Source organism: Erythrolamprus reginae, chromosome 11 (genome assembly GCF_031021105.1).
Source record: "Erythrolamprus reginae isolate rEryReg1 chromosome 11, rEryReg1.hap1, whole genome shotgun sequence".
NCBI lineage: Eukaryota > Metazoa > Chordata > Lepidosauria > Squamata > Dipsadidae > Erythrolamprus > Erythrolamprus reginae.
Window position 1 is genome coordinate 22,764,836 of NC_091960.1, and position 72,089 is coordinate 22,836,924.

Sequence of the window (72,089 nt, forward strand, 5' to 3'; positions counted from 1 at the left end):
GCTTTAATTTGTGTGGTTTACTATTTCATATTCATTTTATGGGCTATATAAGGTTGATTATACTGAAAGGAATAGAGAGTATGTGTGAATGTGTGGGTGTGTATGCATACACACACACACACACACACACACACACACACACACACACACAAAATAAACCAAGTGAGCATTAACCAACATTTGCATTTTGTGTAAATGTAGCTGCTAGGCCATTAGCTAATTAGGTTTAACATTTGGTGCGGAATGCAGCCCAAATTAATTATTTTGTTATATATCTTAGTTGCTTAATAAAATATCAGAGAGAGAGAGAAAGAGAGAGGGGGCGGGAGAGAGAGAGAGGCCAGAAGCTCCAGGATAAAAATAATGCCATTATTGTACTAATAAAAGCCAATTAATTACATCAACTCCCTAAAAGTGAAAAATAACCAGTGATTATTATCAACAGAAACTAATAATGAAATGATATTCACCCTGTGTTAAAAAGACCTCAAATGATAAAAACCTATTATTAGCCTAATGCTAGAAGGAAATTAAGGATGTGTTTAGAAAAGAACGTAGCTATCACAACAGAGATGATGTGACAGTGAATCAGGCTGAGCCAGAGTTTGCACAAAGGTTTTCTAGAAGGTTTTCTAGAAGATATTTCCTTAATTTGATGTCTCTCAGATTTGGTGAATCTGCATCCTTGGCCAACCTGGTTGAACATGGCAGGAATCAAATTCTAATACATCTGGAAAGCTTCAGGTCTTGCAGTTCTGGAAAGACAGGGTTCCAGATTCTTCTACTTCTTCTACTCCGGAGTGGGTTCCAGATTCTTCTACTTCTTCTACTCCGGAGTAGGTTCCGGATTCTTCTACTGCTGGTTCACTCATGCATGTGCACATGTGTGTTATGCTTTGCAGGTGCATGTTCATGTGCAGTACTGAAAAAGGCTTCTGTGCATGCTTGGGGCATGGCAGGCCTGGGTCACTGCCGGTTCCAGTGAGCACCACAGGCTGCCAAGTTACTATTGATTCTGTAAAATCAGTCTGAACCAGTAGGAACCCATCTCTGGGCTGGATAGACTAGAGCAGGGGTGTCAAACTCAATTATATTGAGGGCTGTTACAGGGTTGTGTTTCTCTCTCACACTCACTCTCTCTCTGTCTCTCTCTGTCTCTCTCTCTCTGTGGCCAGAATGGGCATGACTTGCTCGATGTCACTTATGTTGGGGGGGGCCTGTGGAAGTCCAAGTGCTCTGCTAGCGAAAACTGGCCCCTGATCTCCTTTTCAGGCTGTGAAGGCCTCCTGCAGTGCTCTGCCAGTGAAAATAGAGCCCTCCCGAACTCCATTTCCTCTGTTTTATTTATTTCAATATAAACATATATAGATAAACATTTAAAAATATTGGGCAATGTGTGACAGTCCTGCTTCTTATTTCCTATTGTAATATTTCTATATTACTATTATTACTATTAGTTTTTCCATTAAATATTCCATTTTCTCTGGCAAAGCGTTGCAGGAGGCCTTCACAGCCAGAAATGGAGCCTAGAAGCCTGTTTTCAATGGCAGAGACACTGCAGGCCGGTCCCTCACTCTTTTTTGGGGGGCGCGGGGTGGTTCAGTAGCAGTTTGCTACCAGTATGGTAAAGAACAGTGCACTGGTAGCAATCGCTGCACTGTGCTCACAGCTTTAGTTATCTTGTGTGCATGTGTGTGCATCCCAGCATGTTTTTGTTTCTGCACATGTGCAGGAAGCATAACGTCATGAGGGGACGCATGCGCATGAGATTTTTTGTTTCTGTGGAATGAAAAAAAAATCACCAAAACCATGTGCATGCATGCCCCTTGCAAAACTTTGCTTTCTGCACATGCGCAGAAGCAAAAACACAATGGGACCTGTGTGTGCACACACAAGATAACTATAGCAGTGTGCGCAGTGTACCAGTAACAGCGGTAATAGGAATCCAACAGAGTCTGCCTTCTTCGGGTCCCGTCGACTAAGCAATGTCGTCTGGCGGGACCCAGGGGAAGAGCCTTCTCTGTGGTGGCTCCGACCCTCTGGAACCAGCTCCCCCGAGATTAGGATTGCCCCCACCCTCCCTGCCTTTCGTAAACTCCTTAAAACCCACCTCTGCCATCAGGCATGGGGGAACTAAAACATCTCCCCCTTGCCCATGTTGTTTTGCCATTTGATTGATTGACTGTGTGCCTGTTTTTTATATATATTAGGATTGTTTTATGAATTTCTTAACTTAAAATTGTAATTAGATTGGTGGGCATTGGATTTGTTATTATGTACTGTTTTTATTATTGTTGTGAGCCGCTCAGAGTTTGTGGAGAGGGGCGGCATATAAATCCAATAAATCTAATCTAATCTAATCTAATCTAATCTAATCTAATCTAATCTAATAGGTAGCGGGCCAGACTAAGCACCCCATGGGCCAGATTTGTGTTTGACATACCTGGAGTAGAGTAAGAGTATTGTGCACCGTTCCAATCATGGCCAATCCTTTCTGTGAATGGGGGCTCAAAAGCAATATGATATAGGACAGAAAATAAATCTGCCATAATTCTGTTTCCTGTTTGAATTCAGCTGGCACCAAGCCAATCTCTGGGGGTGGTATAAATAAATCTAACCTCGACCGCTAACCCTTGTAATCAGCTGAGTGGATTTTATTCCAGAATTTTCTTTAAATATGCCCACATGCAAGGAACCCCAGGGTATTTGAAACCTCTTTTATGATGTTTTAATAAGTGTCAGTCCCTCCAAACCTAAGGAGAATGAATCACCTTTTCCTAAAGATTTCTACTTAGACAGTTAATTATTAATTAATGCCTACCTATCTCGCTCAGTTAGCAATTATCTCATCCTAATCACTTTCTCTGCTATCACTCAAGTCAGGCAGCAATGAGCTACTTTGCCGAATAAAGCCCCACACGAGTTGCAGACATTAATACAAAGGTAATTATGGTTTTATTGCTTATGTAATTCTGAATCATGTACATGGTCATTAGATTTATTTCTTGTAAAATTAAATGTAAATACATTCTCAAAATTCTGATTCCTTCCCTTTTAGCTCTTGTGTCTTTCTATAAAGCTAAATAAGAAATATCCTCCCTCCCTCCCTCCTGACTTATATACGAGGGTTATCCAGAAAGTAAGGTTACAAGGCACGTAGCTCTCATGGGGAAAGTTTGCGGGGGAAGTTGGTATTACTATTGTATAGCAGGAAGCCAGCAAAGGTGAACGGGCAGTGCCAGTGGTCAGTAGATCATCAACTAGCATTGTGGTGAAGGTTAGAGATGAGCGTCCTCATTCCGTTTCCCTCCAAGTGCGAAGTGCGCGCTGCAATATGCTACCTGAATGCTGAGGGCATGAATGCTGCTGCGATGGATGCTCAAGATCTTTACTGAGGTGCACAAAATCAACAGAGTGCCACATGAGAATTTCTTGACCGTTTCAAGATTGAAAGTGAGGCTTTTCTCAACTGTATAGTGGCAGGAGATGAAACTGGGGCTTATCACCATACCGCAGAGAGCAAACGTCAATCAATGCAGTGGCGCCATACCTATTCTCCTTTAGCCAAAAAAAATTCAAAACTCAGCAGTCGGTGAAAAAAATCTTGGGCACCCATTGCAGCAGCATAAAAGTAAGCCATTCCTGTATTGACATGACGAGAATGATTGCTTAACAAATAATAAACATTTTATCACAAGACTGAGTGGTTAGTAATCATTGTTTACTATGGAAGAAAGAATGCTAGGATAACTCTCATTTAACTGAGCACACAAAGGCATTCATTCTGAGCAAGAAAATATGGGAATATACCAATAAAGGAAAATATTTGTGGCTTGGGGTTGAAATGAGGGGTCCTTGGTGCTCTATGAGATTAGTTGTTTTCTTGCAGATGTTTCATTATCCAAACTAGATAACATCATCAGTGTTAGTAAGGAGTGAGGTTTTTGGAAGGAGACATCTAACAAAAGTAATTTAATATTCTTCTCCCCATCCCCTTAAATCAATCCCTATCCTCAGGAGTGGGCTGCTCTGGGTTTGCCCAGGTTTGGGCAATAGTGAAAACTCTTCATGGTTTAGTGAACCCCCAAATCCCACTCCTGACTGGTCCCTCACACCTCACCCTTCCCCTCCCATGAATCTCTGTTGTGGTTGGCTCTGGCCCAGCTCCTGCCCCAAGGAATGTGGAGGTGGATGCAGGGGAAACATCAACATGTCATAGGCCTGTTTTATTGCCGACAGAGTCAGGGAGTGCAGTTTCCTCGGATGAAGAAGAAGGTGGGGGTGACTTGGGAGAGGGGGCTTGGCACACAGCCCAGGAAGCCAATCTCCATTATCTTCAGTTGATTTGGATGAGGAAGTGTTAGACCCACGCAGGCGCAGACTTATGCATAGAAGAGACCAATTGAGGAAATATTACAGGAGATAAGAGAGGCCACCTGTGTTTAGGTGGGGCTCCAGTAATTAGAGCTGCTGATATAAATAGCAGCGTACTGGCTTGGGCCATTGTGGAAGATTATCTGATCGTTGTTCTTCAGGACTGTGCCTTGCTGTTTGTTGATTTTTCACGACTTTGAAACCAAAGTAGAGCAAAGTGTGTGTGTTTCACTTTGTGGAAGAAGGAGGGCTGTGACGTTTCTTCACAGCTGCTAGCTAGGTACTTAAGGACTGATTAAGGGGATTGTACGGGTTGTTTTGGGATGAGTGCTCTTTGCAATACAAAAAGGGTGCTTTGTTTCTTTTGGATTTTTGTGATAAAGAATATTGTTTTTGAACTTTCAAGTGTGTGTGTGTCTAAAATTTGCACCCTTGAATTTTCAGGAGACTCATACCATAGAGCCCGGCAGAACAAGTCTCCATGCAGCCCATTTTGGATGCCAGGTAAATGCGGAGGCTTGGGGAGGTTGAAAAATGGGCCTCACAGAGGCTCCAGAAGTCCAGAAATGGGCCTATGTCCAGCTTCTGGAGGGCCTCTGGAGCCCAAGGGAGACAGCTTTCCCCCTCATGGAGTCTTGATGAAAGTCTCCAGAGCCCAGGTCCAGATCAGGGGCAGATTGCTCCTACCGTCACTACCGGTGTCCTACGTGCACAGCTTCGGGTGTTTTGTATGTGCATGCACACATCCAGTAAGCTTTTGTTTCTGCGCATGCACATGAAGCAAAATCTCATCAGGGGATGTGCACAATGGTGTGAGATTTCAGCTATTTTTTTTGTTTCCGCACATGTACAGAAGCAAAAAATACTGAAATCTCTCTCGTGTGTGCGTCCCCTCACAAGATTTTGCTTCTTGTGCATACACAGAAGCAAAAATATGCTGGGATGCATGCACACAACAAGATACACAAAGCTGCACATGCAGCTCACCTTTTGCTACTAGTGTGGTGTCTTTTACCCTTCTGGTAGGAACATGCTAAAGAACCGAGTAGAGAACCTGTTGCTAATTTTTTTAAAAATCCACCCATGCCTATCCCCTTTTTGCAGGAATTAACCACTTCCATAGAAATAAATGCTTTTCATTTTGACCCAGATTTACCTGAAAGTCAATTCAGGAAAGAGGCCTTACAGTTTAGCCAATGAATTGAATTCTGTCTGTCTAGTTAATCTGGCAACTTGTTTTAGCTGGGTGCTGCTGGAGGATAGGAGCATTGTGATAAACCACCTTTGAATGAAATGCCAGTTCTGGGTCAGTGGAGCCTGGAATGAACTTGGTTGCTGAAAAATTTATATTGAATTTAGAACATTATTTTAGCTACTGACAAATGGAATCTGTATTGCATATATTCCATGAATATATGGATGGCTGTAACTAGTTTAAATGGAACTGTTTTTGCTGTTCATTGTTTTAACTATTTTTATATTGATCTATGTTTATTTCTATAGTGAGTGGCCCTGAGTCCCTGGGGACTTGAGTGGTATAGAACTAGAATTAATTAATTAATTAATTAATTGATCAATTAGTTAAATAAATAAATAAATAAATAAAGGCATAATGATAATGATAATAATAATAACAACAACAGCAACAGCAACAACAACAGAAATCCGAAAAGGAAGAACCTGTATTTTACTATTTTAGTATAAGCAATTTCTATATGCACGTCTAGTATGGTGAATGAGCTAATATTGGAATGCATCTGCTATTAATCTACTTTTCAGAAGTGTTTCTTTTCAGATTGCATGCAGTGATTCAGGCCTTTTGGGAAGCAAACTGATCTGGATGGTAGGTTGGAGCTAAGCCGCTTTCTGCTGCATCCTTGGCCTGCTACCAAGAGCTTCTACCTCCTTGTGCCACAAAGCAGGTGATCTCCCCAAATAGTTGGGTATCACAATTGGCCTCTGATAGTCTAGGACAGTGGTCAGTAATCTTAAACACTCAGAGAGCCATTTGGATCCATTTCCCACAAAAAAAGAAAACCCCAGAAGCCACAAAACTCTTCCCATGCCTGACTATTTCCTGAGCAGCCACAAAACTAGCATATATAGTTGAATTAAAGATTCTGTTTTCTTCTAAATTTTTTCTTTTCTTGGATTTATCCATATTTGGCCAAGGGTCAAAACGCTCAATAAATTGCGTGTTGCAGGGTATCACACATTTGCAGTAGTGACACAGTTTGAGTGACAGGGAGTCGCAGTAGAGGGATAAAAGAGCCACATGCAGTTCCATAGCCATGAGTTCCTGACCCCTGGTTTAGGAGGATCCCCTCAAATGGAATTAAAGCAAGAAATAAGTCGACTCATTGTTGAATATAAATGTGAGTAAAAGAACTTGGAGATCTGGGGCTATTTCTGGAGCAGTGCAATGAGATGTGGAGATTTGAGCATCACTCCCAGCCTGGTAGAGTTCATATGGTGATAATAAAAGGTTTGTGGTTGCCTTTCATGGGATTTTTGATTTATGTATGGGACTTTCCATCTGCAAATAATGCATGATTTGATATCCTGTCACGAGAAGGGACAGTCAAATCACTTTAAATCAATTTTTAGTTCTTTGGCCTCCAGAACATGACTGATCCTCCTTGTACATAACTCTACATCTAGGGCAGAGCATCTCCATTATGGAGAATGGCAAGATTCCAAGCCTTGTCCATCACTTGAATAACATTCACTTCTCCATGAAATCCTTTTTCAACTTACCTAGCACTTTCAAATCAAGGGTAGGAAACCTTGAGGTAACTTCTAGGTGGCAGCAAAGAAGTACCAAGCCTTTGAACTCTTTGCTGATCATACCCAACAAGTAGCCCCCAATGGGTCCACACGGAGAGAAGTACGCAGTGGGGTATCACAAGGTTTTGTCCTAGGCCCAGTACTCTTTAATATCTTCATAAATGACCTAGATGAGGGAATAGAAAGGGAACTAACCAAATTTACAGATGATACCAAGCTGGCAGAAATAGCTAATACCCCAGAGGACAGGCTCAGGTTCCAGATGGATCTTGACAGTTAGTTATAGCTGTAGTTTATAGTTTATTAGATTTGTATGCCGCCCATCTCCGAAGACTCGGGGAGGCTCACAGTATAACAGTAATACAATACATTACAAATCTAATAATAAAAAATTAAATCCATTTAAGAAGGCATTAATAACATAATAAAAATCCTAACTATTATTATTATTATTATTATTATTATTATTATTATTATTATTTATTAGATTTGTATGCTGCCCCTCTCCGTAAACTATGCAGTCATACACATTCAACCCAATCTATCATACAGTAAGGCCAAAAAAGATAATAAAAAAGAGGGAAAGATGGTAATTATCCCCACACCTGGGGACAAAAGTGGGTCTTCAGCATTTTACGGAAGGTGAGGAGGGGTGGGGGCTATTTGAATCTCTGGAGGGAGTTGATTCCAGAGGGCCGGGGCCGCCACAGAGAAGGCTCTTCCCCTGGGCCCCGCCAGCCGACATTGCTTGGTCGACGGGACCCGGAGAAGGCCAACTCTGTGGGATCTAATCGGCCACTGGGATTCATGCGGCAGGAGGCGGTCTCGGAGATATTCTGGTCCAATGCCATGTAGGGCTCTAACATTGGATCCAATCAAATAAAATGAAATTCAGTGCAGAGGAAAGTAAAATCCTACACCTAGGTAAGAAAAAACTAAGATATACATATAAACTGTTGCGAGTGTTCCCTGTCAGCCTTTGGAAATGTCAGATTCAGAGGAGGATGAAAACTTAGAAGCCAATTACCCTGATTTAAGAGAAGTGGAGGAGGATAGTGGTGACGAGAACTTAATAGAAAATCTATTGGACAATAGTATGCATAGTAGCATAGTAGCACTTCTTCAGATAATGCGGATGTAGAGGATAGTCCTTGGTTAAATGCCAAATTTAGGAGGTCACAGAAAAGAAGGGACAAACTTGGGGGGAAGAGGTTTGGAATATGCTATTCAGAGTGTGTAAATTAATTAATTACCTCGCATCCAGAATTCACCGGAAATGATGGATGCATTTTGCATGCCGGAGATGTATACTGACGAATTCCAATGTGGAAGAAAGTAAATAAAGAAGTGTTCTTTTGAAAATACAAGCCTGTAAAGATCGTATTTTTGGAGTAGCCAGCCAGACCAGAACATAAACTGGGTGAAACCACACTCAATAACAGTGACTGCAACAGGGATCTTGGAGTCTTGGTGGACAACCAACTAAATATGAGCCAGCAATATGCAGTGGCAGCCAAAAAAGCCAAGACAACCATAAATTGCACCGGAGGCGGAATAAAAACACGGACACCAAGAGCTGGATTTAAATGGATCACTTTATTAAAGTGAAATGAACTTTAACTGATTATCGACCAATAACCAGGACCTGCAGAGGCAACTAAAATTTTTTGGAGTGGAAATAATTCACGAATAACCTTCCTGGGCAACTATGGGCATAGCTCCTTGCTGAACAAGGTGAAGGTACCACGCCTTCACCTGGTTCCTGGCCATGCCCTGGCATGTGGGAGGACTTATTGTCCCATCCTCTTCCGGTTATTGGGATAGGTGAGTCCCAAGGGCAGCCCCTCTCCAATTGCCCAGGCTGGTACAGACACCATGAGCTCCTGGCGAGAGGCTGCCCATCATCTTTAAAGATGCTCAAAGGAGAACAAGCAGTTGCTACCACCGCCCAATTTCCGCCCCTAACCTGCCAACCTCAGTGACCAAAGGGAAGCCAATTATCAAATTGTGACTAAATGCGCCACACCCTCTAACCAAGCCATCCTCACTCCCCAGTGTGGAATAGGTGAAAAAACGGTCGCCACTAAAACGCTGAGGACGCAAAAAATTCCTATTCGGCCCCCGTGGGTGACCCCTTCAAGGCACACTTTAAGATAGGGCGGGTGGGTGGGTGTCTACTTCTTCAGGAGCCGGGGGTGAAGGAAGAACGGCTGTGGCACAGCCCTACTTATAGGGCTCGTCCAGGCATGCCTCCGGTTCCAACAGGCAGCACTGGAAACGCGAATCCCTGCAACAGTGATCTTGTGATCCCCTGCAAGATCACAGATGCCTAATTAGGCAAATTGCCAAAGCTGCATTTGTCCCAGAGCAATTTTCGGCTGGCCGTTAAAGCGGCCAACCATGCATTTGTATTAACAGAGGAATACAATCAGGATCATTTGAAATTCTAATATCACTCTATAAAGCCTTAATTAGATCACACCTAGAGTACTGCTTTCAGTTTTGGTCACCAAACTACAAAAAACACATCGAAACTCTGGAGAAAGTGCAGAATAGAGCAACCAGGATGATCAGGGGACTGGAAACTAAAACATACAAAGAACAGTTGTACATGGCCAGTCTGGCAAAGAGAAGGACCAGGGGAGACATGATCACAGTTTTCTAATACTTGAGGGGCTGCCACAGAGAGGAGGGGATCAGGCTGTTTACCAAAGCACCAGATGGCTGGACAAGGAATAATCGATGGAAGCTGACCAAGGAGAGATTCTACCTGGAAATAAGGAGAAACTCCAACACTTGAGACACTTGAGACTTCCAAAGGGAGACTGGACGGCCATATGTCTGAAATGATGTAGGGACTCCTGCTAGAGTGAGGGGTTGGACTAGATGACCTACAAAGTCCCTTCCAACTGTAATAATCTAATCTAATCTAATCTAATCTGATGGACATCTGAATTTTTGCTACTCAGAACTAGCAGTCCTAAACATGATCGATTGGATGACAAGGATTTTTACTACCGTAGCAAAAATTCTCCTCTCCCACCAACCCATATTTTAGGGCAGATTGTAACATGACTTGTGCCCCTCAGCAGCTTTTTCCAGATTGGCAGCTGGATCTCTTTTTTCCAGACATCAGATGAAAACAAAAAAACCCCCTAAGGCTGGCAACTCATTCATACTTGGCCCAAGCATCTTTTGCTCTGACCTTTCTGATAGCAACACTCCTGTCTCTTGGAGATTTGTCAATCAGGGAGAGGGACAAATGCCCTAACAGCTGGTGGCTGTATAGAGAGTGAACACATGATGAGTGAATGTAAAAATGAAGTTAGAAGAATATGCAGCTACAAATTGTCTGCCACAGTTGATGATTGAGTCCCCAGCATGGTGCAAGTGCCATCATGGGTATTATTTGTATGCCACCCAAGAACACACTTCCCTGGGTGACTTATGCAATAATTAGAATAAGATCTTTTAAAACATTTTTGTGAGATATTCTCAAAATTATATGGTGGGTTGAGACCTAGAGTGGGGATGACCCAGCTCCAAATTCTCAAGGTTTAATACTTTATTAAAGTACCATATTTTTCAGAGTATAAGATGCACCTTAGTTTTGGGAAAGGAAAATACTGGGGAGGGGGGGGACCAAGTATTCCTCTAGTGTCCTTAGTCTGGTCAGTTTCAGCACATGGTTTTATCCCCTGGTTAGAGCTGGAAAAAAAACCTTTTTCAGAGGGAGTAGCAATGAAAACAAGCCTGAAAAAACTTTGGTCTGGAAAAAAATCTTATTCAGAGGGAGTAGGAATGAAAAAAAATCCTGCAACCCAGGAAGATTATTAGCACCTCGTTAGGGCTGGGGGGGGCGCTTAGAAAAAGCTGCATTTGGAATACAAGACAAACCCAAATTTTCAGCCTCTTTTAGGAGGAAAAACATGTGTCTTAAACTCCAAAAATACAGTAATTTATACAGCTGCCCAATTCATTCAGTGACTCTAGGGTACAGGTAAAAATCCACAGTTTCAACACACATTTGGATACAATTCCAGATGTCATTTTGTGAGCCGCCCCGAGTTTTCAGAGAAGAGCGGCATACAAATGTAAATACTACTACTACTACTACTACTACTACTACTACTACTACTACTACTAATATTATTATTATTATTATTATTATTATTATTATTATTATTATTATGCAGTCATGCTGGTTTCTTAAAAGGACAGTCAATAATGGATAGGGGTGCCTGCCCTGTTCAATTATTATTAATAATAATAATAATAATAATAATAATAATAATAATAATAATAATAATAATATTTGTATGCCACCCCTCTCATTCATATGTGAGCGAATTTACAAATTAGATTTGATTTTGCCAACTCCTGTTCTAGGCAAAACCCCAAAATAGGAATGGTTGGCTGGAGAATTCTGGGAGTTGGAATTCACAAGTCTTAAAGTTTATTTATTTATTTATTGGATCTGTATGCCGCCCCTTTCCGGAGACTCGGTTACCATGTCTGGTGTCCCCTGCTCTAGAAAATAAAATGAATAATGCTTCAAACCTAATGTTTTGATTGCAGGAAGGAGGATTAAGAATGTTAAGTGGAATGGAGCATTTTGGGATATTCACTTAGGCTGTGAAAGTAGCAAGGGACATTTTAAATTGTTGCCTTTGAGTAAATGATTATTTTGTGATGGCCATTTTAATCACGAAGGCACCTTTATGACAATGTTCAAAATGTGCTTACAAAATTCTAAGTGAAATGTTTTTGTCATCACACTGTTGCTCACTTCTAGGATGAGGGTAAATTCGATGACTTGCTTGTTTTGAGTCCATTGATATAGGTATTATTTTGAGGTTCTTGGAAAATCCTTAGTCAAGCCACATGATTGTCAAGCCACTCCTACCTGGACACATGGCCAGCAAGTCACACCCACAAAATAAGTCACATCCACAGTATGGTAGTAAAAATTTTGGTAGCCCTTCACTACAATCAATCCTCACACTTTCAATTATCATATCTACACAGATATGTTGATCCAAATTTGGGCTCTTGGCAACCAGGATGTATTTAGAATGGTTGCAACATCCAGGGATCACAGCATCATCATTTGCAACTAACCCAGCTAACTCAAACAAGCAAAGTCAATGAGCAAGCCAGATTCATTTGATGACTGCACAAGCCACTTAGCAAGTTCAGTGATTCACTTAACAGCCATGGCAAAAAATAAATACTGTAACGCTCTCTACATGGGGCTGCCTTTGAAGAATGTTCGGAAACTCCAGATCATGCAGAATGCAGCTGCGAGAGCAATCATGGGCGTCTCTAAGTATGCCCATATTACTCCAACACTCTGCAGTCTGCATTGGTTGCCGATCAGTTTCCGGTCACAATTCAAAGTGTTGGTTATGACCTATAAAGCCCTTCATGGCACCGGACCAGATTATCTCCGGGACCGCCTTCTGCCACACGAATCCCAGCGACCGGTTAGGTCCTACAGAGTTGGCCTTCTCTGGGTCCCGTCGACTAAACAATGTCGTCTGGCGGGACCCAGGGAAAGAGCCTTCTCTGTGGTGGCTCCGACCCTCTGGAACCAGCTCCCCCCTGAGATTAGGATTGCCCCCACCCTCCTTGCCTTTCGTAAACTCCTTAAAACCCACCTCTGCCGTCAGGCATGGGGGAATTGAAACATCTCCCCCTTGCCCATATTGTTTTGGTGTATGATTGATTGTGTGCTTGTTTTTATATATATTGGGGTTGTTTTTATGAATTTTTTAACCTAAAACTGTAATTAGATTGGTAAATATTAGATCTGTCACTTTGTACTGTTTTTGCCATTGTTGTGAGCCGCCCCGAGTCTGCGGAGAGGGGCGGCATATAAATCCAATAAATCTAATTTAATCTAATCTAAATGAGCATGACTCAATTAACCAACCACCTTGCTCAGACACTAAAGTCTGGTTTCAGTTGTCATGATAAGTCAAGGACTACCCATAAACAGGATTGACAATCAATAAGCATCCATTTGGATGGCTTTCTGTCTATTAAATCTCATGAAACACATTCTAACAGCTTTGCTAGGCATTTTTGCTTTCTCAACCCTGCATCCTCTTGGAAATGTTGAATCACAGCACCCCCGAATTCTCAACCAATGCAGTTTTTCTCCATATTCCCAAGCCTGGGAATTGAAGTTCAATTTACCAAAAAAGAAGAAAGCTGCAATCTGCCATTCAGACTCCTGTTAACCTTGAAACCGACAGGTGAGCAAAGCAGAAGCAGCTGCTTCACAGCAAGCAAGAGAGCGGGAGTCTTGGGTTGTGGCTGGAAACAATACGTTTCCTCTGAACACACAGAGGAGAACTGGTTGGGAGCACGACTTTGTGTTTTATCTGCAACTTGGCAACCCCCCAAGGCTAGCAGCTGGCTTTTGACAAAATCTTCAAATTATAGTCATCAGCCTACTGTTCTCACTACCATCAGAAGAAGCCCAAGTAGTGATGGGAACAAGCAACAGCGTGCTTGCTCTCTGTGCAATTGTAACCAACTTTCTCCATTTCTCTGTATTTTCTGACTCTCAGTCTAAAGGGAGCCCGAGGAAGCTCCCATCTTTATTTTTTTTTATTCTTCCTAATCTTGGGTCACCTTCTTACTTTCCAACAACTTGAAATGGCTGCATATTTTCTTGTATATGGGTGTTTTCTGGGAGTGGGAAAGGGTTCTATATTTTCCTTCAATTTATTTGAACTTTCTTTAGAAACTTCTTCAAAGAAGGGAACTTTGGAACAATTCTCACAGGTGGCATGGAATCTTCTTGCCCTTATTTTGTGGGTAAGATGATCAAGAGAATTGTGTATGCTTGTGTGAATTACCTTGTTCCTGATAGCACAATAATCTGTGCTGTGGTTTTGTTGCTTCCCTTGGCTTTTCAAACTTTCAAGTCCTGATGCATATTTTGATACAATATGTAAATATGAAGCTGGATCTCCAGAGTTTCCTTAATTAACAGGACTCATATCCACTTGCAAAGCTTCCCAAACAAGATGCTTTTCTCAGAGTTAAAAAACATTTTGGTTAGCATTATCAAAGCTTGATGCACTGATAATAAAAAGGCAAGACTTATAAATCCTGAGTTCTTCGCCATTTTAATCACTTTCTGCTGCTATTAGAGATTTAGTTGATGTTGCTTTGGGGGCTAGATAAGATTGGTGGCAAAGAGGGCAGAAAACCACCTTCTGAGTGTTGGAGGTAGCAATTGTGAGTCTCTATTTTCCATTTCTGTGTTATTTTTTTTATTCTCAGCCCATAGTGAGCCTGGGGAAGCTTCCCTTCTCTGATTTTTAATTCTTCACAGCCTTAAGTCACCTTTGTACTTTCCAACAACTTGAAATGGTTACATATTTTCTTGTTTAATGAGACTTGATCAATAGGGTTCTTAAATGAAAACAGACTTGCACATTATTAAAATACTGATACAGGTGCCCTTTGATATTAAGGGAAATGTAATTTATACTCTATTTAACAATAGCTACTACTCATTGTGAAGAGAGAAGTGCCATTTTAATTGGATTCTTTCTTTTTTCCGACCCAAATTACATATTATAGTAGCAATCCAAATCTCAATTTATCTTCAGGAACTAAAGAAATGAAGACTGAAGTCTCAGCAGCATAGATTAAAATTTGCCTGTGTCAATTAAAATTACCTCACAAGAATTAGACTAAAGCTAACAGCTAAAACTGGGAATTGCATTTTCTCATCTCTCTCTCTCTCTCTCTTAACAGGAGTGGAATAAGAACAATCTCTTGCATCTTAATGCATAAATGCATCTAGGAAGTTGATCCTACAAAAGGAAGTCTGATACTTTGCAACAGTGTTCTTTGATCTGGGTCTGATAGCAATTCCAGAAGTTTGAATTTCATACATCTGGAGGAGGATCTAACAGTACTTTCCATTAACTGGAAGGACATAGATGAGATCAAAACCTAGCTAGTGTTTCTTCTAAGATGGGTAAGCAACCAATTTCATGCTATTTTGGGGGGCTGCTGGGAAAGAAAAGTGTTATTTAATCTCTTTTGTTATTTAACTTTTTTCTACTAGGACTGTTTGACTTATGAAAATTGGACATTCTGCTTCAAGTGCCAAAATAACATTATGCCCCTTGAGTTGGGGGTAGGTATGTGGGGATATTCTCCCACCCCCTCTAGATATGGTAACTAAAATGCTTTGGTTAATATGAAATATCAAATTGAAATTGAATGAACCCAACCTCATTCACAGTTCTTTTTGGATCATTGTAGATCCATTTATGTATGTTTACATGCCTTGACTAATGGCTTCATATTTTGAATTACATATTGCTTTAGGAATGAAAGTACAACTTCTGGTGAAACATCTTGCCACTGAAGAAATAAAATCCCTTCATTTGATCAGATTCATTGCCTGTTATTAACAAAATACAAACCAGGAATGGTGAATTTCTACAACTTTATCTATAACTGGTCATTTTTGTCCATCTTTGGAAACCTTTCATGGGAGATAAAAGAAAAAAGAAAATACAGGCTAGACCAGGGGTAAAATGTTCCCTGTTTGAGTGTGCCTGTAGGTCATCTAATGTAGGAAAATTGGTCGCAAAAGAAATAATAGCAAACAGTTGGAATATCAATTGTACCATATGTGTTGGGTAGAATGAGGTCCCATGATCCCCTAGCCAGATGTAGAACAATAACATGTAAATGAGGTAGAGAGATGTGTTTTTAAAAAGACCACCCCTATATTTTGTTATATAATCTGTTTCTGTATTATAGTCTAGTCCAGGGGTGACAAAGAGGACATGCTTCCAGTTTGGGCGTGCCTGTCAGTCATCGGAGAGCCGGTTGCGAGGTTCGGCCCGGATGCCACCATTTGGGTTCTTTTATCCCCTGCACATATTTTATTTATTTATTGGATTTGTATGCCACCCCTCTCCGCAGACTCGGCGGCTAACAACATTAATAAAAACAGCATGTAACAATCCAATACTAAAACAACTAAAAAACCCTTATTATAAAAACCAAACATACACACAAACATACCATGCGTAAATTGTAAAGCCTAGGGGGAAAGAATATCTCAGTTCCCCCATTCCTGGCGGCAGAGGTGGGTTTTAAGAAGCTTACGAAAGGCAAGGAGGGTGGGGGCAATTCTAATCTCTGGGGGGGAGTTGGTTCCCGAGGGCCATATACAGAACCCTTTGTGCATGCACAGAGGGTAAAAGAACCTAAATGGCAGTGTCCAGGCAGGTCGATGGAGCCTCACTCTGCCTTCACAATGGGCTCTCCAACGACCCGCAGGCACACCTGAACTGGGAGCATTTCACCCCTGGGTTAGACTATAATATGAAACAGATTAAATAACAAAATATACAGGTCATCTTCCTTAAAACACATCTCTCAACCTCCTTTACAGGTTATTGTTCTACATCTGGCCAGGGAATCATGGGACTTCATCTACCCAACCCATATGGGGTCCAACTGATATTCCAACTGTTTGCTATTACTGTACCACGGTTTTTCCCACCCGATGATGTCATACGTCATCACCAAGAGTCACTTCTCTGTCTCTTTCTCTTTCTTTCCTGTCATTTTCTGCTTCAATCATTTTCTCATTTCTCTTTTTTTCTCCCCTTTTTTCTATCATTTCTCTCTCTCTTCCTTCCACTCTTCTCTCTCTCTCTTTCTTCCTCTCTCTCTCTCTTCCTTCCTTTCTCATCTTTCTTTCTTTCTCTTTCTCTATCTTGCTTCTTCCTCTCTCACACTCTCTTCCTCCCTCTCTCATCTCTTTCTTTCCTTCTCTCTCTTTCTCTATCTCTCCCCCTCTTGCTCTCGAGCGGCGAGCGAGCGGGCGGGCGGGCGAGCGGGCGGGCGGGCGGGTGAACGGGCGAGCGGCGAGCGGCCGGGCGGGCGGGTGAACGGGCGAGCAGCGAGAGCGGCAGGGCGGGCGAACGAGCAGCCGGGCGAGCGGCGAGAGAGCGGCCAGGCGGGCGGGTGAACAGGTGAGCGGCGAGCGAGCGGCCGGGCGGGTGAACGGCAGGCGGGCAGGTGCTGGGGGGGCAGGGGCAGCCAACATTCAAAGCAATCTTTGTCGGCTTCCGCACTTTCGTCGCCCCCCGCCTCCACCTGCAAGCCCTTGTGTGGCCATGGAAAAAGGGCACGCATGCGCAGATGGTATTTTTACTTCCGCGCCGCTATACCGCGGAAAATCGATTATCGCGGGAGGTCTTGGAACGTAACCCCCGCGATAATCGAGGGATCACTGTATTTCTTTTAATAATTTAAACAATTTTCCTACATTAGATGGTACATGAATTTTATTTATTTATGTATTTTATTTATTAGATTTGTATGCCGCCCCTTTCCGTAGACTCGGAATTCCCTCAAGATGTGTCATAACTATATCTCTTGGCATATTCTGGGAGTCCAAAGCTACATGTCAGAATGTGTGTCGTCCCCCCACCCCCACCCTCTTTGCTCTAACATTTGAAAGGAAATGGTTATGGTTACCTTTGTAGCAAGACTCGCCTAGCATCAGATCCAATTAAATTTTGATATCGGATGAATCATAAGAAGCTGATAACTTAATGCATCTCTTGACAGCCAGAGGACACAGTCAAATGTGACCTATCTACAATTTCATCTTGATATATTTCTTGGCCAACCCTCTTGTGCATACACTCACTTCTTCCTCACACCTTGCCATCATCCCACTGTGAGGAGTGAACCAATATCATAGCTTCATCTGCAATGTGAAATTATTTCTGATCTAAGTTAAGCATTGTAATGGGCCCTTCAAGGGTATGCATCGTCCACTGTTGGCAGGTTTTAATATAAACTTTGGCTTTTCAATAAGGTTTCTCTTAATAGCATTTCTTACTGGTTTTCCTGGTCTTCAAAAATGTATATAGTACATGTCACAATCGTTGAATTCTTCTAAAAGAAAGCTTCCCTTTGAGGACCAGAGCCCTTTAACCTGCTAACAAACTATTTGGGAACTTTAGCAAGTGAGCCATGAATTAACTTCAGCTGGTTCATTTTATTTGTATTTGTATTTGTATTTATTAGATTTGTATGCTGCCCCTCTCCGAAGACTCGGGGCGGCTAACAACAATAAAAAAGACAATGTGAATAAATCTAATATTAAAAATAATATAAAAAACCCCAATTTAAAGAACCAATCATACATACAAGCATACCATGTATAAATTCTATAAGCCTAGGGGGAAGGGAAAATTTCAATTCCCCCATGCCTGACGACAGAGGTGGGTTTTAAGGAGCTTGCGAAAGGCAAGGAGAGTGGGGGCAACTCTGATATCTGGGGGGAGCTGGTTCCAGAGGGTTGGGGATGCAACAGAGAAGGCTCTTCTCCTGGGTCCCGCCAAATGACATTGTTTAGTCGGCGGGACCCGGAGAAGGCCAACTCTGTGGGACCTAACCGGTCGCTGGGATTCATGCGGCGGAAGGCGGTCCCGGAGATATTCTGGTCCGATGCCATGAAGGGCTTTATAGGTCATAACCAACACTTTGAATTGTGACCAGAAATTGATCGGCAACCAATGCAGACTGCGGAGTGTTGGTGTAACATGGGCATACCTTGGGAAGCCCATGATTGCTCTCGCAGCTGCATTTTAATCAATTTGACCATGCTTTTGCTGGATAGAGTCACTGTTAGGATTAGCAGTGAGCTAATACCTATTTTCATATTTACCAGAAGCAGCCAAACAGGCTGACTACAAATGCTTCAGTTATGGGAAGTGTTAGTCTAGCTAGTTGATCAATTATAGATTTGTAACTGAAGATTTTTGCCAATGGGCCCATTACTGGAAAAAGGAAAGGTAACAGCATTTTGCTTAAGCTCTGGTCAAGGATGTCCAAGAAAAAATCTGAAGGTAAACAGTACATCATTATCATATTTCAAATACACAGCCAGAGGTGGAGAACTTAGGTAATTGAGTGCTTATTATGGGATGTTAGTCTAAACTGTGCATCTCCTCAATGAATCAGGAACAAGTGATGAAATGGCAGGAAATTCCATTCTTGATGGGCCACTTTCACAAACCGCAGAATGTCTTATTCTCAATTGATTTGTTGGGGTTACAATGCCAATAAACCCTGAGTAAATGGAACAAGAGGCAAACGTTATATAGAGTAACCTTTGCACAATAACCATGGTCTGCATGAAAGTTCCTTCCAGATGCCTCCATGATTTGCAACAGTGTAGATAAAGAGATAAATCAATCCACGAGATTGATTTTCGTGGAAGACAGTTTTCTCCATTCTTTGAATAGAGGGAGCGAACAGGCAGTGAAGTCAGTTGACCTGAAGTTTAGCAAATTATCACCCAAGTGAGCATCAAAAGTTTGGTAAATGAGTACAAATTTCAGCATCCAAATTCCAAGGGAAGGGGAGGTGTATGGGGCAGTTAGAAGAAGGAGGAAAGTCTTTAAAGATCTTCTGGGTCTCTTCAAGCCTGTTTTACCATTCATTGCAGAGTCAAATTTCAAATTCAGAATAGATCTGAAAGGGACCTTAGAGATCTTCTGGCTCAATATCTTGCTCAAGCAAGGGGCCCTATATCATTCCAGCCAAATGGATGTCCAGTCTCTTCTTAAAAACCTCCAGCAATGAAGCACCCATCACTTCTGGTGACAAACCATTCCACAAGTTAATTCTGGCTTAGGGCCAGATTATCTTCAGGACCTCCTCCTGCTGCACAGCTCCCAACAATCAATAAGGTCCCACAGGGCTGGCCCTCTCCGGGTCCCGTTCATCAGACAATGTTGATTGGTGGATCGCAGGGGAGGGCCTTCTCTGTGGTGGCTCCAGCTCTCTGAAACCAACTACCTCCTGAGATCTGTACTAATCCCAACCTATTGGCTTTCCAGAAAGCCATGAAGACCTGTATGAACAATTTGGTACCATATAAATCCGGCCACAAAATGTTATGAATTGTTTCTAATTGGGTTTTAAAGTGTCTTTTATATTGTTTTTTAGATGTTGTGAGCCATCCAGAGTCCTGAAGGAGTTGGGCAACCCATAAATTAAAGTAATAAATAATAAATAAATAATTGTTCTCTCTGTTAGGAAATGTCTCTTTAATTCCATCCATTGTTTCTTTTCCTGCCTGCATGTGCTTTGGAAAATAAGTCGAACCCTTCTTCTTTGTAACGGCCTCTCAAATATTGAAATATTGCTATCATGTCACCCCTAGTCCTTTTTTTCTCTAGACTGGCCATGCCCAAATCCTGCAAACTTTCTTCCTATGTTTTAGTCTCCAAGGCCTTCAATCATTTTCTTCTCTGCAGTTTTTCCAACATATTTTTTTTTTGTAATGTTGTGACCAAAGCTTTGAAAGGCAGTTTAAAAAGGACCCAAAGGTGAATTTTCAGAAGGCAACTGGACTTTCTTGTTTTATTTTATTTTTTTGCAGAAGATTCACTTCCCATCCAAGAAGCTTCTTCTACGTCTTCAAAGAAAAAAAAAGAACAAGAAAGTCCAGTTGCCTCCTGAAAAAGGACCTTTGGGACAACCATGACTTGGATGACTGAGAATCTCCACAGACTTTTAGTTTAAAAAGGAGTGAAAAGTTGAAACCAACATTTTTCCCTCAGGAGGTGAAATCCAGGATAATATTCTTCCCCTTTCTGGGAAATCTCCCCCATTTTAGTGGAGGTGCATTGTTATTTTGGCCTATTCCTCTCACAGATTCTTTACCCCCTTATCCATCAAGAGGGTGAGCTTGTCTTATTTTTCCAATTTTGTCATTTTCATCAGCATCTTTAATCAAATTCTTGTTTACGGTGAGCTCCTAGCGGTCATCTTTGGCGTCTTTTTGTCAGCAGCAATATCTGACAGCTTTAAGGGCTCCTGTTCCAGTTTAAATTAAAACAAAACTGGTCTGTTACAAAACAAAACTGGTCAGAATGCAAACTTCACAAGAATGCCCTTAAGTGATTGAAGGGAGAGATCCAGTTCAGTGCTAGCAAAAAATAAATTGCATATTTTTTTAAACAAAAAATCACGGTGCTGAGAAGAGTTTGACAGTAGAATCAGTTACTCAAAAGATGGTGGGCTTTTCTTTATTGGATGTCATCCATTGAAGGCTTAGGCAGCCATCTGGCTGGGCTGCTTTAATTTGGATTCCTGCTCTAATTAGAGAGTTGGTCTTGCTGGGGTGCCTTTCCAGTCTAGGATTCTTACTCATCCCAATTCAGCTCTGTGTATAATTTCAAACTGGACATATGGCAATAACATGTCTTAAACTCAACTGCAGTAAAACTAAAAGAAACTTCCAATATATATTTAGTTTGTCAAGCATATATGAGCGAACAATTATAAGTATGAACATAATATATAAACTTGTTCTGCCGGTGTGTTTCAACTGCCTGTAATTACAGGGTAATTAGTCCAGGAAGACACATACCACGCAATAAAAGGAAAACCCAAAAGTTTTTATAAACAGATAAACAGAAACAGCCCCCTTTTTAAATGTCAAAGGGATTTTCTGATACACACAAGGCACAGGTTAAATGCAATCCAATTGCTCACCCAATAACTGGGAAATTGAGTCCAATTCTAAAGTCCAGAGAGTCCACACACAATCTTGAACAGCACAAAAACCACAATCTTGATGAAACAATGAATCAGATAAACTGCCACAAGGCTAAACCAGCATGCTGTTCTTTTTCTCTGTAGCACTAATTACAGCAGCCCCACCCAACCACAGGTGGCCTCATTTTCTCTTGTAATAATCCTTCAGTTGTTGTCTCCTATGCATCACTCTGCGCATGCGTGGATGTGTCATTAATTCTTGTTCAGAATCGAAGGATGATACAGATGATTGATCTCCTCCTGGGCAGTCTGCCAAACTCCCCTCTTCCCTGTCACTCACGCTTCCTTGGTCAGAGGAGGCTTCATCGGCAGATTCTATCAGGAGCAAAACAGGCCTGAGGTATGTGGATGTCTCCCCCACATCCACCTCCACATTCCTTGGGGCAGGAGCTGGGCCAGAGCTTTTTCTCCAGTAACATTGTATTACAAACCAGGGCATACAAAAACTTTGCCAGACCAATTCTCAAATACAGCTCATCTGCCTGGAATCCACACTGTATAATGGATATTAATACAATTAATGACTATTTTAGCTTCAACCACAATAATAAATGGGCAAACAGTAGATACAGACTCAAATTAAACGGCTCCAAATTCGATTGCAGAAAATACAACTTCAACAACAGAGTGGTCAATGCCTGGAATACACTACCTGATTCTATTGATACATCCTCAAACCCCAAAAACTTTAATCTAAAACTGTCTACCCCATTCCTAAGAGATCTGTAAGAGGGTGTGCAAAAGCATACTTGCATGCCTACTGCCCCTGTCTTGCTGTTCCCATTATTCACACTCATTTCATAAATTTATGTTGTGGTTAGCTCTGGCCCAGCTCCTGCCCCACCTTAGTTTTGAGGGAGGAAAATAGGGAAAAAATAATCTGCCTACCAGATTAGTCTGGTTAGCATCAGCACATTAGTTTGCTGGTTTTGAACACTAACGTGCTTGCTTTCTATCCTCTGGTTGGGGATAAAAAACAGTTTCTAAAATACTTCACTTCTCTCTTCAGAGAGAGAAACAGTGAGAAAAAGCAGGCAAAGGGATGATAGCTTAAAGCATTGAAAGTCCCTTTACTAATTAGCACCTCATTAGGGTGGAAGAAAAGCTGGATGATTGCTTCCTAGTAAAGTACAGAAGAGTGGTTCACTGGTGTTAGGGCTGAAAAAAGGCTTCCAAACCCAAAAGTCCATCTGATTGTCATTGGGAGTGTTGTGGTTAGCTCTGGCTCAGCTCCTGCCCTAAGGAATGTGGAGGTGGATGTGGGGGAAACATCCACATGCCACAGGCCTGTTTTGCTCCCAATAGAATCTGCTAACAAAGTCTTCTCTGACCAAGGAAGCGTGAGTGACAGGGAAGAGAGGAATTTGGCAGACAGCCCAGGAGGAGATCAATCATCCTTCTCATCCCTGGATTCTGAACAAGAGCTTATGACAGACCCACGCATGCGGAGAGTGATGCATAGGAGAGAACAACTGAAGAATTATTACAGGAGATAAGTGAGGCCACCTGTGGTTGGGTGGGGCTGCTGTAATTAGTGCTACAGATAAAAAGAGCAGCGTGCTGATTTAGCCTTGTGGAAGTTTATCTGATTCATAGTTCGTTAAGATCGTGGTTTTGCTGTTTCCCTGTTCAAGACTGTGTGTGGACTTTCTGGACCTTGGAATTTGGACTCAATTTCCCTGTTACTAGGTGAGAAATTGGATTGCATTTAACCTGTGCCTTGTGTGTACCAGAAAATCCCTTTGACATTTAAAAAGGGAGTTTTTTCTGCTTTTCTGTTGATAAAGACTTTTGGTTTTCCTTCTATCGTGTGGTGTGGACTAATTACCCTGTAAATACAGGCAGTTGGGACATGCCGGCAACAGAGAGCAGCAGTGGAAAAAGCAGGCAAAGGGAAGATCGCCTAGCTAGCAAAGTATGGAAGATCGCTTCAGTAGTTAGCACCTCATTAGAACTGGAAAAAAAGCTTAGTAAAAGCTACATCCAGAGTATAAGACATGCCAAAATCTTCAGCCTCTTTTATGGGGGGAAAAGGTATATCTTATACTCCAAAAAACACAGTACCTCTTATAACAAAAAAACCAGGGTGTAAATTGAGTATGTCAATAAATATGGAAATACCATGTTTGACCCCCTGCATTGATGCGATTAAATTTCCATGTTCCATGTCACTGACAGTGCAAGAGAGCCCTCACTAGCTTGATTTGTTCTTGTAAGTTCGGAATAAAGCAACATCAATTATCACAGACTCAGATTATTCCATTATTGTACATTCAGTACAAGTAGCAGCCGCCTCAATTTTTATTTTTTTTTCGGACTTGGGCTGAGTTTGATGGTAATTGCATTTAAGGAATTCAAAGCAAACTTGTCAGTGATGGAAAAACCATCTGCACAAATTGTAGACATGGAGAAGGTTATCATGGGCAGCCCACAGGCAATGTTGCTTGGGGGGGGGGAAAGGAGAAAAAGACAGCTAGGGACATACAATTATTCTATTTTGTTTTTGGCAGATTTCTTATTTTACCATCTGTATGTTCTATCTGGCTCTGTTTCCACACCAATTTGTACACTTAGCTGGGTGGGGGGGAACCCTACAAACCAGCTCCTAAACACTTTTACAAGCAATGATACATCATAAAATGTGTTCCTAACAACTTGGTTGTTAAATCGCCTCACACACAATACTCAGAATGGTGTCTTTTAATGAGCACATGAAATTTCTCTGCTTGTTTGGGGAGATCCAAAACAAGTTGCAGTCAGCATAAACTGTGGGAGGGGAAAGCTTGGTTTGCATAGCTGCTGTTGGTAATGAGAGAGAGGTAGTAACTCATTGCCAGAAAGATGTAAGGGGACTTGAGCAGAGCCACTAAATTAGATGCAATGAGAAAAAGAGAAATAGTCCATGTAGTCTATATACTGTATACAAAAATATCCCCGCAGTCCATATAAAGTGATCCCTCGATTTTCACAGGGGTTGCGTTCCCAGACTGCCCGCGAAAGTCAAATTTCTGCGAAGTAGAGATGCGGAAGTAAAAACACAATTTTCTGGCTATGGACAGCCAAAAACTACCCCCGTGCAGCTTTTTCCAAGGCTGCACAAGGAGCCGGGCTTGAAGTTGGGTGCAGGGAGCGACGAAAGTGAGGAGGCCGGCAAAGATTGTTTTGAATGTCGCCCCCCCGCCCCCCCAGTGCCTCCAGCCCCCTCGCCGCTACCCCCCCACCCGATCCGCCCCTGTCACTGGCTTTCTTGGGGCACGGGTCCTCCTGCAGCAGCGCTGGCAGTTACGGCTTCTCGTCCTCCTCATTCGGCCGCTAGCCGCTCTGAGCGCTTTGAGAATGCCCGCCCTGCCCCTCTCGCAGTCCCTTAGCTGAGAGTGCTTTCGTCCCAGCTGTCAGCAAGGGGGCTGCAGGAGAGGCTGGGCAGGCATTATCACAGAGAGAGAGCAACAGACCGAAAAAGATAGAAAAGAGAGAGGGAGAGAGAGAGGGAGAAAGAGAGAGAGAGCAAGAGGGGGGAGAGTGGAAGGTAGAGAGAGAGAGAAAAATGATAGAAAAAGGGGAGAAAAAAGAGAAATGAGAAAATGATTGAAGCTGAGAATGACAGGAAAGAGAGAGAAAGAGAGAGAGAAGTGACTCTTGGTGATGACGTATGACATCATCGGGTGGGAAAAACCGTGGTATAGAAAAGAACCGTGGAGTATTTTTTAATTAATATATTTTTTAAAACCGTGGTATAGCCATTTCGCAAAGTTTGAACCCGCGAAAATCGAGGGATCACTGTATACAGAAATAGTAACAATCTATTATGAAACAATTGTGACAAGTTGAATGGTAGAAGATGAACATTTTTTTTAAAAAAAGAGAATAGAATAGAGAGGGAAGGGACCTTGGAGGTCTTTTAGTCCAACCCCTGCTCAAGCAGGAAAACCTATACCACTTGAGACAAGTAGTTATCCAATCTCTTATTAAAAACATTTTTAAAAAGCCAACACTGCAATAACAGAGGAATAGAATCAAGATCACATGAAGTGTTAATACCACTTTATTATGCCTTGGTAAGGCCACACTTGTAATTCTGCATTCAGTTTTGGTTGCCATGATGCAAAAAGGATGTGGAGACTCTAGAAAAAATACAGAGAAGAGCAACAAAATTGATTAGGGGACTGGAGGCTAAAACATATGAAGAATGGTTGCAGGAACTGGGTATGTTTATTAGTTTAATGAAAAGAAGAGCTAGGGGAAACATGATAGCAGTGCTTCAATATCTCAGGGGTTGCCACAAAAAAGAGGGAGTGAAGCTATTCTCCAAAACACCTCAGGGTAGGAGAAGAAGCAATAGGTGGAAACTAAACAAGGAGAGAAGTAACTTAGAACTAAGGAGAGATTTCCTGACAGTTAGAACAATTAATCAGTGGAATAGCTTGCCTCCAGAAGTTGTGAATGCTCCAACACTGGAAGTTTTTAAGAAGATGTTAGATAACCATTTTTCTGAAGTAGTGTAGGGTTTCCTGCATCAGCAGGGGGTTGGACTATAAGAACTCCAAGGTCCTTTCCAAAACTGTTGTTGTTGTTGCTGTTGTTGCTGTTGTTGTTGTTGTTGTTGTTGTTGTTGTTGTTGTTGTTATTATTATTATTATTATTATTATTATTATTATTACATCCAGTAATGTTATCCTGGTTAATTGTCCTATTAGGAAGTTTCTCTTTATTTCAAGGTTGCTTTTCTCTTTGATTAGTGTCCAACCATTATTTCTTGTCCTGCTTTGGAGAATAATAAGAATAAACAAATTCTTTGTGGCAGCCCCTCAAATACTGGAAATACTGGAATATTGCTATCATGTCACTCCTAATTCTTATTTTCTTTAGATCAGCCCAACCCAAAACCTACAGTCACTCTTCATACGTTTTAGTCTCCAGGCCTTTGACCATCTTAGTTGTTCGTCTCAACACATATTTTTGTAGTATGGTGACCAAAATTGGTTGCAGTATTCCAGGTATGGTTTTACTAGGGTTTCATAAAGTGGCACTTATACTTCTTTTATTGAAGAGCTGGAGTGGTGCAGTGTGCAGCAGTGCAGGCTACTTCAGCTAACTGGTACATGTAGATCAGCAGTTCAAATCTCACCACCGGCTCGAGGTTGACTCAGCCTTCCATCCTTCCAAGGTGGGTAAAATGAGGGCCCAGATTGTTGGGGGCAAGAGGCTGACTCTGTAAATTGCTTAGAGAAGGCTGTAAAAGCACTATGAAGTGGTATACAGTGTTCCCTCGATTTTCGCGGGTTCGAACTTCGTGAAAAGTCTATACCACGGTTTTTCAAAAATATTAATTAAAAAATAATTTGCGGGTTTTTCCCCCTATACCACGGTTTTTCCTGCCCGATGACATCATATGTCATCACCAAACTTTCGTCCACCTTTAATAAATATTTTTTTTAATAAACTTTAATAAAGAAACATGGGGAGTAATAATCTAAATGGTTGCTAAGGGAATGGGAAATTGCAATTTAGGGGTTTAAAGTGTTAAGGGAAGGCTTGTGATACTGTTCATAGCCAAAAATAGTGTATTTACTTCCGCATCTCTACTTCGCGGAAATTCAACTTTCGCGGGCGGTCTAGGAATGCATCCCCCGCGAAAATCGAGGGAACACTGTATAAGTTTAAATGCTATTGCTGTTTCACATTATATTGATTCTGTGCCTCTGTTTATACAGCCTAGGATTGTATTAGCTTGAGATATCACATTAGATGCCACAGGGAGAATAAATACAATTTGCCAGAGGTCCCCAGTCCCTGGTCCCTGGTCCATTTGGAACCAGGCAAAATACCACCGGTGCCCACCATTTTCACAAATACAGCTGCATGTGCTTGCATGCACCTAATCATTCCCTCTCTCACTTCTACTCAGTGATGGGCTACCAAAATTTTTACTACCACACTGTGGCGTGGCTTATGCATTTTGTTTCAACATCTTTCAGTGCAAATTAGGTGTTCTCAGGTGGAGCTCCATTTTTGCTACCCCATTGCGTCCCCCCCTATCCGGGCAGTAGCCCATCCCTGATTATTTACTATATAAAGTGTACGTACACACACACACACACACATGCACAGCTCTTCTAAAATTATACACATTCAACCTCATTTACTGTGATAGGAAAAATATACTCAGAGCCCAGAAGGGAAAAAAAGAAAAAAACCCCAAACTTTTGCTACCGGAAATGTGTACCTGACCAAACTTTTGCTACCAATATTGTGTACCTGACCATATCCGTAGGAGCCAACCGCTGCTTTTACTGCTGCTACCATTGGTCCACAAGGCTGGAAAGGTTGGGAACACTGCAATATACTACTATTAAATCATGGTAAGTGAAAATGATGACATGGCATTCATTCATTCATTCATTCATTTATTCATTCATTCATTCATTTATTAGATTTGTATGCCGCCCCTCTCCGCAGACTCGGGGCGGCTAACAACAACAGTGAAACAACATATAACAAATCTAATATTTAAAATAATTTTAAAAACCCTAATTTTAAAAACCAAACATACACACAAACATACCATGCCTACATTGTATAGGCCTAGGGGGAAGGGCATATCTCAGTTCCCCCATGCCTGACGACCTAGGTAGGTTTTAAGGAGCTTGCGAAAGGCGAGGAGGGTGGGGGCAATTCTGATCTCTGGGGGGAGTTGGTTCTAGAGGGTCGGGGCCACCACAGAGAAGGCTCTTCCCCTGGGTCCCGCCAAATGACATTGTTTAGTCGACGGGACCTGGAGAAGGCAAAGGGAGGTGATGAGGGCATGAGTGACTCCCGGTCCAATTTCTGAATTTCTCCTGGGGAATTAAAAAAAAAATGGTATAATCACTTGTTGTGGAGCAACACCCTCTAACTGATGACATTTGAACCACTGCAAAGGGGAGAAATTTCTGCGAGGAAACTTCACTTTTCTTGGGGTTTAACTGAAATATGGATTGTTAAGGAATCCACAAAGTGGAGAATGCGGTTATAGAAAGAAAAACCTTCACCTACGCTCCTTCTCTACAAATGCATGCAAATATGCCTGTCCCCACCAATCACTTCTTTGAGAATTAAAATTTTGAAAACCAAGTGACCTTTTCATCGAATTGAATGAAAGTTGTGGGGGGAAAATATATAGGTGAATGTAACTGTTTGTTTTAACAGGAAATGTGTTTCTGTTCATTGCGCGATTGAGTTGAACAATGGTGCTGCACAATGGTTTGATGGCCATTAAATTGCAAATGGGAATTATAACACTGTGGAAGGCTAGGCCTGTTGCGGTGAGTAGCCATGGTAACTTCCATATGCAGAAACCCTGTTCTTGTTGATATCATCTCGTGAATTGCAGGGGATGGCTCTTCTTTCAGATTGCAGGACTTCTGTTTGTCTCTCTTAGTGGGCAAAGACTTGTAGACTTTCCTCGCTTTTTAGCCCAACCTTTTGATACAAAAGCTTTAACTTTTTTCCCGCAACTTCAAGTTTTGCCCTTTGGTCAAAGGCATGCTACAGAAATCATCAAGGGCGGAGGAGCATTTGAACAGCGTCAAGTAGGAATATTACAATGAAAAGCTGTAATGGAGAATCTGAATGCAAGCTATCAGTCATCTCCCTCCAATCCATCAGCCTGAGGTTAGAAGCTGATGCAGTGACAGAAACCTCAGTTTTTCATGCTTGCCTGACTCCTCTATGAAAAAAGATGGGTGAAGGACTTTTCAAGTGGAAGAAATAACCATTCTGCATCGCCTATATTTTCCATCCATTAGCTTGACTTGTGTAACCCTTTGAAGGAAGATTCCAAACCCCAGTAATGTGAATGCTGCGTTTTGGTCCTGTAGGATCATGGGGAGGCATTCGCCCAGGTTCACCTGGTGCACCAGTTGCGGCCCTATTTGGACCGGGAGTCACTGCTCACAGTCACTCATGCCCTCATCACCTCGAGGCTCGACTACTGTAACGCTCTCTACATGGGGCTACCTTTGAAAAATGTTTGGAAACTTCAGATCGTGCAGAATGCAGCTGTGAGAGCAATCATGGGCTTTCCCAAATATGCCCATGTTACACCAACACTCCACAGTGCACGAATCCCAGTGACCAGTTAGGTCCCACAGAGTGGGTCTTCTCCAGGTCCCGTCAACTAAACCAGTGTTTCCCAACCTTTTTTGAGCTGCGGCACATTATTCCTGTTTTCAAAATTCTGGAGAACACTGAACGGGGGTGGGGGGGGTGGCGGCTAAAGAAAACTTTGGACCAAAAAAAATCTCTTCCTCCATTTCACTCTATTTCTCCCTCCCTCTTTCTCTCTCGTCCTTCCTTCCCTTCTTTCTCTCCATCCCTCTATCTTTCTTTCTTCCTCTCTTTTTTGCTCTCTTTCTCTCTCCCTCCTTCCCCCTTTTCTTTCTCTCTCTCTCTTGCTTTCCCTCTCTTTCTCTTGCTTTCTTTCTCTCTCATTCTCTCTCCCCTCCTTTTTCTCTCTCTCTCTTTCACCACCCCAGCAACAGAGAGAAAAAGAAAGAGCGAGAAAGAGCCGGAGAGAGAGTGGAGTGCGCAGCAGCCATCAGCCTCCTCGCCCTCCCAGACGTCCCCAGCGCCCGGCCTCGCGCCGCCTCCAGTTAGCCCGGCCGACTTTTCCCTGCTGCCGTTTTCTCTTCATGCGCAAAGCCACACAGTCCCGGACTCCCGGATCGCTCGCTTCTCCGGCCAAACGCGCCTCTGGCTTCTCCGCCCTGCTCCATTGCCCGCCCGATCCACCCACTCTCCTCCTCCGTCGCCGCCGCCGCCTCCTGCCTTGGGGCGAGCAATCCGGGAGTCCGGGACTGTGTGGCTTTGCGCCATGAAAATGGCCGACTTTTCCCTGCTGCCGTTTTCTCTTCATGGCGCAAAGCCACACAGTCCCAGACTCCCGGATCGCTCGCTTCTCCGGCCAGCACGGCGCTTTCCTGGGCAGATGGCTTTGCTGACTGGAGAAGCGAGCGATCCGGGAGTCCGGGACTGTGTGGCTTTGTGCCATGAAGAGAAAACGGCAGCAGGGAAAAGTCGGCCGTTTTCTCTTCATGGCGCAAAGCCACACAGTCCCGGACTCCCAGATTGCTCGCCCCAAGGCAGGCGGCGGCGGCGGCAGCGGCGGCGGAGGAGAGTGGGTGGATCGGGAGGGCAATGGAGCAGGGCGGAGAAGCCAGTGGCGCGTTTGGCCGGAGGCACCGTGGGGAGGCAGGGGCAGCCGCGGCTCCCTTTACTCCTACTGCCGCACCTCCCTGCCCCTGCCTCCTTTTTCCCGCCTTCCTTCTTTGGGGCCCAGCAGGAGAACACCAGATACGGCGGTCCGGCACCGGCAGCGCCCCGCCCAGCTGGAGCTTCCTAGGAGCGCCGCGGCACACCTGACGGTGTCTCGCGGCACACCAGTGTGCCGCGGCACACCGGTTGGGAAACGCTGAACTAAACAATGCCGCTTAGCAGGACCCAGGGGAAGAGCCTTCTCTGTGGCGGCCCCGGCCCTCTGGAACCAACTTCCCCCAGAGATTAGAATTGCCCCCACCCTCCTTCCCTTTCATAAGGTACTTAAAACCCACCTCTGCCGCCAGGCATGGGGGAATTGAGATTCCCTTTCCCCCTAGGCCTTTACAATTTTATGCATGGTATGTCTGTATGTATGTTTGGTTTTTTATATTAATGGGTTTTTAATCGTTTTTAGTATTGGATTATTATTGTATGTTGTTTTATGATTGCTGTTAGCCATCCCGGGTCTTCGGAGAGGGGCGGCATATAAATCCAATAAATAAATAATAAATAAATAAATAACAGCCTGACATTTTAGTGCAAATTCTGGCATCCTGAGAGTTAATTAGACTTGTCTGTATGCATGTGCTTTTAGAAAGCACATTTCAATCGGTGTTGGGTGATGGTGGTTGGACAATGCCTGCTGAACACAAGGAAGTCAAATTGATGGAAATCTTGCACGGCCCTACTTTACTCTTCCATTGGCTAGTAAAAACAGATTTTTTTAAAAATACTGAGAAGAAATGCATCCATAGCCAAAATTGCATGATGAGCATATAGGACAGTGATTGATTACCTTTTTCTCATTGTGTGAGAAAAATACATGTGTATGCCGGTACCCGTAATGCAATGCGCCCAACTCCTGCGCATGTGATTGGGACCCCCTCCACTTCCTCCATCCCCATGCATGCTCATGCAACTCCCTGCCCCGTGGTTTTGGCCTAGCATGCCTCCCTGCAGCCTCCTAGGATCAAAAGTGGGCCACCGTGTGTGGGAGAGCACTGCATCCCCAGCACCCCCGCAAATGTGTGCGCATCTCCACATGGGACCAACCGCATATCCCAAAAATAAGCTGGCCAGCAGGAGACGCACATGCATTTGCACAGTGGAACTGAGCTGGATGGCAGCCCCTGGACCTGCAGAGAAGGCTCTACATGCCAGCTGTGGCACATGTGCCTTAGGTTCACCATCACAGATATAGGACAAAGTTTTATCTGCCTATTGAGAGCGTCTACAGAGTTTGGTCAACAAGTCAAGAGATTAGCCATGGCAGTATATTAAGAATTCTGGAGGGTTTTGTTTCATTCGCATCTCTTGTGCAATATCCACACAAATAGATGGAGTTTCAACCCTATTGCTATCTTGATTTTTGTCCATACCCGAGAAAACTCCTACTTGGTGCATACCATTTAGATAAGTGCTGTACATTTCCACTGCATGGAATAATAATAATAAACTTAATTTTATTTTATTTATTGGATTTGTGAGCTGCCCAACTTTTTTCAGACTCTGGGTGGCAGACAACAGTAAAAGTAATATAAAACAATATAAAACAGTTAAAACCCCATTAATAAAAGCATTCATATTTCTGGGCCGGAGTTAGATGCTATTGCTTAATAGGCCTAGGCCTGCTGGCAAAGCCAGGTTTTTAAGGCTTTCCTAAAAGCCAGAAGGGTGGGGGTAGTGCGGAACTCTGGAGGTAGCTGGTTCCAGAGAGCTGGAGTCATCAGAGAAGACCCTCCTACGTGGTCCCCTCAAGTGGCACTGTTTGGCTGATGGGACCTGGAGAAGACCAACCCTGTGGCTCTAACTGGCCTCTGGGAAGTGTGAGGCTCTAAGCCATGTAGGGCTTTATAGGTGGTAACCAACACCTTAAATAATAACAATGTTATTAGTATTTGACAATTACATTTAATAAATCAGGTGTCAAGTGCAAAAAAAGTCAGAGCCACATGCTAAGATCCAGTTAAGCTTATTTAGTGTTGCTCATGCCTTTACACAAGAAACTAGTTAACTAATAGTCAGCACTAAATCGGTGCTAGATAAGAGTCAATAGAATTGAAGGGGAATTGGACTTAAAATGCTTGTGGGAATGTAAAGATTCTAGGCTGATTACTCCCTTGACTCCACTCTCAGGCTCTGCCTGTCCTGCGACCTCAAGCAATCTCTGAGTTTAGAACAAGTTTCATTCCTTACTCTGTCTTAACTCAGACTTGTACGTAAATCAGAACTCCTACTTGCAAAAAGATTGCCCATTGTTAAAAATGATGGACATCATTGTCCTTAGAACTGACAAGCCGCTGAAGTTGTGCAGTGCTTTTAAGAACTGCTGGAAACTACTGAAAATGGGCACAATTTCAGTGGTTCCAGAAAGCATTGTGTGGCTTAAGCGATACATCAGCTCAAGGAAGGAGCATGCCATCTGCGATTTTTAGTACAATTGGCAGTCCATTCATAGCCAGGGGTTGTCCTTAAGTGGACTCTTCCTAATCTGAAGGCTGCCTGTAACATTTTATTAGCGTATGTTCACCCAGCTCTACTTAAAAGCCAATGATCTGAAAATCATTAAAAACATGCCCTGTATCAGGTTTTCTGCATGATGTAAACAAAGAGGAAATTCTTATCCCCTTTCTTTGAAAAAGTACAAACAAAGAAGCACTGGGCTGTAATCATGATGCACAACTGTCACTTGGGAAACAATTCAGAGGTGGGTTCCACTTACCTTCCCTACTGGTTCGTATCGCTGCCGGCTTGCCAAGCAGGTGCAAATTTCCGCCATTGGTTCAGACGAATCGGTACGAACCTGCAGCAAACTCACCACTGAAACAAATAGGGCTACTTTAATGAGCTGCAGACTAGGGCTATGTCCATACTCTTGAACATTTTGGATGTCTTTTTCAATTTGCTTCTGAAACACTGCACAGCCCTAAAAGGCCTGTTTCTACTGTTAGGGGAATTCTTTGAAATCTTACAGATATTTCTTTAGAATGTCAAGGATAACCCAGTTTTCATCGCTGTGAAAAGGATAATAGGCTGGAGAGAACTCAGTTCATCACTATCTAATACAAGGGATTTAAAACAAAGTCTTGTTCCTTTTAAAGATTTGAAGTTACAATAGCACCGAGATGACAGGAAGGAACTTGCCACAGATCTAAAGAGCTGAAAGGAACCTCAAGGATGATCTACTTTTTTCTAATCTTTTCTGTTTTTCAGTTTTCCAAAGCACCAGGCAGCTTCGGAAGTGTCAGTCAGGTCCCAATGCTCAGATATGGCTCAGATGGCCACATAATCTCTAAAAGTGGGCCATTACAAGTAGTAGCTAGTAGTTACATTCTGCAGTAATTTGTGCATGCTCAATGCTTTGCAAAAGACAAGATTGGTAATATCCATACCAAAAAGGAAATACTATACTATGACAACACATCAATTATCTAATCTGCAAATGAATTCAGAAGAAATTGATTGATTTATTATTTATTAATTTGATTTTTATGCCGCCCCTCTCCAAGGACTCTTGGAGGACTCTGGGATTCTGGGAGCTTCCCTTAATGATGCTAGAGCAGTGATGGCAAACCTATGGCACATATACCACAGGTGGCACAAGGAACATGAGACATTGCCCAATGTCACCTCCAGCATGCATGTGTGTGCTGGTAAGCTGATTTTCGGCCTTGGGGAAGGCTATTTTGCCCTCCAGAAACTTCAGGGAAGCTTCACAGAAGCCCTTCACAGAAGTGTGAAAAAGGGCCTAATAGACAAACCAGAAGTTCAAAAAAATGAACTTCTGGTTTGCCCGTTGTGCTGTTTTTTGGTGTTCTGGAGACTTCTGGAGTGCAAAAAGCAGCACAAGGGGCAAACCAGAAGTCCATTTTTCTGAACTTCTGGTTTACCCATTGGGCTGTTTTTTCACTGTTCCAGCCTTCAGTGAGGCCTGTGTGCATATGCATGGGTAGCACAGGGGTAGTGTGCCTGCGTGGGTGGAGGGAATGGGTGTGCACTTATGTGTGTGTGCTAGCATGGGCACACACACACTTTTGGCACAAGAACCAAAAAAGGTTCACTATCACTGTGCTAGGGTATATCTGTCTGGCAGATAGATTCGTGGATGAATGCTCCATTCAGACTGAAACTCTTGCAAAAAACAAAACCTAGTCCCTTCCTACCTTTTTGAAAATCAATCCACTACCAAGCTTCATCCTCCTCACATTAAATTGTCCATTGTTTCTAAATGCCTGGATTTTACATAATCAGGGAGATCCATGGAAGGGATGAGAAGTAGGGGGGAAATGATTCATCCCAAGGGAATAGCTTATTATTAGGATACTGGAAGCAAAAAATATTTGAAGAATGGTTGCAGGTTTTGTGTGCGGCCAGTCTAGAGCAAAGAAGGACCAGGGTGTGACATGATAGCAATGTTCCAATATTTGAGGGGTTGCCACAAAGAAAAGGGAGCCAAACTATTCTCCAAAACACCAGAAGGCAAGAAAAGAAGCAATAATCAAGGAGAGAAGCATCCTGAAATTAAGAATAAATATTTTTCCTGTATATAAATCAGACTGATAGGTCTGTAGTTGCCTGGGTCAGTCTTTTTACCTTTTTTGTGGATGGGGACTACATCATCTCATTTGCAGTCTTCCAGTAGGTCTACAGTGGTCCAGGATTTTTGGTAGATGAGAAGTGTTTCCGCTATGGTGTCTGCCAGTTGTTTTAGGACTCTGGGGTGAAGTCCGTCTGGTCCTGGTGATTTGTACTCATTTAACTCCTACAAGTAGTCCCTTGTTATGTCTTTGTCTATGTTGAGTTCAGTTCCAGGGCTGTTTGTTGCAGTTAAGTTGCAGGTTGGTGGTTCCTTTTTGTGTGAAGACTGGTGCAAAGTAGGCATTGAGCAGCTGTGCTTTATCTCTGTTGTTTGTGATTTCATTACTGTCTTCATTTTTTAGTGTAGTGAGTGTTTTCTTGATTTTCTTCTTGTTGTTAATGTCCTGGATAACTCAATAAATGTCAAATCAGGAATCACTCCCTCCTTAATCATGTAATCTTTCCTCTATAAAGTAATATTCACCTTGTACAAAAAAGAACCAATCTCTCTCAAAAAAATATCCATATTAATTAAATAAATCAGATCATTAGCACCAAAATTCATACTGTTATCATGTTATCATAACCATTGTATTATTATTAAATCTATTAAATAACATATAGAATATATTTGCTTATTTCAAACAGAACTTTTCCTTTTAAACAAATCTCTCTTATAGAGCTAACTGGTAAAATACAATTACTTATTTAGAAGAGGCAAAAGAAAGAGCAATCAATAGGAAAGTCTCTTATTGGAGTGACTACATGTTTTCTCCAGGATGATGTTCTCCACCTATTCCTTTAGATTTTCAAACAACTTACCTTTCACTGCTGCAACTGAGTCCATGCATTTGGTTGCTAATCATCCTGTTTTTCCTTCTTTTTTCCCCTCACAGTGTCAAAAATATTTAATTTGAGCCTATCTAAGTAATGTCTAGCTGCAGGGAGCAAAATTATATACAGTAGTAGATGATAAAGAACTCTGCTTCCGGGTTGAAAGTGAAACTGAAAGTAACTGTCTAAGGCAGGGTGTCTCCAACCTTGGCAACAGAATTCTGGGAGTTGAAGTCCACAAGTCTTAAAGTTGCCAAGGTTGGAGACTCTTGGTCTAAGGAGTTTCTTTTCACTAATGAATGGAACTCTTCATTCAAACATTCCCTTCTCTGGTTGACTGCCAATCCAGGGCCACTTCCTCTCTCATAACCCTCCAATGAAGGAGCTCAGGAGAAACCAAAGTTAAATGACAGAGTGGCTTGACCAATGGAATACAAAAGTGATCCTATGGGCGGAGCTTCCATGGACCTCTAACAGGAAAGAGTCTCAGTATTAGAGGCGGGGTTTCTGTTGGGGGAAAAAAGAGGTGAGTGGGGAGCAGCAGCAGCAATCTGGAAGCTAATAAAGGGTAAAAGGCACTTGGACCCCTGGAGTTCTTTGGTCAGTGGGAGGGCAGGTTCTTTGCTCAGTGGAAGGGCGGGTAGGGTGAGTTCAGGCTCACCAGTCTCTGTCAGGAGCCGGAGGGGAATCTCCTCCGCAGAGCCTTGGGCTCCTGCAGCTTCTATGTTAGGTAAAGTTGAAAATGCTGTGCAGCAGATGATTATTGTGTGTGCTAGCGCGGGGGCGCGCACCTTGTTTATTGATTGATTGATTGATTGGATTGGATTTGTATGCCGCCCCTCTCCGTAGACTCGGGGCGGCTCACAACAGCAATAGAACAATTCATAACAAATCTAATAATTTAAAAACATTTTAAAACCCCATTATTAATCAGACATACATACAAACATACCATACATAAATTGTATAGGTCCGGGGGAGATATCTCAATTCCCCCATGCCTGGCAGCAAAGGTGGGTTTTAAAGAGTTTACGGAAGGCAAGGAGGGTGGGGACAATTCTAATCTCCGGGGGCAGCTGTTTCCAGAGAGTCGGGGCCGCCACAGAGAAGGCTTTCCCCTGGGACCCGCCAAACGACATTGTTTGGTTGATGGGACCGTGAGAAGGCCAACTTATCTTTTGATTTATCGGGAGGCTTGTTCCCCTTCCTTGTTTTGTTCCATGTTCAGTGTTTTAGTTTGGTCGCCCTCCCCTCTCGGATCTAGTTTAAAGCCCTCCTGATAAGTTGGGCTAGTCGATTTCCTAGGAGGTTCTTCCCAGCTCTAGTGAGGTGTAGCTCATCTCTTGCTTCCTCAGAAACCCCCAAGAGTCGTTCTCAGGGGAAAATAAAATGAAATAAAACGTTACATGGCTTCATTCCAATGCTTTGTTTATAAAAGTCCTTCCCCTCTACACTCTTCTGGCTTCAGATCTGAAATGTTGAATATCTCTACAATAGAAAAGACCTCCAAGGTGCCTTCCAAGTCAGTTATTCTGTTAACTCCTATTGATCTGGATAACTTTCCAGCAGGCTGCTAGAAGGGCAGACAAAGAAAGTGTCATGGTCCTAAAAGCAGAGGGAAAACAAGATCTTTGTCTTACTTTAAAAAAAAAACACCAACATTTTTTTAAAAGTACCCTCAGAATCAACTGGCGCTAATAAAACAAAGTCGTTTGATCCAAATGACACGAAGCTGGGAGAATTTATACCGGCTTTGCTTTTATCATGGCTGTGTCAGCCTGTGATATATTGCATCTGCTGCCAATAATTATCCCGCCTCGACATGCCAGGAATGTGGCATTCCACATCTTTAAAAAATCCCAGTTTGCTGCCAGTGTTGAAGAACTTGTAACTAATTAAATTCAAGTATTATTGGCCTGGCCCACTTAAAGGCACTTAATAATGCCATCGCTTTAATGACTCTAGTCACACGCAGACACGTCGGGGATAATAATAACATAAATAATAAAGTTCTACTTCAATTCTAGTCCTCCAGACACAGGCCATATTAAGTTGAGAATTTAGCTCATCATCCTGAATCCTCTAGGCAGCAACAGATACTTAGAGTCCTGTTGGGAATGGAAGAGATCATTCAGAGTACTATAAAATTCATTGTACTGCTTCTTTTTCATGGAACACAAAAATATTTTTTATAAAGCAACAGGGCTGTAAACCCAGGATGGCTTACATTCTGGAAATGGGTTATTGTTGTTATTGTTTTTAAGAAAACCGAACAAAATGTTTAGTGTTTATTCTGATATGTATGTAGTCCTAAAACTTTCACTGTGGTTTTTTTCTCTTTATACAGATAGCCCAAAACATGTTTTTAACTGCAATAATTTTTGAATCAGGATGTCTAAAGTTTGCTAATTTAAAGCACATGCAATAATTACTCCCACAATATGAAGGCTGTTTTATTCACAAAGTTGTGTCCATCAGTGTCCTGGCCATCACTTGTCATGATTTCTGATGCTCTTTGGGAATAAGCAAGATCATTGGGGAAGTCGGTGGGAAACCAGAAATTACTGCTGCTCTCCCTGCTTCTTTGCATACCCATGTTCATTCTGTTTCTTTCTCTAAGAAAGGAAATATTTACTTAATATTGAAGTTCATGTGCTACTACAATTATTTTTCTATTTGTGGGATCCTTGCTGCTCTCTAAACTTGGTTGTTTTCTTGCAGATGTTTTATTACCAAACAAGCATCATCATCAGTGATCAACTTTTTCCTATTGTTACAGTTATAATGCTGGTAGTTCTCCACTGACAACAGTTCACTTAATGGTCATTCAAAGTTACAACAAAAAATTAGGACTATTTTTCACACTTATCCACATGGTTGTGTGATTTATATTTGGATGCTTGACAACTGACTCACATTTATGACGGTCGCCGTGTCTTGGAGTAATGGGATCATCTTTTTGCAACCTTCTGACAAGCAAAGTCCATGGGGAAACCATATTCATTTAGCGACCATGTTACGAATATAACAACTGCAGCAATTCACTTAACAAATGTGGCAAGAAAAGTCATAAAATGAGGCAAATTCACTTAACATTTTTTTTCATTTAACAATATAAATTATGGGCATTGTGGTCACAAACTGAGAACTACCTGTATACACATAAGTACCAGGGAAATCAGAAAACCAGGGCTGTTGAAACAGTTATAAAAATTTATGGCGAGTTTAAGTTTGCTACAAGAATTTGAGGTACTAACAGCCAAAGCAAATAGGAGTCAAAGGAATTCAAGGAATGCAAAGGAATTGGACCAGACTTAGATTGTTTGTGGGCATGAAAGGACTCATAATTACTGATACATATGACTCCTCCCTTGGGCTCAGTTTTACAGATTACATATTATTAGAGTTGGAAGGGACTTTGTAGGTCATCTAGTCCAACCCCCTGCTCTAACAGAAGTCCCTACACCAGAGGTCCCCAACTGCCGGTCCGCGGACCGGGACCGGGCCATTGGGGTTTTCCAGCCGGTCCGTGGCGGCGCTGCCCTCCCGGCAGAGGACATTATGCAGGACAGGGTGGGGCGTCGGGCAGGGCGGGGAGAATCAGGAGGCTCCTTTGGCGGCTGGGGGCTGCCTGGCTTTGTGATTTTGGCTGGGGGGGAGTTAGGAAGGTCCTACTTCTCTCCCCCCCCAGCCAAAAACTCAAAGCCTATCTGCTGGATACGGGCGATGAGCGGGACGAGCGGCGCCGAAGCCGGTGGCTGTGGCAGCTGCTGCAAGAGGCTTCCGCGCCGCTCGTCCCACTCATCGCTGCTGAGGGAACGGGCGAGGGCGTCGGAGACCCAAAGCCCATCCTGCGTGGAGGGAGACGTAGCCAAGCGGGGCCACCCGGAGACCTTTTCCCGTCTTCTTCTCCTCGCTCGCTCCCCTCATAACCATCCCTCCAGCCGCCACAGTTCATCCGCAGCAGGTGCCCCCACTTGCAAGATCTCGGATCGTAACGCGTGCCGAAAAGTGATTCTTTCTCTTCATGTTTTTCTCCAGGCGAGGGTCAAAAGAGAACAGCAGCCGCCCCGCTCGCGGGGGGATGCCCGTTCGTAGCTACGCCAGCCCGCCAAGCGTCGAGGGGGCTTCTGAGGCTGAAGGGAAGCGCCGGAATGCCCTTCCCGCGTTTAGATTGCTTGCCGTTGGGGGAAACGGAGGCGGCGGCGGCGGCGGTGGGGCGCGATCGCCAAGTTTCTGGAGCGAGGAAAAAAGAACCGCTCGAGCTTGAAAAATAAAGAAGGGGGGTTATGGTTGGCGCTCGCTGATTTTATTATTATTATTGTTTGGTGGCTGAGTCTATTGAAGCCTCCCTTGAATGGAAGAGATGGGGAGAAAGAATCCAGCCTTTTCCCATCTACGGGGTTATGTTTTTGTGTGTGCGTGTGTGCGCCCACGCGCGCCCCGGGCAGGCAAAGAGCCTCTGTTGTTAAACTCTCCCGAGAGCGGAGAGCCTCTTGCAGCAGCTGCCACAGCCACCGGCTTCGGCGCCGCTCGTCCCGCTCATCACCCGTATCCAGCAGATAGGCTTTGAGTTTTTGGCTGGGGGGGGGGAGAAGTAGGACCTTCCTAAGTCCCCCCCCCAGCCAAAAACTCAAAGCCTATCTGCTGGATACGGGCGATGAGTGGGACGAGCGGTGCCGAAGCCGGTGGCTGTGGCAGCTGCTGCAAGAGGCTTCCGCGCCGCTCGTCCCACTCATCGCCCGTATCCAGCAGATAGGCTTTGAGTTTTTGGCTGGGGGGGGAGAAGTAGGACCTTCCTAAGTCCCCCCCCAGCCAAAATCACAAAGCCAGGCATCCCCCAGCCGCCAAAGGAGCCTCCTCATTCTCCCCGCCCTGTGGAGAAGTGTGGAGGGCTGCGTCACTAAGCTCCACCCCTCCATAACCCCACCCCCATATGACCAAAGCCCCCCCCCCACCGGGCCGTGGAAAACTCGTCTAACTTAAAGCCGGTCCCTGGTGCTAAAAAGGTTGGGGACCTCTGCCCTACACCATTTCGAACAAATGGCAGTCCAATCTCCCTTTGAAAGTCTCAAGTGTTGGAGTTATCACACCCTTCTACTGGTTGAACTACTGTTCATCTAGTAGCTGTTCTACTGGTTGATCGCTCTCGCCGTCAGAAAGTTATTTATTCTTAGATGATCATGGGGCAATACAGCTTTCAGGCAACATAATTAGACCCCATCTAAAATTTAATGTTCATTCTGGTAACATCTGATGGCATCCTTTTTCTCTCAAAGGATGACCAAAAGGACACAGGATTATCTAGTATATTGTGCATATATGTGGGTGTCCATGCGTACACACAGAGTGATAAAGTTCATAAGGGCACAAAATTAAAATATAGTGGATCATTTACAATTCCCAACACCCATAGAAATATGATGCTGAATATTAATGGAAAAATGACTAAATTTTAGAAGGACATCTATCCTAAAATTGAGAGTGATAATTGGAGCATGGAATGATCCAGGAGCATGAAGCCTTAAAATTCCCACAGAGTTCCTCCAAAGGGTTTGAAATTCCCAACTGGGGATTTTTTTCAGCCTGTTGCTTTGTCTCCAAGAGGAAAAAAATCTGTTTCTTTCCCATTTTTACTTTTCCTTAAGTCCCTGAAAAATGAACCTGCAATCCTGAAACTGGCCTCTGTTGCTTTAGCAATCATACCAGACTGGTTTTGTGATTTTTTTTTCTAAAATCAGGAAGTTACTTGCCAGTAAGTGATTGCTCCCCTATTGCTCCAGTGCAACTCATCTCCAATCAATCAATCAATCAATCAATCAATCAATCAGAACAGAGTTGAAAAGGACCTTGGAGGTCTTCTAGTCCAACCTGTACCAGTGATGGTGAATCTTTTTTTGGTCTGCATGTCAAAAGGAGTGTGTGAAGATGTGCTATCATGTGTGTATGTGTCCACACCCCTCCCCCCCATGCATGCACACACAACCATGTGCTGCCCTCTGCACATGCGCACAGGACTTTCTGAAGCCTTTCTGAAGCTTTCTGGGGGAAAATGCCCCAAAGGGCAACTAGAAGTTTCGTTTTGCGTTGTGCTGTTTTTTGCACTGCAGGGCTTCCCTCCAGAGTACAAAAAACAGTACACCAGCAAAATGGAAGTGCGTTTTTCCAAACTTTCCATATGTCCTTTGGGGGATTTTTTTTGCCTCCAGGGATTTGGGGAAGCTTTCCTGAACTATCTGGAGCATGAAATGGCCAAGGGGGAGGGTCATGCGCACATACTCATGTAATTATAGGTATGGCCATGCGCACATGCAACCCCCCTGTGCGCCTCCCCTTTTGGCATACGAACCAAAATAGATTTGCCATCACTGAGCTAAATAATACACTTTTTGTGTTGGGGTTGGTTTTAGACAGCCCATGACTATCTCACTACTAGTAGTATCAAGGTGATATGAAGCCATTTTTAGTAATCACTGGATTTGGTCATTCAATTAATTATGACTCTGTCTAACCACTGTGTCATCTATCTATATTTCATTCTTTGATTAATGGGCATATCATGAGAAACCTTGTTGAGTGTCTTGTTGAGGTCAAGGTACCCTCATGCCATTTCTCCAATTTATTAAGCTAGTAATTCTGTCAAGAAATAAGATAAGGTTAGCTTGGATGGCTTTTTTGGGGCATGCGTGACCAATATTGCCTCTTGTTTATTGTGCATCTCTTTCCAAGTGCTCACAAATATACTGTGTTATAATGTGCTCAAGGACCTTATCCAATATAGATGTCAAGATGACAGGTCTGCAATTTTCCGGAACCTCTTTCTTACCCCTTTTTTAATTTTATATTTTCAGATAAGAACTTTTCCTTTCCCATAGCTCTCAACAGGACCAGAGCAGTTCTCAGAAGCTCTCAAAGATTGCACTTAATATAGTTTTTGATCACCTCTGCTAGTTGCTTCAATAACCTAGAACAAATTAATCTGGCCTTGGAGATCTGAATTTATTTAAAGCTAACTAAATACTCTCTCCTTGTCTATATCCCTTTTCCCCCCTGCTACAGTGGTAGCCAACTAGCTCTTAATTTCCCTACAGAAAGAAGGTGGGCGTAAATAGAACATAGGCAAAATAAACCAAAATACCCCAAAGTATTTTATAAATCCAAACTGCAGGTAAGCGAAACTGCAGATTGCAAAAGTTAATAAAGAGGGCTACCTATAGTCGTAGCTACAGTAGTTGTACCTCAATTATAAGAGCAGAAGAAACTTGAGCTTAAAACAAAGAACTGTTACACACATACAAGAAGTGTTCCGCTTATGGTCTCTCACTCACTACTCACAGGCCAAGTCAAGAGCCAGACTTAGATAACTTTCCATCAAACAATGAAGCATATCCAGTTTTTTAGAATACATAGTGACCCAGAGAATCCAAAATAATAGCAAAACTTTATTTATTACAAAAAAAAAGTTCTTTCTCACATGAACATGCCACATTTACCCATGTCCTTCCTCAACTAGGTTGACAGGCATTAGTAAAACTGGATCCAGAAATGATTCAAAATATAGCTGGGCTTCAGGACCCATTTTATTCCCCAAAGCCCTTGCTTGCTTGGCTTTGTTGATGGACAACTGACTCTTGCCTTGTAAATTTACCAGTAGCTCGTAGCTGTTGATGGATCTGGGGAAAAGTTTCTCATGTGCTCTGGGAAATTTCCTTTGTCTGGTTCAGGTGATATTTTTCCATTGTTTCCTTGATGAATTAGTTCCTTCTTATCTACTTTCTCTCAGGGGTCCTTTAGAAGAGATCGCTGGCTTTTCTATCTTCTTGCTTACATGCTTGCTTCATTCATTCATTCATTCATTCATTCATTCATTCATTTATTGGATTTGTATGCCGCCCCTCTCCGCAGATTCAGGGCAGCTAACAACAGTAATAAAACAGTATATGACAATAATCCAATACTAAAAACAGTTAAAAAACTCATTATATAAAAACCAATCATACATACAGACATACCATGCATAAAATTGTAAAGGCCTAGGGGGAAACTGTATCAATTCCCCCGTGCCTGGCGGCAGAGGTGGGTTTTAAGCAGCTTACGAAAGGCAAAGAGGGTGGGGGCAATTCTAATCTTTGCCTAGAACAAAGAACATCCAGCACAAGGGTGAAATCCAGCAGGTTCTGACAGGTTCTGGAGAACCGGTAGCGGAAATTTTGAGTAGTCCAGAGAACAGGCAAATATCACCTCTGGCTGGCTCCAGAGTGGGGAGGGAATGGATATTTTGCAGTATCCTTCCCCTGGAGTGGGGAGGGAATGGGGAATGGTGCCCCGAGTCCCTTTGGAGAAGGGTGTCCTAGTAATTCAAGTAAGTAAGTAAATAAGTAAGTAAGTTGGTAGGTAGGTAGGTAGGTAGATAGGAAAGTAATTTAATTTGCCATTATCCTTCCCTTGGAATGGGGAGGGAATAGAGATTTTGTAGTATCCTTCCCCTGCCTCACCGACCAAACCACGCCCACAGAACTGGCAATAAAAATATTTGGATTTCAAAACTGACCCAGCACTCAAGCCACACCAGTAGCCTATAATAACACTAGTAAATTTTGGGCCATTTATGGGATGTGATTAAAGAATAATCTTGGGTTCTTCCAGATTGCACCATATTTCAGTATGAAAAATTGTTGGCCATATATTGATCTATGAGTTATTTAATAGTGATTTATTGAGCTGATGGCAGTTGATTACATTTGTGCAATAGGCTAATGATTTACATTGCAGTACATGGTTCTACAGGGGGGGGGGAACCCTCCAAACTGTCCCAATCCTATATTCCCAAGAGATCCCTCTCTCTACATCTAAGAGGTTCCTGTCAGACACAAGAAACCAGGAGCCAGGATAGAGTTTGAAAGCACTGCAAGTTTATTCCATGTTATACACAAAGAATCTTATCTACTAATTGTCATGGTAAATTAGTGCTAAATTCAAGGGGGCTTGGATTTAGATCCCTTTAGGAGGTATAAGGATTTCAGATTGATGATGCATTTGACCCTGGCCTCAGGCTTAGCTTGGGTTTCTCCTATAGTTCCTGATTAACTTTCTTGCCAGTATAATTACACAACATGCCTAGGCACATCAGTTATAGCTGTATTTCCATCAGATGAAATAAAAATGATTAGGGGCATAGTACAAAGAGAAAAAGAGTACAAAATCTTCAAGAAATTATGGCTACAAATATGTAATCTTCAGGGTCAACACGTAGAAGCTAAAGCATATGATGAACACTTACAGGAAATGGGTATACCTAGTCTAGTAAAAAGAAAGATGGAGGCAGGGGTGGGTTGCTACCGTAACCGGGGGGGGGGAGATGCAGTGGAGTAGCAAAAATGGAGCTCCACCCCAGAGCACCCAATTTGCACCGAAAGATGTTGAAAGAAAATGCAGGGCGTCCTCGTTGGGCAGCCTCTTCATTCTTTCTGAAAGCATTTAAAAACCCCAAAGCCGGCGATTCTGCTACAAACAAAAGTGTCTAAGTATAAGGAGTAGTGATGGGCGAACCCAACAGTGTTCGAGTTCAGCAAGTTCGGACAAACTTCACGCAAAATTCGGGCGAACCCGAACCGAACCCGAACGGAGAATCCCACCAAGAGATTCTGGGGGCGGAGCTTTGACATCACGTATATCGGCAGGTTGCTAAGGATGCCAAGGTGATCACTTCCTGGATTCCATGGAATCCAGGAAGTGATCACCTTGGCGCCCTTAGCAACCTGCCGGTATGCATGATGTCAAAGCTCCGCCCCTGGAATCTATTGGTGGGAGGGATTCCCCAGCTCCTTCAAAGGGAGATCTTTTGAGGTAAAATTTTTTTAAAAAAAAATTACGAAAAAGGACGCCGCAGCGGCGCCCTTTCACGTAAAATTTTTTTTAAAAAATTTACGAAAAAGGACTTCCATTTTCCCCACCTCATTATTTGATATTCCTACACACTTTTCTCTTCTATGAGCCTCTGCCCTCCGTTCCCCTCCACCCCACTCTCTGTCATTCCTGCACAATATTCTCTTTTTCTTCAATGAGCGTCTGCCTTCCATTTTCCCCACCACACTCTCCGGTTATTCCTACATACTTTTCTCCTCTTTTTTCTTCAATGAGCCTCTGCCCTCCATTCCCCTCCACCCCACTCTCTGTCATTGCTGCACACTATTCTCCTCTTTTTTTTCAATGAGCCTCTGCCCTCCTTTTTCGTAATTTTTTTTAAATTTTTACGACAAAAGACCTCCCTTTGAAGGAGCTGGGGAATCCCTCCCCAGGTGATCACTTCCTGGATTCCATGGAATCTCTTCGTGGGAGGGATTCCCCAGCTCTTTTTGTACCTCCCTCCCATCCTCCCTCCCAGCCAACTGCTCCCCGGTGTTCGCCTTCCTCCGCCGCCACCGGCGTCTGCCTCCTCCTCCTCTTCTCAGCAGATGACAGCCGGGCAGTGGCTTTCGCGGTGTTCTTTTAAAAAAATCGGGTTCAGGTCTGGCATGCCGAACACCACAAAATTCGGTACGGACCTGAATTGTGCAGGTTCGGTTCACCCAACACTAATAAGGAGATAAGATTTGAATTAATTCTGTGTGATCTGGGTTTCTGCCTCCCCCTCCTTTACAATGGCTATAGTATTCTCTAGAATAGAGGTCTTCATAGCTGGCTGGAGAATTCTGGGAGTTGAAATTCACAAGTCTTCAAGTTGCCAAGTTTGGGGTCCCCTGCTCTAGAAAATAAAATGAATAATGCTTGAAACCTAATGTTTTGCCAGAAACCTTGATTTTGTTTAGCAGTCTGCAGGAAGGAGGGTTAAGAGTGTTATGTGGAATGGAGCATTTTGATATATTCACTTAGGCTGTGAAAGTAGCAAGGAACATTTTAGATTGTTGCCTTTGAGTAAGTGATTATTTTGTGATGGCCATTTTAATCATGAAGGCACCTTTATGACAATGCTCAAATTGTGCTTTCAAAATTCTAAGTGAAATGTTTCTGTCATTTCACTGTTCTACAGCTACTCATTTCTAGGATGTGGGTGAATTCAATGACCTGCTTGTTTTGAGTCCATTGATATGAGTATTGTTTTGAGATTCTTGGAAAATCCTTGGTCAAGTCTCATGATTGTCAAGCTACTTCCACCTGGTCACATGACCATTAAGCCACACCCACAAAATAAGCTACGCCCATAGCGTGGCAGTAAAACTTTTGGTAGCCCTTCACTGGATGGAGGTGAATGTATATGGGATGAATGTGGATGATTGCTTTTAATGAATTGGGATTTTAGATCATATTTTTAAGTTTAGATTTCTCATATATTCTATTTTTGTATCTATCCTTTCTGTGAGCTGTCTGGAGTCTGCAGAGAAGGGTGGCATAGAAATCAATCAAACAAACGAACGAACGAACGAACGAATAACTAACTAACTAACTAACTAACTAAAAAAATAAATAAATAAATAAATAAATAAATAAATAAATACAGTCTTTCGATACTTGAAGGGCTGCCATAAGGAAAAGGGGTTCAGCTTATTTCACAAATCACCTGAGGGCAGGACAAGAAACAATGGATGGAAACTAATCACGGAGAGAAGCAACTTAGAAATAGGGAGAAAATTCCTAATAGAACAATTAAACTGTGGATCAAATTGCCTTTTGTGGATGCTCCAACACTGGAGGCTTTTAAGAAGAGACTGGACAGCCATTTGTCAGAAATAGTATGTCTCCCGTGAGAGTGGGGCCTTTCACTAGATGATCTCCAAGGTCCCTTCCATCATTATTACTAGATGCTAAGCATGGCTTATTCTAACTCTGAGTAAGTTGTGGTTTTGAACCCAGATTGTTTAGATAACTCTTGTCTAATGTGTTGTGGAAACTTAGGAAGAGTTCATTCAAGGACCAGATTAATTAATGCATGGAAGTCACTACCAGATTCTGCAGTTACATCCTCAAAACCCCAAAACTTTACCCTTAGACTATCCACTGTTGACCTCACCCGATTCCTAAGAGGCCAGTAAGGGGCATGCATAAGTGCACCAGCATGCCGACCTTCCCTGTCCTAATGTTTCCCTCTTATTAGTACCAATATCATATAAACAGTGTTATATCTTGTATACTACCAATATGTACTTGACAAAATAAATAAATAAAATTAAACAAGTTGGGTGAATGCAATGAATAAAAATAAAGCATTGCCAATCCCACCAAAACAAATACCCCCAAACCCAAATGTGCATATTGGCCCATTTGATTCTCTTTTTTCCTCTATTAATTTCCTTATGGTTAGGTTAGGTTAGGTTTATTGGATTTATATGCCGCCCCTCTCCGCAAACTCGGGGCGGCATATGCATGGCAAATAGAGATTGCTCCATCTTTAGAGAAAAAAGGTTGCTTTCTATATCTGAACACGACAGCTTCTATTCCAACGAAGCATATCTGGGGCCCTAAATAGGACCTGTCAAAGACATTGAAATGCCACCATTCTTTCAAATAATTAAAGAGTCTTTTACAATTTGAAGCAAAGCATGCCTCATTGAGGACAACTTTGCAAGGCAACCCAACACTTGATCGACTGGTTTGGGTCTCCATCTTCTTCTGATGTCCTTTTATGGTTGCAGATTGTCATGTAGGGGGAGAGGGGGAGGGATAACAACTCCAGCTTGCTCAAAAGTGTTTATCTGCTCTCATTCCATATCCTACATCAAAGGCAAGCAATTGTCTGCCTTGGCATTGAAGACAATTAAAGTAGCAGTCACCTGCAAAGCCCACCCCAGCAGTTAATACCTTTAATATTGCCTGGGTCATCTGTAGTAAGAGAAGAGGGTTTATAGTCTAATTTTTAATTAAAGCCACCTCTTCCTTCTTGGCCTTTTGCTGTTAGTTATGCATGGAAGTTTTTTTATGGGAGGAATTAAGCTGCAACTCAGGATTCTTGTGTACCTAAGAAAAATCCTTGCCAGAAAAATCATTGCATTTGGTTGTTTCAGGGTTTGTTCTTTTTAACTCAACAGACTAATTTCAAGATTTAAGGAACATGAATGTGCAAATCCGTTTCTCTTGAATCAGTCTGCTTGTTCTCTCTTCAGTATGGCAGGCAAACTACTGGATCTCATACTTGGAAATTCTAGTTTTATCATTTGGTCTTTTTATGGGAAGAACAAATGTATACTGCCGAAGAACGGCTGGTCACCAAATATTATTGGCACTGATGTAGTCTAGAAGGATTGATGAAAATCCTGTAGATGTGGAATAGCATCAGCTTTTGCAAGGTATTCACAATCCTATCACCCTAAAGCAGAGGTGGGTTTCAGCAGGGTCTGACCAGTTCCGGAGAACCGGGAGCAGAAATTTTGAGTAGTTTGGAGAACCAGTAAATACCATTTCTGACTGGCCCTGCCCTCCTATATTCTCTGCCTCTGAGTCCCAGCTGATTGGGAGGAAATGGGGATTTTGCAGTAACCTTTCCCTGGAGTGGGGAGGGAATTGAGATTTTGCAGTAACCTTCTGGAGTGGGGAGGGAATGGAGATTTTGCAGTATCTTTCCCTTGCCATGCCCACCAAGCCACGGCACGCCCACCAAGCCATGCCCACAGAACCAGTAGTAAAAAAAAGAAAAGAAACCCCCCACTGCCCTATAGGTTCTAGGGTCCAGATATAAAAGTTTTCCATTCCTGCTAAACTTTGAATATGTTGTGGTCACCTTCTCTGATTGCCAACACCATCCTAGAATGTCTTTCTTCTTGACCCTGGCATTCATTGGCAACCGGACTGTTGGGTCTTTTGGTAGACTGTTATCTCTCCAAACAAGGCATCTCAAGGATTGTTCTTGAGCTCATTAATTCTCACTAGCTTTTCTCCAACAATAAATGTCTTCTTTACAATGATTTCAAAAGAAGTATAGTGAGATTATAATCAGATAGCAATGCTAGCAGAGTTATCATTCTGACACACCTTAAGGGTGCCAGCTGGAGAAGGTTGCAGAAATGCTTTTTCACACGCCCGGCCCGTGTAAATATCTCCTGAGCATGTGTATGCTGCAATGTGGAGAGTATGATATGGATCTGCCTTTAGTTCATTCTCATTCAGATGTACTTAATTTTCATTTTACAAATCAATATGTAGATGCAAGCTCTGTTCTGATTCTTCTCTGGATGTACAGTATTTCATCAAAAAATGTGTGTGTGTGTGTGTGTGTGTGTGTGAGAGAGAGAGAGAGAGAGAGAGAGAATGATTAACTTGTCTGCCTTTACTCAGAAGTAGAGATTTTTTTTAATCTTCAAAGTGGATCAAATTATGGTGACTATAGGGAAAAATCCATAAAAATCACTCAGCAATGGTTCAAAGAAAATATGCTTTTGCATTTTGCCCTCCATGATCTTGTTCTGACTTCCTTCTTTAGTCTACAGAATGCTGGCTGTAGAATTCTGGGAGCTGAAGTCCACACATTAAAATTGTTGAGGTTGAAAAACATTGGTCATCACTCCCCAACTTTGGACATTTTCAAGAGGAGATTGGACTGCCATTTGGCTGGGGTGCTGTAGGATTTCCTGCTCAGGCAGGGGGTTGAACTTGATGACCTGTAAGGTCCCTTTCAACTCTAATAATAAATAAATAAATAAATAAGTAAGTAAGTAAGTAAGTAAGTAAGTAAGTAAGTAAGTAAGTAAGTAAGTAAGTAAGTAAGTAAGTAAGTAAGTAAATAAATAAATAAATAAATAAATAAATAAAAAAAAAAAATCCATGTGATGGTGAACCTTTTTTTGCTCAGGTGCCATAAGGGTACACGTGCGCATGACAGTACATGCATGAGTGCCCACACCCATAATGCAATTAATTCCCCCTGTGTATGCATACACAACCCCTCCCCCACTGCCCCTCTGAGCATACAAGTAGGCCTCACTGAAGCCTCCAGACTCTGTGGATGGCAAAAAACGGGCCTACCGGAAGTTTTGGAAATGAACTTCTAGTATGCTCATTGAGCCTGTTTTCTGCCATCCATTTGTCTGAAGTAGTGCAGGGCTTCTTGCCTAAACAGGGGTTTGCACTAGAAGACCTCCAAGGTTCCTTCCAACTCTGTTATTGTTATTATTACTATTGTCCTTAGCAAGGCAAGATGGAGTAATCTCAGGCTGATACCTGAACTATGTCAAACCAACTTTCGCAATAAGGAGATCTAACCTTGCTTAGGGTCCACGGAAGTGGTTCCTTTTTTTGGCCATGCCCCACCTAAGCATCTCTAAAATTCTGGTTCCCCCCTCCGTGACATATAATTCTTACTGTTCAAAAAGTGAACTCCTACTCACTCAGAGGAAGATTAGAAGGCCATTAACTTGGTTTAAACAAGGTTCCAATTGCCCCCATTAACAGTCAAATTGCCCCCCTGTGGGGCGTGGGGCCCATGTTGGGAACCAGTGGTCTACGGACATTCTTAGTCATGTAGGTCATGGTTGTCCCAAAAGTGCTTTTTCAAAAAATAACTGCACTTTGTTTTTCCTTCAAAGACATTTCATTTATCATTCAAGACGTTTCTTCAACTCTGACCTTGAGGTGGAAGCAGAGGTTGGTTCTAACTTGCCTCGCCACAGGTTCGTATGTTTCCCTCCCATGCTGCATGCACATTGCATGCCATGTGGCGATGGCACATGGGCACGGGCTCATTTTATGGGTACGAACTCATGTGCAGTGCTGAAAACTCACCTTCTACACATGCACAGAAACCCAAAACAAGATGGACCAGCACTGACAGATGTCACCACCGGTTTACTAACGGTTCTGAAGAACCGGTTAGAACTGGTAGGAGCCCACCTCTGGTTGGAGAGAAGGAGAAGTGAAATGTTTTCGAGGGAATTTAAAAATCCAGTTGCCTGTTGAAAAAACACTTCTGGGATGAACCTTCTTAGCCATTTCTAAATCAGCCAAGATTGGCCAGGTGTTGCTTTTTGTTCCTTCTCTAATGCAAGTCCCGTTATTTCTAGGAAGAATTTATTTCTTTTTTTAAGTACATTTATTTTATTTTATTATAAACATACGTAAACAAACATAAACAAAACATTATTAAAACATTGGATGATGTGTGGCAGTCCTGTTTCTTATTGTCCATAATGATATTTCTATATTATAATCATTTACTATTTCTAATACTATATACTTTTTGTTTTTCATAGGTCTCACATTGGTATCTCTTTTATTCCTATATTCAACTGACTCTCCCCCCCCCCTGTTATTTAAGTTAGTTGACTATTTAATTAGTTGTCTTTATTTTATTTTATTTTTTCCAGATTTTCTAACCAACAGTAACATTTATTCCAGCTTTGGTATTTTTCCCACTCATCTTTATCTTTTCTTTCCATTGTTTATTTATCCATTTCTGCACAGATCATAATTTTTTTCTAATAATTCATTTTCAGTTAGAATATTTTCACTTTTTCATTGATGTGAAAAGATTAATCTCCCCACAGTTGTGATGTGCAGAATTATAGGAAGCATTTCTTGAAGAAGAATTGGGAGGGACTATATCAGTGATGGCGAACCTTTTTTTTCTTGGGTGTTGAAAGAGCATGGTATATCTGTATGTATGATTGGTTTTTCTTAAATTGGGGTTTTTTAAATTACTTTTAATATTAGATTTGTTTATATTGTCTTTTTTATTGTTGTCAGCCGCCCCGAGTCTGCGGAGAGGGGCGGCATACAAATCTAATAAATAAATAAATAAATAAATAATAAATGGGTGCGTGCTATCATGCATGCGCAAATGCCCGTACCCATAATTCAATGCCTGGGTAGGGTGGAAACGGCTTCCTCCACCCCCCTCCCTGATGGCCCGCTGGAGACTGGAAATGGCCTGTTTCCCAACTTCTGGTGGGCCCAGAAGGCTTGTGTTTTGCCCTCCCCAGGCTCCAAAGGCTTCCTTGGAGCCAGGGAAAGGTAAAAACACCCACACTCACCTGCCCGGGAGGCTCTCTGGAAACCAAAAACGCCCTCCTAGAGCCTTTGTGCATGCCAAAAATCAGCTGGCCCGCACACACAAGCATGTTGGAGGTGAGCTAGGGCAACTGCTTACCTGCCTGCAGATATGGCTCCATGTGCCACCTGTGGCACCCATGCCATAGGTTCACCATCACTGGACTATATCTTATTCCACCACCACCATCCCGTTTCTTTTTCACCTCCCCTAAAGCCCATTTCATGCTTCTGTGCATTAAGAAAAGAAGGAAGAATCAGGGAACGGAGACTGGGGGCGGCTGCCTATGCTTTGACAGAAAGGGAACAGAGAAGCTTGGAGGAGCTTACCTGCACAGAAAAGTGAGGAGTGACAAAAGGAGAAGCAAAACATGGAAAGAGTGACATGCTTGAATGGCCCAGAGGAGGAAACTCACCCAGGCTGTAGAAGCAGTGAGCAAGGGAATAGATTACAGAGCTTTTTAAATTAAAGGAGTTTGCAGGCTCCTGGTGCAAAGTGGTGCAAAGAAAGGAATGCATTATAGATGGGCTTATCTGCTCCAGCGATTCACCGGCAGTGTCTGGCTCCATTAAGCCCTTGTCTTACAATTGCCTTCAAAACTCAGACAGAATTGGTCCAGCTTGATGACAGCCTGTTTATCTCATCTTGGATGACCTTTAGCAGAGGAGGATGAGGAAAAGAGACAAGGTAAATGTTTAGACAAAGCCCGGCTGTCCCTTTTAATCACAATTAAAGGTGTTCTCCGAAGCAGATGCTTGGGAGAAGAAACTGCTCTGTGGTTTTGTGGCCAGGTTGATGGACATAAATTTCTCTCTTTTTAGTCTGATGTGACTGTTCTTTAAGTACTAAGCTTGGCTACCTATTTATTTATTTAGATAATTTATATGGCTGCCCACTCACTTTCAGTGTGACTCTAGATGGCTTCCAAAAATAATGATAATAAAAAAAAGTCTGTGGATTTGGAGTCTTACTTTCCTGGTCTCTGAAGGGAAGCCTAGCTGACAGTCTGCTTATCTCCTGTATAAAACGTAATAAGGGTCCTCTTTATGCAGTGTGTGGACTTCTTCTACTAGCTGGAATAGCCATATAGCCTTGTTCTAGAATAGATCTTGAGGTTTAAAAACATTCCCTGTGTTCCTCAGATTTTTTTCTCTAAAGCTACAAGGACTTGAAAACAAGGTACATAAAGGTTAATTTTTTCCAGAATGCTGTGTAGAAACAGCCAAGTTGCATATTGACATAAACCATAGTTTCCTCCCATCTTTAAATTATGTGCAAATTTTTGTTATCTTCCTTTTTTCCCCCACATTGGCATTTCTTGTACAATGGGAGTAGAATAAACAATGAAAGAGATGGGAAGGAGGAAAGTTCAGATAGTTTTTCACTTGGGATCATAATGAAGCCTGGAATTTCTGTTATAAGTTTTGAAAAGGCATAAATCAAGGCAACCATGTGACTGGACTGATTTCCCAACCTTAGCAAGTTTACATTGAGTGGACTTCAAGTTCCGGAATTTATGAGGTTTTTTTGCAGTCATTGTTAAGCAGATGTCACACACTTGGCAACTTTAAGATTTGTAGTTATGCTGGTTGGAAAATTCTGGGAGTTGAAGTCCACAAGTCTCAAAGCTGCCAAGTTTGAAGGCCTCTGCTTTAAGCAAATCAACCCATGTGTGAAAAGGTTGGTTTGCAGATTAAAAATGTTCTAATGCTGCAACCAGCCAGTTACCAAGCACCTGAAATGTTATGTGGAACACCACATCACTTGAAGCCAAGAACTCCATACAAAAGTTACCATACTTTGGCCATGTTATGTGAACTGACTTACTCAAATGCTAGGAGTGATAAGCATGAAAAGGATATGGAACCTCCCTAGTAGATAAATAACAACAACAACAAAACAACAACAACAATAGAGTTGGAAGAGACATTGGAGGTCTTCTAGTCCAACACCCTGCTTCGGCAGGAAACCCTACACTACTTTAGAAAAATGGTTATCCAACATCTTCTTATAACATCCAGTGTTGGAGCATCCACAACTTCTGGGGGCAAGCTGTTCCACTGATTAATTGTTTTAACTGTCAGGAAATTTCTCCTTAGTTCTAAATTACTTCACTCCCTGATTAGTTTCCACCCATTGCTTTTTGTCCTACCCTCAGGTGCTTTGGAGAATAGCTTGACTCCCTCTTCTTTGTGGCAACCCCTGAGATATTGGAATATTGCTATCACGTATCCCCTAGTCCAGGGGTAGGCGAAGTTGGCTCTTCTATGACATGTGGACTTCAACTCCCAGAATTCCCGAGCTAGCATGATTGGCTCAGGAGTTCTGGGAGTTGAAGTCCACAAGTCATAGAAGAGCCAACTTTGCCTACCCCTGCCCTAGTCCTTTTCATCATACTAGACATACCCTGTTCCTGCAAGTGTTCTCCATATGTTTTAGCCTCCAGTCTCCTAATCATCTTTGCTGCTCTTCTCTGCACTCTTTCTAGAGTCTCAACATCCTTTTTACATTGTGTCAACCAAAACTGGATGCAGTATTCCAAGTGTGGCCTTACCACGGCAGATGACATGGTTCTAAAGGAGATGGTATGTAGACAAAAGGTGCATGGAGAGTGTTGATCTATGGAGTGGCTGAGGATCAGACACAACTGAATGGCCGACAATGATGACCTTTTACCAACTGATTCTCAAGCATCTGAATTGTGATGTGCACTGTTGCAAGACCAGAACTCCATCATAACTTTGAATGGTCATTAAGCGAGGATTACTTTTATTTAAAAAATTACAGTAGGGGAAGAGAAGAGATAGATATAAAATTGCTAAAACACACATAAGCACACACAAACATTTCATATATAAACAGGATCTACAAGTTCAAGTCAAAAGTCATCCACAGAATGATTAGATGGCTATCAATTGCTAAATCATTTGTCATTCTCATTCCAAGACATTCTGGAAATAAATGCTACATATGACGATTCTATGATTTTCTTTCTCTGCAGGGTAAAAGAAATAAGTGGAGGAAATAAATACTGTTGTAAACCCAACCCACCCACGTGTCCATATTGCCAAGCAAGAAGATTAGATTAGACTATTATTAGAGTTGGAAGCAACCTTGTAAATCATCTAGTCCAATCTCCCGCTCAAGCAGAGTCCCTACATTATTTCGGACAAATGGCAATTCAGTCTCCCTTTGATAGACTCAAGTGTTGGAGCTCTCACAACCTCCACAGGCAAGCTGTTCCACTGGTTGATCACTATCACTCTCAGAAAGTTCCTTCTTATTTCCAGGTTGAATCTCTCCTTGGTCAGCTTCCATCCATCCATCCATCCATCCATCATTCATTCATTCATTCATTCATTCATTCATTCATTCATTCATTTATTGGATTTGTATGCCGCCCCTCTCCGCAGACTCGGGACGGCTAACAACAATGGTAAAAACATGTAACAATCCAATTTAATAAACCAACTAAAAACCCTAATTATAAAAACCAAACATACACACAAACAAACATACAATGCATAACTTGTAATGGCCTAGGGGAAGGAATATCTTAACTCCCCCATGCCTGGCGACAAAGGTGGGTCTTGAGTAATTTGCGAAAGACAAGGAAGGTGGGGGCCGTTCTAATCTCTGGGGTAGTTGATTCTAGAGGGCCGGGGCTGCCACAGAGAAGGCTCTTCCCCTGGGGCCCGCCAAACAACATTGTTTGGTCGATGGGACCCAGAGAAGGCCAACTCTGTGGGACCTTATCGGCCGCTGGGATTCGTGCGGTAGAAGGCAGTTCCAGATGTAATCTGGCCTTCTGGTGCCTTGGAAAACAGCCTCACCCCCTCCTCTCTGTGAAATATAGATGATAGGGCACAGAAACTAATAAACTTTTTTCTGCCCATAAGATTCTGATTTTCCATGAAGAAGTGATGTTGAGGTCCAACCATTCAAAAATAAAAACATCTGGAATCAAATTATCAAGCAATGTGATTTACCCAAACAAATTCCTGCAATGTGATAAAAGATGTAGAAACACATTCAACTCTAGTAGAAGCTTCCCAGTTATCTGCAATGGCAACTAAAGCTTGGGTTTTTTTTCCAGTTACAGAAGTCTAAGTGAAACTAAGTGCATGAGAAAGACGTTCAACTCATTTCATCAGAATCATCTCTTATTGAAGGTAGCTTGGCTTCCAAATGAATTAGGATTAAACCAAAACCATTGCCAGACTGAATGTCAGTCTAGAATAATTCAGGTTAGCATTGCTCTAGAATTCTATTCTATCCCATTTTCTGTGATGTCACTCTGCATTGATACTTGGGGGAGTTTCTATGCATTTGCATCCAAACTCATTTTCGTTAGCATCACTCCTATTAGGTCTCCACAGAATATGATCCCAAACACTTTACCTTTCTACAATTCACTCAATCTAAAATAGCAATTATAAGTCTCAAAATGTGTGCCATGCAGCATTAATTCAAGTACCAGATCAGAATAAGCAGGAATGTCTAGAGCTGGCTGGGGAGCAGGCAGTCAGCTCTTATGGGACAAGGGGGATACTTGTGGTGGGTGGGGGCAAATTTAGAGGATGTGGTAGATAGAAATGGGCGAATCTCTCAAGGTTGTTTGCTTAATGTGTCAATTTTCTACATTTTAAAAAATGCATGACATTTAGAGGGGAAAAATGACACATATTTGAGCAGATTTCACTTGATGGGTGCATTTCTATGAAAGTGCACAATTTTATGCATATTTTCCCCCAAGCAATTTCCCCTCTTTTAATGCATATTTCAGGACACTTTTCCCAAGTATGTTTGCTCTTTGGAGTTGTGCAGAGCATCAGGAAATTGTTAAAAGTGCAAATTTCACTGCGAAATGTATTAATTCAGATATTTAAGCAAATCGGGTAAGTTTGCTTAAAAGCTTTGAGCGAAATCCTGATCTTTTAATGCTTCTTCCACCATTATAAAAGTTTTGATGGAGAGAGATGTAGCTTAGAACAGGACTTTTTGTAGTAGAATTACGATGAGGATAGTTGGTCCCCAGGTGATTCAAGTTTATCCAATGCAGTGATTTTGTATTGTTCTGGAGCATTCTGGGGAAAAATAGCAGCCATCAAAGCATTTCCTGCACATCAATATTTCCCAACATTAGCAACTTTAAGTAGAATGGACTTCAACTCAGGGTGGGCAGCAGGCAGGACGGGGAGGAATGCAGTCCCACCAGCGGAAATGAAGATGCGTCCGCAGCACCAGCTGATCAGTGGCTGTCACTTCCTGGATTACTGGTCTTGGCTCGGCTCTCCCTTTTTTCCCTACTGCTGCTGCGTTTGCACTCCTTGCTCTTTTCCTCTTTCCTTCTTCCTGGCCTCAGACAAGCTTCCCTCTCTCCTGCCTGGATCCCCTCCAGCCCCATGCGGCCACCTCCTGCCTGACATGCAAGCAGAAAACATGGGTGGCAGTGGTGCTGGCAGCATATAGGCTTCTGGCAGCACCCATTTGCCTAGCTACCCAGCCTGAGGTGGGGGGGGCAACCCAGAAAGGAGAGCACAGGAAACACAAAGCAAATTGTCACCCCAGTAAACGACACTGGTAAGGTTGTAAGTCGAGGACTTAGCAGTTCACTTGAGCGATAATGATCACATGGCTGGCAAGCAACTCCTACGTAGTCATATGACCATTGTTCTGGTTTCTGGTAAAAGTTTAGTAATTACAAGTAACTCCCATTAAATGCATCATTTCATAAATAAAGCAATTCCATTTATTTCTCTGCTCTCTTGTACTTCAACACATTTCCGACATCAATCGGTCCGTTATCTCTCTTCTAGCCGCATTCCTCACATTCTTTTTCCTGCTTAACTTAAACAAGATTTATTTCCTAATTACATAGCTATAAAAAACAGCCACTCTGACTAAATACAATACAAAATACTTTGGCTTACTTTATCGTGGTGAAAAACCCCCTCCATATTTCTGATCGGCAACGTTGAAACTCCACCCTTCTTCTCCACTCGCCCCCTGACATGCCAATTACCTCACTACAATATTTAACCCATTCTTCTCCTTAATATCTTCTTCCAGACCTTTGCTCTCTACGTTTCTGAATTCTTCTGAATTTAGGATTAACCCAGCATGAATCTGATTCTCCCTCGCTAAATCCTGAACTCATAGCCCCATCCTGTGGCTGGCCTCCCACCTGTTCTACTACCTGTAACCCCGGGGGCCCCACTACTTCATAAACACTATCTGAATCTGAGTCCTCAATATCTTCATCATCCTCCAACTGATCAAGAGTATGTACAACAACCATTAAGCCACATCCACAAAATAAGCCACACCCACAGTGTGGCAGTAAAAGTTTTGGCTGCCCATTACTGCTTCAACTCCCATGGCTGGCTGGGAAATTCTAAGAGTTGAAGTGTTGAATTTGCTAAGGTTGAGAAACTCTACTCCATCCTTAATGCCTTCCAGGAATACTAAAGAGTTAGGTAAAGGAGCCAAATCTTTTGTACAGGCTTTGATGGAAGACTGCAACAAGCAAAGAGAGATCTTAATTATTAATAGAAAGGCAATGGATGCACAAAAATGCCAAAGCACTTCTTCAAAAATTATTTTTCAGATATACCTAGGACTTTGGAGGAGGCAGGGATTGTAACACCCAGCGGCAGCAAATTTCAAAGCAAAAATCAACCTCACTGCAGCCATTACCATCAGCAAAATAATGTAAGAGAAAGCAGCAAATTGAATAAAAAGGAGTGCGTGCAATGAAATAAATCTGTCTGTAATGATTGCATAATGGACCAAACATGATTTTAATGAATTAATGCCAACCTTAATGAGGTATTTAATACAAATTGCAATTATAACATAGTAACATTTTTTTTCTGCTCCAGAGGAACATCTTCCATTCTCAGGATCAGGCAGAGAACTATTTTTCAAGCTCATTGATTGAGATGGGAAGATTTGGAAAAGAAATCCCATGTCATAGGTATCATTTGTGGACAAACTGACCTGTAATCTAAATTCAAGCAACCTGCAAACATCTAATTAAATCGAAAGCCAAGCTTCCTTGACAAATGAAGCTGCCAAATTTAATGGCCTTATTGAAGCATTTTATTGTAACGTGGCCATTGTGGATAATAATATTGAACCGCAAATTAACGTAAGGATAGTAACTTGCCATTATCTTTCACTCCAAAGTTTCAAGTATCCACAGGACAGAGAATGATTTCAAGGAGATGTCAAGAGTCAGACAATGACTTAAGCACCATCTAAACCTAAAAACAGCAGCAAATAAAAACAAACAAAAATAGATGTATTTTAGCAAAATTTATCATTAACGTGATTATCTTCATCCCTAGTTGGGTAAATATGTGTTCTGTTTCAGTATGCACCAGACTTTCTACAACTTGAAACTCTACATAGAATGATCCCTGGCTCCATTGATTGAGAAAAGTATAGTTTTATTAGAAGTCAAGTGTATTGCAGTAATGCAAAGTCAAAACTGAGAATTGTGCACCAAAGCCACTACGTTCAACCTTCCCTCCCTCAGTTGTGTCTCATTATTTACCTGTGTGTGACCGACCAGATTGAGGCAAGGTGTTTTTATAAGGGTCAATCAAAGCATAGTTTGATATGCAGCTCTTCCTCAATCTTCCAGTTATGTGGCCTTGAAGCAGTGTTTCAGGGAGATACAGCATCTACTTTATTCTTTATTCTTCCTTTATTCTTTGTATACACATGACTGCACCCCACTGTATAACACCCACGCAATTATTAAATTTGCAGACAATACATCAGTGGTGAGGCTCATTAATAAGAACAATGAGTCTGCTTCTAGAAAGGAAGTACAAGGGCTGACATTGTGGTGTAAAGAAAATAATCTTACACTTAACACCCAAAAAACTATTGACCAGGAGGCAAAAAGATGTACATTTACCATTGCACGTAAATGGCAAGGAGGTGGAGAGGGTTGGTAGTTTCAAATTTCTGGGTACTTATATCTCAGAGGAACTCTCATAGACTATGAATGTCAACATGCTTGTGAAGAAGGCAGAAAAGAGGCTGTACTTCCTAAGAATACTCAGGACGATTAATCTCTCTCAGCATCTACTGCTGTCCTACTATCGCAGCACCATTGAAAGTGTCCTGACATATGGCATTCTTGCATGATATGGCAGCAGCTCTGTAGTGGATAAAAAAGCTCTACAGAGAATTATTAAAACTGCCCAGAATATTTGCACGCTCGACTGAATTAACAACCAGGCAAAAGTTGTGCCGGAGCAAGGAAAACAGAGCCCCGGTGCGCGCCTTGGTTGGGGCGACTGCAGTCTCGTGAGACATTGCGAGACTGCGGTGGATCATTTTGTGCCTTGCGCATTGCCGCGTGGCCAGCCAGAGGAGGTTCCAGCGAGCCCTATAAAAGGGCTGTGCCTCATGCTCTTCTCCTTTGGCCACCAGCTGCCGAAGAGCGAACACCTGCCCGCCCTCCGCTATCTTTCAGTTTGCTTAATGAATCGTCCTTCAGGGGGCCAAATAGGAATTTTTTGTGGTTTCAATGCTTTAACTGCGGCTGTTTTTTCACCTATTCCACACTGGGGAATGAGGATGGATTGATTAGGGGGTGCAGCATATTTTAGTCAAGAATTTGGTCTATTGGCTTTATGTCTGGTCACTAGGGTAGCAGGTTAGGGGCGGAAATGGGCAGTGGTATCAACTGCGTGTTCTCCTTTAGGGCATCGTTTGAAAGATGATGGGCAGCCTCTCCCCAGGAGCTTATGGTATTGCACGACCTGGGCAACTGGAGACAGAATGCCCTTGGGACTCACCTATCCCAATAACTGGAAGGGGCAGTACAGTGAGCCCTCCCACATGCCAAGGCATGGCCTGGAACCAAGTGAAGGTGAGGTACCTTCACCTGGTTCAGCAAGGAGCTATGTCCATAGTTGCCCAGGAAGGTTATTTTGTGAATTACTTCCACCCTAAAGTTTTAGTGACCTCTGCAGGTCCTGGTTATTAGTTGATAATCAGTTAAAGTTCATTTAACTTTAATAAAGTGACCCATTTATCCCAGCTCTTGTGTCCATGTTCTTATTCTGTGTCCAGCACCACATTGGGCTCCAGCTACCTGCCCTGGATGATATATTTGCATCTTGCTGTTCTAGGAAGGTGCACAACATTCTCAGAGACTCTTCTCATCCTGCTTACAACCGTTTTGAATTGTTGCCTTCTGGCAGAAGACACAGAACTATTAAAACTTGGACCACATGTTTTCTGAATAGTTTTTATCCCAGAGATATACTTGCACTTAACAATGAACTAAAGGGTCACCATCAGTGAACTGTTGGACAGTATTACTTGGTCTGTTGTGTAGACATTTGGGTGGTTCAGGGTGGGGAATTTGTGGTGGATGGGGCATGTTTTTTTGGATTGTTATGTGTGTTGGAACTGGTCTTTAAGCGTCATGTGAATTTTGTTGTATGGATATACTGTGCATATGCATACAATGACAATAAGGTATTTATTATTACTTCCATTTCCCCAAGTATCCCTCCTCCCAACATTCATGGCAGTCTGTCACTACATAGCTGTTGTGATCTGCCAAAGGCCAGTGGAGCTGGCAACAGAGTCAGACCAGTGAGGCTGGGCCTGGAGTCTGGAGAAGGCACGATGCCAGAGGCATAAATCCAGCACGGGCCATCTGGGAGCTCTGGGCTGACTCCAGAGGTTGACATGAGTGAGGCAGAGGAACAGGGGGAGCCTGTTCCCAATGTGTTCCTGTGCAGAGCTGCCAGAAGGAAAGAACAGTTAGGGATACTTGGGAATAAGGCCCTTCCCACAGGACATAAAAGGGAAGCACACAGATGTGCTCGTTGCAGGAAGCAACTTGGTTCAATTCTGGTCAGCAGCTCAGTTCTGACTTTGTGTTCGGTTTGGCCTTGCAAAGGTCTTTGGAGAGGGGCAGCATACAAGTCTAATAAATACTAAATACTCCTTGCCAATTGGGCCTTTGGCAGCCTGTCAAGAGAGATAAAGATTGGTTCTTTTTCAGCCTTCTTCCAAAAGACTTTGGCAGCCTTCTGTTGGACTAATTAACATTGTTTGGGACTTATTACAACTGGGGATGAGCATAATTCACAGCTGTTGAAATAAAAAGAGGGGTTTTTTTGGGGGGGGGGTGTACATTTGTTCTTTTATGATTTATCAGGAAGCCTAGGTCAAAACAATAGCAATGAAGCACAAGCATCATAAGGTGGCAGCTGACACAGTGTTTCTCAGCATTGACAGGTTTAAGGTGTGTGGACTTCAATTTCCAGAATTCCCCAGCCACCTTTAGGTTGGAGTCCATTCTTCTTAAAATTGTCAGGGTTGAGAAACACTGCTGTATACCATGAAGAAGTGTGCCATACAGCTAAGCTAATCATGGAATCAACATTGAGTGATGGCCAAGACTAAGAGCAAGGTGTGCTATTGAATTAATGAGAACCATTGACCATAGTGCTCTCGAAGTTAAATTACATGGCCCTAGAAAATTGCTAAGGAAGTTCAATACAGTCACATTTAATTTGGGAGAAACAAAAAAAATCTAAAAACATGGATGTTTGGCAAATAGTAAGTTTACAGAGAAAATCAAGAGGGACAAATCTCTCCAGAATTTTTTAGGTGTTCTTCAAATCTCACAGATGGAATTTTATCTCGGACATTAACTTCTAGTAAGAAATGCTGCTTTGTTTTTTTTATGTTTTTTTCTTTTGCTTTGGAGTACCAATATGGTTACGTTTTTACTTGGAAGTGCATTATACTTTAATATGTTTGTTAAACTATACAGACATACTACGTGGACACTATGTACAGCTTTGAGCTGTTGGTGTTTCTCAGGAGTTTGGGAGAACTTCTAGCTAAGATGTTTCGCAGTCCAGAAGTATCCCTAAATCTCACTCCTGGCTGGCCCCGCCCACTCCTCCCCTCCCAGGAGTCCCCCCCCCCCCCCCGTGGCCCATTTTGGATGCAGGTAATTGCAGGGTGCACCAGAGGCAGGGGCAAAAAATTGACCTACCAGAAGTTTGGGAAGGCCAAAAACAGATCGGTTTCTGGCCTCCAGAAGGCCTCCAGAGCCCGGGGATGGCAAAATACCCTGTCCCACTGCTGGGGTACAGGAGATGATTGATAACTGCTAACCCAGGGCATTATAGAAATCCAACCCATATTTTAGTGCAATGCACAGTCCCTGCTAATGAGTTAATTCCGTAAGCAAATTAAACATGCTGTGTGAATGCAACCATCACGACTCTCTTTTCCAAAGCAGGGTACAAATAAAGATTAAAACTTTGGCTTATTTAGTTTATTGTTTGTATCTAAATCTGCAGAATTTTCCATTGCATAGCTTGAAGAAGATTATAACTTTTCACACACACACACACCAATTTCTAAAAATGTATGGCCTGTAAATTACTTCCAACCACCCTTGGAGCTGCAACCACAGAAAGCATTGTTATTGCCTCTGTGAGACATGTCACAATTTCACTTTTCACCAACCAAGGCCAGGTCAGAATCTCTCTGCCTTGATAGCACACTCTGGGTGGCAGTTACTACAAAAGACAGAAATACTTTGGTTCAGTTCCAGGAGAAACATTTAATAGTCTTGCCCGATTTGGGGAAACAGAGGGCAAAAGGTCTCTGCTATCCCTGGAAGTACAGAAAGTAATTTCAACATACAGGATTTCAAGAAAGCTGTTTATTAGCACTGTCAAAAAGCCATGTCCTATTCACCACCTTCATCCATACCTTTTTAGCGATAATATTTTCAATGCTCCTCTACTTGGGAAAAAAAACAGTCTTCAATACTGAGAATTGGAAAAGAAGGGAGAACTCTGCTCTATATCACCCATTTCCTCCCATGTTGACTGTATGACTGTAACTTGTTGCTTATATCCTAAGATTTTTATTAATATTGCTTCTTCGTTGCTTATTTGACCCCTATGACAATAATTAAGTGTCATACCACATGATTCTTGACAAATGTATATTTTATTTTATGTACGCTGAGAGCATATGCACCAAGACAAATTCCTTGTGTGTCCAATCACATGAATAAAATTCTATTCTATTCTATGTCCATAGGTGCTATGATGCACTGTCAGAGCTGCAACCTGGAGAAAGATTTGAGAATTGGAAGAGAAGAAACAGGATACTTGAAAGTAGACATGGCTTTCAAAAGATGCTTCTTATTGGAAATAAACAGTGCAAGAATAACCCTATGGTCCTTTTTTTCACTGTCTCTGTAATTTGAGTAGGTTATTCAATTCTTTGCTCCTCACTGACATGGAACAATTAGAACAGGGATGTCAAACTTGATTTTATTGAGGGCCACATCAGGTTTGGGTTTGACCTTGGAGGCACGGACTCAGCATGGATATAGTAGGTGCAGCCATAGTAGTTGTGGCCATGAGGGGTGTGACACAGGACCTCACTTCTGCAGGCAGGTTTTATAAACAGAGAGAGAGAGAGAAATATAATTTTGTGCTCAATTTTAATATACATGTGTTGGATATAATTTTCCTTAATGCATAATTTCCCTACATATATGCTTTCTCTTCCTAGATTTTCAGTGGTGAACTTCACTGTAGAAAAGTGAAATGCAAATGGTAGCTCTTCTGAGACTATCAAATAGATTAATTAATTTCAGACACAATATTACAATGACCCCCAACTTTAAAATTACTTATTAAATCCACATACTGCCAACTTCATACAGGCTCAAGGTGGCTTATTTATTGATTTATTTATTTTATTTATTTATTCAATTTTTATTCCGCCCTTCTCCTTAGACTCAGGGCAGCTTACAACATGTTAGCAATAGCACTTTTTAACAGAGCCAGCATATTGCCCCCACAATCCGGGTCCTCATTTTACCCACCTCGGAAGAATGGAAGGCTGAGTCAAGCTTGAGCCGGTGATGAGATTTGAACCACTGACCTACAGATCTACAGTCAGCTTCAATGGCCTGCAGTACAGCACTCTACCTCCGCCTTGGCTTTTTATAAGAACAATTAAAGCATCGTTTTTCCGTGCGAACAAATAGTAAAGTATCTGTAATCATATTACACCACTGATTGGAAATGTGTGACTTTCAACATTCTGAATTCACCAGCCAGCATTCCCAGCCATAATAGTGCAAGTTGAAGTCAGCAGATCTTCAACTTTCCAAGGCTGAGAAACATTGTAATACACAAATACAACATTAAACTATGAGTAATAAGCAGCAATCACTGGAAGTCTAAAAGCTAACACAAAATTTGTAGGAATGAAAGAAAGGGAGGGAAGGGAGGGAGGAAAGGAAGGGGAGGGGAGAGAAGGAAAGGAAAGGAAAAAAGAAAAGGAAAAAAGGCAAGGCAGGGTAGAAGGAAAGGAAGAAAAGGAGGAGGGGAGGGGGAAGGAGGGAGGGAGGAAAGGGAAGGAGAGGGGTTGAGAAGGAAAGAAAAGGAAAGGAAGGGAAAGGAAACGAAAGGAAAGGAAAAAGGAAAAGAAAAAGGCAAGGCAGGGCATGGTGGAAGGAAAAGAAGGAAAGGAAGGAGGAGGGGAGGGGGAGGGAGGGAGGTAAGGAAAGGAAAGGAAGGAAGGGAAGGAAGGAAGGGAAGGAAGGAAGGAAGGAAGGAAGGGAAGGAAGGAAGGAAGTAAAGGAAAGGCAACCATGATAATCATGGTCTCTAATAGTATTAAACTTCATTTTCCTTTGGTGGGGTGAGGGGACGTCTTCAGTGCTTAACAATGGGTCTCATATGTCCTGCTTTTATGACTCTAGTGTCAACTTGTGGAAATTTTAACTGCTCATTTACATTGGGGTTTTGCTGAGATCAGGTATTTTTTTCCCCATCCCCATTTTCTAAATCTTTTCGGTGGCCTTTCCCTTCCCATCCCCTCCTTCCCATTTGGGGAGGTTGTAAGGAAGGCCTGGTGGAGAGGATTTTATTGCCAGCTGCAAAAGGGCTGGTTTTAATCATGTGCAATGGAGAAGCCCCAGTCAGTCTGCCTGTAGCAGATTATGGAAAGAGAGCAGTGGCAGGTGGAGAAGGTCAGGGTGAAAAGCCAGCCTGCCCAGAGAAGATGGCTATTATTTTGTGGGTTTCCTTGGTGGTGGTTTTCTTTTTTAAGAGAAAAGAAAGAAAATATAAACTGACTCATCTCCTCCTTTAAAAAAGCTATGATTTAATGCAAAGCCATGGCAAAGGTATCTGCCGACCTGATATTGTCCCAAGCAGCCTGCAGGATCAAGAGGAGCATGGAAGAGGATGCAACGTGTTTCTTTCAGTTACCAAATTTTCTCTCTTGTGCAATGCACCGAACCATAAAAAGAACGAAGCAACCTGGGTTTGCATAACTCATTAAGCCTTAAAATAACGAACATGTCTGAAGCTAATCAAGCTTACCGTATTGTACAAAGGCAGCTGTTAGACATGTAACCAGGCCAGTTAAGTGTATTGGATAAACTCAGCCAGTCAGAAAACAGGAGGTGGATGAAGGTGTGTGAGAAAAAAAGTGGTTGAAATTAAGGGGATGATTTGGAGTGAGGTGTTGGTTGACTTGGATATGTGCTGGACCTGGTTATGGCTTGCTTAACTATTGACCTGTATAGAGGTGGTTTTGACTTCTGACCCTTCCTTTATTTCAGTTGCTGTTTATTGGTGTCTGCATATGTGTAATTATACGTACAGAGACATATATTTAACATTTCTAAAGAGAATATAAAAATTAACAGAAACCAATACAGAACAGAGGAGAGGAGAGAGAATATATATGCGTGTGTGTATATATGTATGTATGTATGTATGTATGTATGTATGTATGTATGTACGTATGTGTATAGAAAATTTATACAGAAGAATTACTATGGAAGCAATAGAGATAGAAAAACACCTCCTCTGCATGAATAAAAGAGATGACACGTCCCGCCTACCAGAGATTTGGAAACCAGCCTTAAACAAAAAAACATATCATAATCATCACCATGTCAATCCTTCAAGCAATTGTGATTCCACCAACCAATCAAATCACTAAAACATAGTCACCCAATCTATTTGCTACATTCAAACCAAATCTCCACCCCCAAAACTATATATAAGGAACAAATGACAGTTGCAAACATTCCATATTTACAACAGCACGAAGCTTAAAACTTCAGCCTGATGATGGTGAATGTGATTTCACCGAAACGTTGCATAGACACGCAAAACATTACACGGGGCAAAACCCGAAATCAGAACAATCTACATATATATATATATATGTAAATTTATAAGCACAAAGCTTATAACTTCAGCCTGATGATGGTGAATGTGATTTCACCAAAACGTCTCATAGACACTCAAAATATTACACGGGGAAAACCCCGAACTCAGAACAATCTACATACATATACCCGTGAAAATCTACGAAAACATATACTGTACACACATACAAAATATACTTTTGTGCTCAATTTGTGTTGGGATATAATTTTCCTTCATACTTAATATCTCAGGGACCGCCTTCTGCTGCACGAATCCCAGAGACCAGTTAGGTCCCACAGAGTGGGTCTTCTCCAGGTCCCGTCAACTAAACAATGCTGCTTGGCGGGACCCAGGGGAAGAGCCTTCTCTGTGGCGGCCGCGGCCCTCTGGAACCAACTCTCCCCAGAAATTAGAATTGCCCCCACCCTCCTTGCCTTTCGTAAGCTGCTTAAAACCCACCTCTGCCACCAGGCATGGGGAATTGAGATACTCTTTCCCCCTAGGCCTTTACAATTTTATGCATGGTATGTCTGTATATATGTTTGGTTTTTATATTAATGGGTTTTTAATCGTTTTTAGTATTGGATTATTATTGTACGCTGTCTCATTATTGCTGTGAGCCACCCCGAGTCTCCGGAGAGGGGCAGCATACAAATCAAATAAATAAATAAAATAAATAAATAAATCTCTATGTATATGCTTTCCCTTCCTAGATTTTCCGGGGTGAACTTTACTGCAGAAGCTGCAGAAAAGTGAAATGCAAATGGTAGCTCTTCTGAGACAATCAAATAGATTAATTCATTTCAGACCCAACATTCCGATGACCCCCAACTTTAAAATTACTTATTAAATCCACATACTGCCAACTTCATACAGGCTCAAGGTGGCTTGTAAAAACAATTAACTTTATATGGAGGGTATAAAAATAAAGAGGTTTTTGATTTCCTTTGCAAATACAGATATGACTACCAAGTTCTCTCTTACTCAATACTTATAAAAAGGCTCTCTTTTTTTCTTTCATTCATTTTTTTGTAATCATCTAAACTACAAATCATATGCATTTTCTTCCTATTTCATACCCAAAGTCAGTAAGAGGTTTTCAGTCAGTCATAAAGTTAGATATTCTTTTCTCTAATCAAAGAAGTTAATTTAGCCATCTCCGCGACATCTTGGCCAACCATTTCTCCACTGTGAGAAGGGTGAAATCTTTTCAAATCTGTTACTTAGGGTGTTGAAATGTGAGGATACTTACATGACTGTTAATATAAATTTTCAGCAATATATAACATTGAGTATTTGTTTTCAAGGTAGTTACCTGTTTGTAAGGGGGAAGTCTATGACTAAGGCATCCACTTATCTTAAAGTGGTTGACTTATCAAACAGACTCGGGGTCTTTACCTAAGTATTTCCCTTATTATTCTGGCTTGAATCTGGGACTTTCATCCTATGATACATAGAACATAGAGTCATAGGGGTTAAAGGAACCTCAACACTCTTCTATTCCAGGGGTCTCCAACCTTGGCAACTTTAAGACTTGTGGACTTCAACTCTCAGAATTCTGGGAGTTGAAGTCCACAAGTCTTAAAGTTACCAAGGTTGGAGATCCCTGTTCTAGTCCAACCTTCTGTTCAAGGAAGATGTTTTACATCATCCCAATCAAATCAGTGTCCACTAGTCCAATTTTTTTTTTTAAAAAAAACCTCAGTGACAGATCACCCACAACTCTAGAAGTCAAGTTATTTCATTCATCAATTGTTCTCACTGTCAGAAAATGTCTCCTCCTAGGCTGGATTTCTTGTTAATCAGTTTCCATGCATTACACCTTGTTCTTCCTTTGATGCTTTGAAGAAGTTAATCTCCTCTTCTTTGTGATAGCTTCTTAAGTTTTGGAAGTCTGCTATCATGTTGTTCCCCAAAACCATCCTTCTCTTGATAGGCTAAACATGTCTAGTTCCCTCAACTGTTCATCATACGCTTTAGCCTCCAAATCCATTATCACCTTTGTTCCATACCTGTAGTGGTTCACTCACATCCTGTGCAAATAGTTATGGAGTCTGAGGATGCAGACACGGTAGAGGAGTGAGGCAGACATCCTGTATTCCTGGCTCCTGAGAGTGACAGTGATAGTGATGAGGGGTCAGAGGCAGAATTACAGCCAGGGTCTTCAGCACTTCCTGTTAGGGGTGAAACAGCACTTCCTGTCAGCAATGAGTTAGCATTTCCAGGGCTGAGTGGCTTAGGGGAAGAGGACGAACCGCTTCTGGATGCTAGAGTTTGGAGGTCATGGAAAAGACACGACTGGTTGGCAAGGAGAAGAGTCACTCATAAGTAGTGCTGCTGAGTAATTGGGTCACACCCTCACACTATTTAAGGGTGAGGCATGTTCTGACTTGGTGCAGAAAAACAACATCATTCATTGAGGAATGATCTTGTCTTGTCTCTTGCATTTGGTTTGGATTTTAAAAGGCACATTCTTGGCTTTGCTAATGAGCTCCGGTCATCTAGTTGTTTTCTGAGGACTTCATCTGAGAACTCTGGCTAAAGCTGGTAATTATTATTGGGTTATCTTCACTCTGCAACTTTAACCTACCAATAACATTTTGCTAGCTTGCTTCTCTCCCTGAAAAGACTCTTAAAAGACTTTTACAACATTTGTATATATTAAATCCTTTTATTAATTAGACAATTTGTGTAGATCTAATTATTGGGGCCAGCACCAGGACAGAACAATACCACTGAACAATCATTGTGTCCCCAAAATAAGCTATAAAAAACTTCCATAAACCAGAATAGGTTTTTCATGTAGCTTGTATAGGGATTGATATCTAGAACTTGAGAAAAGGGATTTCCAGGTCTTACCTACTTGCTCTTTTGGAAAGCAAAGTGCATTACAGCCAATTCTAATGAGCAGGATGTGAACCATAATTCTTCCTGTATATGAGTTAGCATAGGCTTGAAGCAGGGGTGAAATGCTCCCAAGTTGCTCATGCCTGTTGGTTGTTGGAGAGCCAATTGCAAAGATAACACGAGGCTCCATCCACATGCCAGGACACTACCATGTGGGTTCTTTTACTCTTTGCTCATGCACAAATGGCGGCATCCGGATGGGTGGGTGCAGCCTCACACTGCCTTCATGACCAGGTCTCCCATGACCAACAGGCAAGAGTGAACCAGGAGCATTTTGTCACTGGCTTGAAGTTTAAAAGCACCAAAAATGAAAGGGAAACCTTAATCGATTTATCTTGCCTCTTCAAACTAGGAATGAAATGTCATCCATGGAATGTTTCTCTTTGGCCATCCTTAGCACAGTCGTTGATCTCTACTGTGTATCAACATCTTAAACACTGCTTGGC

At 42.3% G+C, this 72,089-nt stretch overlaps 1 long non-coding RNA gene across 2 annotated transcripts; it reads left to right on the forward strand.

Moving 5' to 3' along the window:
* Nucleotides 1-2,863: 2,863 nt before the first annotated feature.
* LOC139173921 (uncharacterized) lies at nt 2,864-57,798 on the forward strand. Of its 2 annotated transcripts, none has more exons than XR_011560258.1 (4): nt 2,864-2,943; nt 4,819-4,878; nt 14,941-15,166; nt 57,576-57,798. It is a non-coding gene; the product is annotated as an uncharacterized lncRNA (long non-coding RNA). The 2 variants fall into 2 exon arrangements; XR_011560259.1 differs by lacking the exon at nt 57,576-57,798 and adding an exon at nt 15,257-15,407.
* Nucleotides 57,799-72,089: the final 14,291 nt, after the last annotated feature.